This window comes from Vicia villosa, unplaced genomic scaffold (genome assembly GCF_029867415.1).
Source record: "Vicia villosa cultivar HV-30 ecotype Madison, WI unplaced genomic scaffold, Vvil1.0 ctg.001083F_1_1, whole genome shotgun sequence".
Lineage (NCBI taxonomy): Eukaryota > Viridiplantae > Streptophyta > Magnoliopsida > Fabales > Fabaceae > Vicia > Vicia villosa.
In genome coordinates, this window is record NW_026705475.1 from 469,436 (window position 1) to 536,952 (window position 67,517).

Below are 67,517 nucleotides of genomic sequence, written 5' to 3' on the forward strand. Positions count from 1 at the left end.
ACACGTGTCACCGTCTGTACCTATTTTAGCGGATTTTTATCCTACCATTGTGGATAATTTTTGCGAGTGCCTATTGGGTACATGTACAATTGTCTATCCCTACTACAAATTACTCCAATAGTAATAATCTTTAAAGATATTAAAGTTAAGATTTTTTTATTAATTAAAATCATAATATTATTACAATTATATCTATTACGTAATGTGTGAGATGTAGAAAATGATCACCGTGAATGAAATCTTTTGGTATGATGATTGAGATTTGAGGTGATAGAAAGGGGTGAGATTATTTACAAGGTTACCAATATAATGTTCAAGTCAATATTTGAGAGAGGTGAAATTAGGTTAGTGAAAATGAAAAGAATGCATGAGCATGACTCAAAGTTGAGCTTATATATGGAAGACAATTAGAATATTTCCCAACTGATTTGGTGTATGATGTGGAAGACGTTGGATACATATCAACAATAGAGATAACTATAAAAGCTATGCTCATATGTTATGTGTCATGACAGGTTTCCGCTTGTACCTAAGTTAGTGGAGAGCTTTGGGAGGATTGAGTCGTTGTAACGAACCAATTTTATTGGAACTATGGTCATCTCATACTAGTTTCCTCCCAAGTCCTTACAATCAGTAACAAAGTGAGGAATGTTGAAGCAAAAGTTTTGAGACCGGTCTAAGCATGAGTTCTGTCGATGAGTAAGCTTGTTGAGAATACATTATTGGAAAGAAGGGGGTTGTGTTGTGGCATTGAGTAGAAGGTATATGACATTTAGAACATGCATATTTAATGTTTATTATGTATCCAAAACATTGCCTCGTGGTAGACCTCCACTTCTACTTATGCGAATGTGATGTGTCTAGGCCCATTGTGTGTCGTTGAAGCACTAAGACACCATCTTGATCATTGGACGTGGTTTTTGGTCTTCTATGGAATCATAGTAGTTTATCTCGAGGATTTTGGTGCCTATAATTGAGGGCTTGAGATTGAGTTTCTTTTTTTCCCTTTGTTTTTTAGTATCTACAACTTCCTTCTTTTTTTGTTGTTGTGATTTTTTACTTTGTTGTTGAAGCATGACCGAGTTTTGAGTCCTTCATAACGAATCAAATCATTTCCTTCTTGAATCTTCATAACCTGCATTAAAGTGTAAGATACCTTTATCTCTTGTTCTTCTCTAGTTTCATTAGTTCTTAAGTTATGCCCCATTTAAGAAACCTGTAAATAATTATTTCCATCATCGACCTAGTGATGTAAACATTAATGAGATTTTATAGATTTCTTTCCCTTTTGTCAATTCATTTGTTTGTTTGTTCTAAAGGAAACATCAAAATTTTCTTATCTCTTCCTTTCCATAAATATTTTCTCATAATTTCTCCGAAGGTCTTAATATAAGAGGCTACAGTGTCTTTTTCTGCTAGAGAACTTTTACCAAGAATTATTTTGAAAACTTCTCATATATGAGGTATCAACTCCCTCTTTTGAACCAGATGATAAAAACTAATTAAAATATATTATTGAATGCTTTAAAGAACTATTTTTATGATAACGTTCGGAGTTTGAGGTAACAACTCCCTCTTTTGAACAAGATGATAAAAATTAATTAAAATATATTATTAAGTGCTATAAAACACACCTACATTACATATTTAATTTTTAATGTTCTAATCGATTAAACCTAATTTTTAATCTATTAGATAAGTCCAATATGGAAGGCTTTTGAGTTACGCCTTCAGTAATCAATTAAAAATTTCCTTAATTATTTTGGATGTATTACAAATGAGTTAATTGATTAATCGTATTGTGTTAATCAATTAATTAGTGCTAAAAGCACACCTAATTGATTAAACAAGTCAATAATCAATTAAGTGCGCATATAAAAATATTTTTAGGTGATTTATAATAATAAGAGAGGCTTCAAAAATATTTAAGCATGTGTGTGCTTCCTTAGTATCTCGAGAGTTACTCTTATACCTTTACATTAAACTAATCACTCATACATGCTCTAAGCGCATGACCAAGTAAGCTTTAACACTTTCTCTCTTTCACAACTTTTAAGCATCAGGTTTTCTTGATGAATTCATTATTTATTTAGCACTTCATTTTGAACTTGATTATTCCAACGAATGAATTTTGAGATAATTTATTTGATAGACATCATCATTCACTATGCCAAATTTGTCTTTTGGCAGCACCCCTACAAAAGCGCTTTTAGGAAAAAGCGCTGGTATAGGTTTCGCTAAAAACAAAATTAAAAAACACGCAAAAAAAACGCTCTTATAGGGGGGTTACGAAAGAACTTTCAAAAGCGCTGGTAAAGGCATGGTTACGAAAGCGCTTTTCAAAAGCGCTCTTATAGGGGGGTTATGAAAGCGCTTTCAAAAGCGCTGCTATAGGGGGTGGGGTACAAGAGCGCTTTTACCCTAAAAAGCGCTGGTATAGCCATGGGTACTAAGGCGCTTTTCAAAAGCGCTTTCATAGCTGTTTCATAATTAAAATTTTTAAAATCAAAATTAGACAAAACGTGTTTGCCCTCACAAAATCCCTAATTCCCTCTTTCTCTCTTGCCATCGCTGTGCCCAACCAAACTCAGAAATTGCTGCCGTGAGAAGGAGAACGTGAGCCACCGTTGGAGAAGAAGAAGCCGTGAGCCACCGTCGGAGAAGAAGCCGTGAGCCACCGTTGGAGAAGAAGAAGCCGTGAGCCACCGTAGCCACCATTCCCCTCTAGTTTCGCCTCCTTTGTAAGTAATTATAATCTCCCTTTCTTCATTGTTGTGTAAAAGAACCAATAATTGTTAGCACTGTAGGACACTCCCTACCAGCCTGTGGCTTATTTTCTCTGATTCCAGACTAAAAGCAGAACAAAACACTAACAATTTTGAAGTTGTATCTAGTTTTTATTTTATTTTTAAGTATTACAAAAGATAAGATATGATTGAACTTTAAATTCACTTGAACTATTGGGAATTCTTTCTACATGTTGATTTGAGTGGATTCATTGCTAATAGTTAAAATGATGAAGATGCATTGTTACAGGAATAAAGAATTTAACAAATATAGTTTATAGCATCATTGGGTGGATTGGGGTCATGTTTAGCTCCTTCTTGAGTGCTATTAGTTTAGATTATGATGGAATGTTGGATAGCTGGAAGGAAGTTTCTCATTCAGAGACCGCATCAATCTGGTTAAGGCTTGTTTTTCTGGTATTTGAATGCCCTATCTTTCCCTGTGTATGATTATTATAAGAGCGGTTCATCAAATTTGAAAGATCACTTGACATTTCTTGTTGTTAGGAATTGCTGCAGTCTAGGAGGGATTCTTTGGTTAATAGCTTAACTTTAAGTTTAAGCTTAGAAAGGAGGGAGAATCGGCTTTATCTGACATTAATCGTAGGGATCTTGCAACTATTTATTTTGGTTTAACATAGAAAAGAAAAATGATTCACAGGGTCAAAACCTCATTGCTAAGGATTTAAAGCACTTTCTTGCAGTTCTTGTTTCTATTGCCTTTTCTTTGGAGGCAGCAGAAAACTTCATCAATAGATTCTTTAAATATCTAAGATGAATTTTTATTCTGTTTCTGGAAGTGTGCCCGTTCTCTATATTTGAGTATATTAATCTTTCTAAATAGAGCATTTTTGTCATTGAAAACAGTGTGAATTCCTGATATATTGTTATCATATCTACCTTTTATTGCTCTTTTATTTATATTGTTTTTCATGCGGCATTGTTTCTACCTCAAATGCTGTGTATATGGAGAATTTTGGGTGTGATGTAAATGATGTGCTAGAATAATAATCAAATTACTTTAATTTATGTAATTTATTTTCCTCTTCATTTGACAGATTATTGCTAACAAAGATAGTCCAAGAGGGATACATTTTCGGCGTGTAGGACCTCGTCAAAAGGTATGTTTCCACACGTGTGAGAATTTACCGGTTTAGGTTCCTTCTTGCATTTATTTAATTATGAAAGTAAAAAAATTGGATATCTCAGCTAGGTGTGTTCAGATATATTTCATATTGGCATGTAGATAGAGTTTGAATTATAGTAATCATTCCCGAATAGTTATGCATAGCGTCCGATCCCAAAAGTGGGGGATAGTGATGCATAACAGCCGATCCCAAAATTTAAATTTTCCAAAATGACCATGAATACCTTAAAAAGTAGAAGGGGACTGAATACTAATAGTTGATTTTTAGATTATATTAAGTAATACTCATTATTCCGACATGTGGAATATTCTTGATGTCAATTTCGTTAATAGTTAAGTGATGAACTTACTAACTTTGTGAATTGAATTCGCTATAGGGGTTACTTGTGAAGAGTGAAAGTTTGATCGTTTTTCTTTAGCTTAATTAAGACATGGATAAGACATGGATGAATTCAAACCGATTGTCGAAAGAGTACGAGAAAGGGGTATGGGAATTCGTTAAGTTTGCGGTTGCGCACGCCAAAGACCCGATTCGAATGGCGTGTCCTTGCATGGGTTGCTGTTATGGGGGTAAGGTTGACGGGAATCAGTTGGCATCACATTTACTACGGTTTGGAATTGATAGAAGTTATACAGTTTGGAGTTTGCATGGTGAGAAAAGTAACGGGAATGTTGAGTCGAGGTGTAATACGAAGTATGCTTCAAACGACGATTGCACAGACACATACAATTATGATCGAGTCGAAGAGATTGCAGAAGCGCTTGAAGAAGATCTTGAGGATTGTCCCAAAATGTTCGAGAGGTTGGTAAGCGAAGCAGAGAAACCGTTGTATGATGGTTGTTCAAAATTCACAAGATTGTGCGGTGTTAAAGTTGTACAACTTAAAGGCGGACAATGGATGGTCGGATAAAAGTTTCACAGAGTTATTAGCCCTTATGAAAGATATGATACCAGAGGATAATGTTCTTCCCAATCGAACGTATGAAGCCAAAAAGATGTTGTCCTCTATTGGCATGAGCTATGATAAGATACATGCATGTCCAAACGATTGCATTTTGTTTCGAAACGAGTATGCAGCATTGAATGAGTGTCCTAAATGCGGTGCCCCTCGATATAAGAAAAAGTTGTCTCCGGCCAAAGTCTTATGGTATTTTCCTATAATTCAGAGATTTAGACGCATGTATCGTAGTGAAACCGATTCAAGACACTTGACTTGGCATGCAGATGAAAGAATTATTGATGGAAAGTTGCGACATCCGGCAGACTCACCACAGTGGATGAAAGTTGATAGTGATTATCCTGAATTTGGAAAAGAAGCAAGAAACCTTCGCTTGTCATTGTCTACTGATGGAATGAACCCGCATGGTATTCAAAGTATCTCGCATAGCACCTGACTTGTGATTCTTATGATTTATAACCTACCTCCGTGGCTATGTATGAAGCGTAAGTATATGATGTTATCTATGCTAATTTCTGGGCCTAAACAACCAGGGAATGACATAGACGTATACTTGGCACCTTTAATCGAAGATTTAAAGTTTTTTTTGGGAGAACGGTGTGGAGGTTTACGATGGGTATAGGAAAGAAAGTTTCAACTTGAGGGCGATGTTGTTTGGAACAATTAATGATTTTCCAGCATACGGAAATCTATCTGGGTACAGCAATAAAGGTTGTTGTATTCACTCATACATCCTGTAATATTCACTCATCCGATATATTATTTAATTAGTCGAACAATTTATTTACACATTTCAATGAAAATAATCTAATGTTTATTATGTTTTTATTTAAGGTTGTTGTATGACAAAGTGTTGCGCGGGACTGCATTATCAAACAAATTCCGTTTCGTGTCTTCCGCCCATTGCAGCGGAATGACAATTGTTACGGAACCGGAATCAGTTAGACATCGCTTAGTCGATAGATTCCTGTCCACCGGCAATACAAAAAGTCTGATTCTTTGGGCGTATAATATCCGACCAGTAGGGTTAGTTTCTCATTCTTGGTTCATCTAATCTTTGTTTCTTTTGCGTAGCAAAATTTTCATATAAACTATTGTTTTAATTTATAGAGCACACTGGTTGTTGCTTGCTATCAACCCTATAAGAGAAGTGGTATATTTTCTGAATTCGGTAGATGACGAGTGGACCAATTATCCGGCTATGAAGTCAATGATTGATACTCCCTCCGTCTCATAATAAGTGTCCTATTTGAGTTTTGCGCGGTTCTTAAGAAAATGATTGGATATGTTGATTTTAATGATAAAGTTAATATCATTTACTAAACTACCCTTATTTCTTATAGATAGTGGAGTAGTTGAAAAACGTGAAAGTTAATAAATAGGGGTATAGTAGTGGAAAAAATTAACATGAAAAAAGTGCAAATGAGACACTTATTATGAGACGGAGGGAGTACGTAAGTGGGATCGTTCTAAATATTCGTGTATATTTATATATTTAATTATTTGTGAGATTGATCTAAATATATGCTTTTATATTTTTGTTAGATCAATACAAGTGTTCCGAAGTCAAAGAGACGCACAGGTATCCCGAACTAAATCAAACAACATTACTTGGATCAAAGTGGAGGTACATTAATTTTCACAATTTTGCTTATAATATTTATGCTACTTGATAAAACAAGACAACTATAAAATCTTATTTGTTTTTCTATGTAGTGTCCGATACAACGAAACAGTTCAGATTACAGATACTATGTTTTGAGGTTTATGAAAGAAATTATTCAAACGAATCAATTAGAGATTCCAATCACGGTATGGATTTATAACTTAAGATAATTTCTTATAATTTATTACATTTAACTAAATCATTCATATTATGTTTTTGTTATGTAGTACTTTGATGACTTCTATGCTGCTTCTTACACGAGACTTAAGTTGGAGGAAATCAAAGAGGAATTGTGTCAATTTTATATTCAGCAACTATTCATATAGGTATGAATACATTATTGTGTGAACAATTTTATGAATACATTATTTTGATAATGACATTGTGTTTGAGTTTCTTTGGTGGATGTTGGTTCATTTTGCTTAATATTAGTTGACGATGATGACGTTGTTATATGAATCATGTTTGTTTTTGTTGTTGTTAAGTGGTGCTGATAGTTTGATTTGAAACTGGATTGATGACACATTACATTGGTGGATTGATGACACATTACATTGGTGGATTGATTTGAAACTGATAGTTTGTTTCATGTTTGTTTTTGTTGTTGTTGAGCCTTTAATTGACCGTGTTGTTCTGTTCATACTTTGCAGGACCAGGCCGGGAAACGATCAAACTTTTGAAGTATAATATTATAGTCTAGGTGGTTACTAACTTTGTTCATACTGTTGCCAATATTTGAAGTATAATATTGTTGATGTTACTGATTTAGTTTGTTTGACATGAGTTAGTTACATGTGAATTGAACTATAATGATGTATATATAATTTTGGATATTATAATGGTATTATATATATATATATATATATATATATATATATATATATATATATATATATATATATATATATATATATTGTCCTACCTATGGTTGAAAATATATCACAGGTCGAAAATATATTACAGGTCGAAAATATTACAGGTTGAAAATATATTACAGGTCGAAAATATTACAGGTTGAAAATAAATATAAATTACAGGTCGAATTGGGAGGCTTAAATTACAGGTTGCACTTTAAAATACCTCATTTAGCAACGACAGCGCTTTTAAAAAACGCTCTTAAAGAGCCACCTACTAAAGCGCTTTATTACTAAAAGCGCTGCCTAAGATTAAAAAAAACATAAAAAATAAAAAAAACGCAACCTACGAAAGCGCTTTTGGAAAAGCGCTGCTATAAGGGTGGCTACGAGAGCACTTTCTGGATAAAAGCGCTCTTATAGGGGGGCTACCATAGCGCTTTTCTGGAAAAAGCGCTGCTATAGAGGGGGGCTACCAGAGCGCTTTTCTGGAAAAAGCGCTGCTATAGGGGGGATACGAGAGCGCTTTTCTGGAGAAAGCGCTGCTATAGGGGGGCTACGAGAGCGCTTTTGGAGTTTCAAAAGCGCTGTCGTTACCTACGGCAGCGCTGGCTTTGGCAGCGCTCTTAAAGCCCAAAATAAGCACTTTTAAAGCCCTTTTCCGTAGTAGTGATTAGAGATTCACTTAACATTGCCTGACCTTAAGTATTGTCATCATCTAAACCATCAAAATCGTCTAATGGTTATAGATAGTTATATTTACAAACACATATATCCACATAATCCACTTGAACACTTGATAAAAAACTTGCATGCTTTTGTTTTCAACATTTAGTAGAAACCTTGTGTGCCTCAAAATAAGGGGTTCCTTTAGAGTTGAGTTAAACAAACGTTCAATTTTTTTAGGTTATGTGGTTTGATATAATCTAAAATCAAAGGAGGGTTAGGTGTTTCTGGCATTTTTTGGTCGATTTGACGTTAATAGAAAAATAGTTTTGAAGGTTGATCTCAAAAGAAACTAGCATACAATGAGATATCCTTTTTGCGAGATATGGGTCCTGGTTAGCCTCTTTCTTTAGAGAATTTATTAATACACTCTTGCGGGATAAAATAAACATTTAAAAATCCCAAAATATCATTTAGAGATATATATCCGAACGCATCATATTATTGTAAAAAAAAAATTTCGGATATACATCTCCGAATGAACCTTATTTTTACGAAAAAAAATATATTTTTAGATATGCGTATCCGAAAAGTTCTTTGTCGTGATTTTTTAAAACAAAGTAATTTTAGGATTTAGAAATAAAAAACTGTTTTAAATAAATTAGGAATAATTAAGAATAAATGACTGATTTAGTAAACAAAAGTGAATAGAAATTTTCACAATATTGGAAATTAATTTACCAATATAATTATATGTTTTTTATTATTAAACTTTTGTATTGATTTGAAGATACCATATTTAAAAATTTTAAAAGACAATTGTTATGTCATTATTACAAATATGATGTTTTTATTTCCACTCTTAAGGATTTAATCAAATTAAATAGAGAAAGTAATATTAAAATTTTAATTTATAAAAAAAATATATTTTAAAAAATTCTACAGAGATTTTTTTTGGATATGCATATTCGAAAATACTTTTTTCTCGTAAAAATAAGATTTATTTGGAGATCCATATCTGAAAATACTTTTATATATATAAAAAAATAGGATTTTTTTGGATATATATATATATATATATATATATATATATATATATATATATATATATATATATCCGAAATTAAGTATTTTGTGAAAAAAGATTAATTTAGATATAGATATTCTAATTCAGAGAATATTATGAAAATTTCGCCAAGGGTCTCTAAAAAGCTATAATGGTGCATTAAGAAATTCTCCTTCCTTTATTGGGATAACATCTAAAGGTCTTAGACCACATTTTGTATTTGATTTGGAAAAAAATTTGGAAAAAATTTAGATAGTTTTTAAAGAATTTTACTTGTCACCCCAAATTATACCTCGCACCCCTCCATTTTACATTATTTTAAAAATGCCCTCGGTGAAATGGAACAATTTTTCTGAAAGAAATTTCTGGTAGCACATTTGAAATTTCTAGTATTGGTAAATTTTTTCTGAAAATTTCAAATTTACGACTGAATACCGGAAATTTAGTGGTATATTGAAATTTATGATAGTGTATTCATTTGAAATTTTTTCGACAGTAAGGATTTTGCCAACATATTTGGAGGATTCTGACTGCACCTACAAATTTATGTGATCTAAAATGAATTCTCATTTGTATAAATAAGGGCATATGTTATAGAAAAATCCATCTCAAAAAATGCACCTTCCTCAATTTCTGATTAAGACAGAAATGTATTTCAACGGATACAACCCTCCGGTTGAATTCAAGCTTCCGGATGACGCCACACCTCTCCCCAATTTGACAGACAAGTTGAATGAATTAATGCCTCATACAGATAACAGAAGGGTGAGGAAGATCGAGTTTCATGAAGATTGGATTTATATTAATGGAAGGGTGAAATACAACTTGATTAAGTTGAAGACCGATGAAGATGTCAAGTCCATGTAAAAATCATTTCGCCGTAGGATAACTAAACGTCCGGTCGAGTTGGATGCACAGATAATAAGATCCGTCAATGATATAATGAAGATATTGAAATGTTCAGAATCATCTGGTAGTACCTAGTTTTTCATGTTTAGTGTTTTTTATATTATGTTTTTTGTACTGTTTTATGTTGTGTTCATCTTTGAATCACATAATCCCCAAAATGTTATGCAATAAATAAGTACGGCGATAACAAGTATGTGTCACAAAATATATAGCACAGCTACATAGACCTCATACGGGCTATGTTGGTTATCCTAGATAAACCTGTAAAAACCTCACCATCCAGGTTTACCAAACCCGTGAGGTTATCTACAAGAAGAACAATCAATTGCAGGCCTATCCTAGTCCCCTGCGGGAGGTGGAGGTGGTGGCGGTGAAACATCGTCAGCCCGTACCTCAACATCAGAAACCCTAGAACTAGAAGGCCTCGAAATATTAGAAGACCATGCAGTCGATGGTATGAGGCGAGCGTGTGATATACTGTGATACCACTCTAAGTAACCATCCTTGCACTGTGAAGGATGTTGTACCAAAACGGCGCTAGCTCTAATCTCACGGGCAGAGTTGATGATGTGGCTCTGAAACCATCTGTCATTCCTACTAGATGGAGCCTCAGGTACTGGACGAGGGATACCCTGGACAAAACCAAACTGTCGCAGAAACCTCTTAGGCAGGTGTCTAGCCACGTGGTTCTCCCACCTCATATGCCCTGAATACAATGCTGCATTGTCAAATGGGCAATGGGGACGGGGCACCGACTATGGTGTTCAAATGACATCATCTACTATCAGCACATCAAGCATCCTCATTAACTCCATAAAACCACCACAAACCACATGCATGCCTTTCCATCTCCTCACCAATGGAGCACTTGTTGGAACACGATGTAGTCTCCTATCACATATGTAGAGGAAATGCTCGTATATTTCACACTGAACAAATAAAAAATGATTAATATGACATCCAACAAATAACTAACAAAATCAAATAACAAAGTAAAAATAAAAAAAGAAAAGAAATGTTAGTATACTTGTAATAGGGTCAAATAACCAGCTAATTGTCTGGTCTCAGGATGAGAAGCAACTCCAAGTGCAGTGTATAACATAGTCAACAATGTCACTCCCCAAGCCCAATTTGGAGTGTCTAGGCTACTGAATAACCAAAGGTAGCGAACATCTATATAAACACCAGATTTTTCTGCAAAGAGAGTACATGCCATTAGATGTAGCATGTACGCCCTAGCGGCTGCCTCATACCTCTCTACCGCCACAAGATCATCGTACCTCTTCCTCAGTCAAGACATCTGAAGGTGCAAGCCTCTGTTAGTGGCAAACTCCTCAAGCTCCACACCTTCATCAACCTCTAGATCCTCTATAACATGTTCCAGCGTCGCACCTTGGTTAATATGAGGACCAATGAAGAATGTACCAACGTTGGGAATATGAAACAACGACGAGACATCATCCAATGTGATAGTCATCTCCCCAAATGGGAAGATGAAAGGATGAGGTCTCAGGGTGCCACCACTCAACAAAAGATGATAGGAGGGAGGCGTCGAGCATGGTAAGTGAGCATTCAGCGAACTCCAGCAGGCTAAAGTCGGTAACAATACGACTGACCTGCTTAGGCATCTACCCTCTGGAAAATTCTTCAACTTTGAGCCATGGGATGTGACCTTTAGCGTCAGACGTTCCTGTAAGAAACAAAATTAAAAAATAATCAATAAACTTTCAGATAGTCAATCGACCCATAATGAATAATTTGCAATAAAAAGTATAACATATATACCTCGCCCTGCCATATACGAAATGTGACATGGTCATTATATCCTGTGAGCACGGACCTGTCAGTAGGTCCTCCTGGAAAGGCTCCATCAATGTGAACTGATGACTATATAGACGCACATGTCGTGGCATATATATCAATAGGAGACACCCCACCAACCGTCGCAAGAGCCTCCTCAACAACCAACTCCATAACGGGTACCTGCTCCTCCACATCAGGTACCTCCTCCACCATAGCAGACACCTCTACAGCTGGCTCCACAGCTGGTACCTCTGCAGTTGGCTCCTCCACAGAGGGTACATGAACAACTGGCTCCTCCATAGGTATCTGCTCAGTCACAGGAACAGGTGCAGGTGCCTCCTTCGTAGTAGCAACTCTAGCAGTCCGACGTATGAGTGTGCGATATTACGTATGCTTAGCCAACCATTTTTGGTGAGAACCAGTTGGAGGATGTCTTCCAGCCCGTAGTTGGGAAGCCTCTGCCTCTGCCTTATCTCTCCGGGCCTGAGCATCCAATTTATCAACAAACATGCCCGCAACGGAACCGTCTATACCCCTGATCCTCACTGAAACAAATAAAACAAAAAAAATTAGTTAAAATGTAAACTACCGAAAGTTATGAAATTTCTGGTATTTTAAAAAAAAAAACATGAACTACCAGAAATTACGAAAATTTTGGTTTTTCGATAAACTCTTGTAAATCTTGTAAAATGATGAAATTTTTGGTTTAGATATTTTGATTTTTTCATATACTTTAAGAGAGTTTCAGGTAAAACTGTTGGGTGGCGAGTTAATTTTTTTTAGGGTTAAATATTTTTTTGGTCACTATAAAATTACTAAATTTTGTTTTTAGTCCCTAATAAAAAAATGACATGTTTTGGTCCTCACAAAATTATTATGCACGTAGTTTTAGTCTCTACTGTTAAATCGATGTATATTTTTGAATAATTATTTTACAGACATGTTTAAAACGTTATAAAAAGTTCTTAGAAAAAAAAGAACTCAAAATTTGATTTCTAAGTTGAGATTTGCATTACTTTTATCATTATCTTTTAAATTTTAAAAAATTCATATTTAATTCTTCTCATTTTAAAAAATTCTATAGTTTGATAAAGAAATATTTTATAATATTCTATAGTTTGATAAAGTTGAATTATGAATTCACTTTTATTATCTTTCTATTCTCTTTGAACATCAAAGAGAAAAAGAAAAAGAACTCTTGCATACCAACTTGTCTATACAAAATTAATAATAGCCTCTCACATTTTCTCACACCCTTTACATATGCATTTCCTCTAAACAACTCATAGTTGATACAAACCTCAACCCTTTTGAAATGAAAACTAAACCTACTGCTAACCACAAATCTGACGCCTACTGCTAACCACAAATCCAAGTTGAACTAAAGATTAATCTAGATGCACTGCTTAAGAGAACAGACCATATACAAGTCCATAGACCCATAAACTTAACTGATACTCAAGGAAACACTTCATTAAATGTAACTTGTTACATGGGTTACTTACCTGTGCTAGAAATTATGATAAATGCATCTCCTTCACTAGCATTGTTAACCAACCATCATGGAGATACTTTTCATCATTTGGCAGTAACGGGTTTCTAAAGGCCTGGTTTCTAACGACTAGATAAGCATAACAAAGTCCTACTTTCTAAACTCTTGAATACGTGCATTCAGTGTGTTGGTCGCATAATATAGAAGCACCTTGACAACAAGAAAATTGATGTCAGACAAGTGAAAAATGTTTGTATATAAGCATGAGTGGAAAAAGATGTGGTAAAGTTGCTACATGGGATTTCTCTGTCTGCGTGGCGAACGAGAGCCAAGCACAAAATGATGATTTGGTATGGTGTATCCGACAATCTCGTTAATAGATAAACAACAATTGCTTGAACAACAACTTCCTTGTGTGCAATCATCACCTTATTACATCAATCATATATGATGGGATTTTTGTTTTAGAAAGGTGTTTTCCCCAACCATATGCATTTTCGAATCAGCAATTGGTATAATAAAGGTTCAAGTTAGTCTCTGAAAAATTCCGATTACAATACTAGATTTTATATGCAACAAATGTCTCAATGAGTTGGAAGATAATATTGTTCAAAATCTCAAAACGTTAATCATACGACAAGAAAAGTAAATTATAGAACCTTTCAGCTCATCCACCTTTGTGCATCTTTTATGGTTTCTTAGGACAAGCATTTACAGCAAAGGATCATAAAAGTTTTATCAGGGAAACATAAAGCTTCTAATACTAATGAAATTAAATCATATCAAGTAAATTCATGGCATGGCATAGATACAAAAAGAACAAAGAGATATTTTCCCACCAGATGCAGTCAGATACATAGATCACATGAGCCCATTATTCCCTATCATGTATAGGATGAAAGATACAAACTCACATATTTTGCCTAAAAAAAGAAAGAAAGGAATTCACCTCTAAATCTCAATGGTTTGATTCTACCCTAAAGAAGACCTGAATAAGATTGAGCGAGGTGGATTCTCCTCCGTAATAGTCATTTCTATCCAAGTGAAGAACCTACACATGAACGAATCAAGCACGTTGGATCTATCTATGTATCGACTACAGTAACAACAAATTTATAACAGAAAATGGAATTCTGGGAAGAGTTGGTTACCTTGAGGCCATCGACAGAGAGAAGACCACTAAGAATGCATTCCTTGATACCAGTTCCCGAAATTATCATGTCGTACTCTTCATCTTTTTCTTGGATCTCCGATCGGAATCAAAAGGGGGTTTAGGGTTTCATAAATTTTCTTAAAATTGAATACGGATCTTGAATTCCTAACCCTAGATTTAGAGAAAAGAATGAAAATGGTCATTGAAATTTGAGAATGAGGATGTGATTCTGCGTACGGTGAAGGGAAGGTGAGAAAGTGAGATTCTGATAGTGCATATATTTTATTATATTTTTTATTTATAAGGAAAGGGAAATATCAATTAGAGTAATTTGGTTAGAGTAAAATAAAAAGTGTTGTCAGTTTGGATCGAACACGCGACCAATGTGCGTCTTTTTTTTTTTAATTTTTTGGAAAGATTTGTAATAGCGCTTTCTAACAAAGTGCTATTATAAGACTACCCCCTTTATTAGCGCTCCACATAAAAGTGATATTAAACTTATGTATTAGTGTTTCTTTTGCTTTTGGTTAGTAATCTATAATAGCATTTATAAGCAAAGCGCTATATTATATGTTTTAATTTGAAATATTTTATACCACTTTTGAGAAAAGCGCTATTAAATTAGTGCTATAAAATATCAAAATAGTAGTAGTGATGCTAGTGTTAGTTAGGTTTAACCTTGTAATTGGCATTTGATATTGAAAGTTAAAGCTAATCATAAAACTCAATGAAACATAGAAGAATAGAGTGGGTTGGGTTTGACGGTGTGAGTGGAATCGACGGCGTGAGTGGATTCGGCGGAGAAGAGTAATCGGTGAGAGATGATGTTTGGAGAGTATTTAGCGGAAGAGTATTAAGGGAAAGAGTTAGGAGAGAATGTTTTAGGGGGCAAAATGAAAAGTTTCCCCAATATTTTGCGCCAAGAATGAAAATGTATCCGCTTTTTTTATTTTATTTTATTAATTTATTAAGTTCCATAGTAGTATTTAGGGATGGCTAAAATAATAGCACTTTTACATGAAGTGCTATCTAAATGATAAATATTTTTTTTTTAAAAATAGTGAAGAATATTAATAGCGTTTTTCAGAAAGCGATATCTTAGTGTATAATATTAATAGCATTTTTCAGAAAGCGCTATCTAAATGTACAATATTAATAGCGTTTTTCAGAAAGTGCTATCTTAATGAGGTTTAATAATAGCGTTTTTTTACTAAGTGCTATCAAAATCACATTGTTTGTATTTTATAATAGCGTCCGACCATAAAGTGCTATTATAAATATGTTTTTTCCTTTTTAATAGCACTTTTTTTAAAAGTGCTATTAAATTAGGCGCTACAAAATATCAATTTTGGCGTAGTGTATGAAAAAAATTGTTTAAAAATTTAAAAATAATTAAATAATTTTAAAAATTTTAAAAAATAACAAAGACTAAAAGTACATGCATAATTTTTTTATAAAACCTAATATATATATATATATATATATATATATATATATATATATATATATATATATATATATATATATATATATATATATTATAAAAACTAAAAATGAAATTTGAAATATTTATAAAAATAAAAAATATCCTTAACCTTTTTTCTTTGTCAACAGCTGCTTTAGGAAAGGGTTCCGTGAAAGAGAATTTGTGTAGACACCACATGCTAGTGCACACAGAACAACAATCATCTCTCGAAAACACTTATTTTAGTAAATATCAATGCTATGCATGCAACACATTTTCTGTTGTACAAATTGAAAGGGTTTTGTTTTGCTTGAATATTAGGGGTGTTTGAATTAGTTTTGTTTTTTAGTTTTTAAAATATATTTTATAAAACTGTTTCAAAAAAATGTTTAAAAGAAGAAAACAAAGAAAAAATTTGTTTGATAATATCAATTTTAAAAACTGTTTTTAAAATGGGAAAAATGAAAAAAGTCATTTGGTAAACTAGTTCTTAAAAACAGTTTTAGAGATGAAAGCTAAAAAAATTTATTGGGTAATTTGATCTTAGTTTTTATATTAATTAATTGAAGGTGATTCTATAATTGATAATTTAATTTTAATTGTTTATAGTTAAATATACAAATATATAACTTAATTGCTGAATAAAATTGAGATAATTTTTTTTATAATTAAATATATAATTTACTTATTTTCAAGTCAAGTTTATAACTTGTGCACATAAAATATTTTTATATTTGTAAAGTTGAATGATCATGTCATTAAATTAATTTTAAAATATATGTGTGATTTGGAAGAATAGACACTGATTGGTTGTTGGTAGTGTTTTAAAAATCAAACCAGATCGATCAATTGAACTTATTGAATCAACAGTCGGAGTGGTCACCAATCTGATCTGATTGCTAGATTAGGTAAACTATTGAATCAGTTGAAATCGGACAAAACTGTTTAAAACATGTCAAAACCAACGAATTTGAAAAATAGGCGGGTTAAATGCTTCCTTTTTTTTCCTCAGACAAATCGATGCCATTTTGATGATTTAAAATAAAAATAAAATAAAAAGTGAGTAGACTTTGTTGAATTTGTTCAAAATTTATTTGGAACAACTTTTCTCCCTTAAAATTAAGTTTATTAGACACCACAATTATTTTGTTATTCAGTATGTTGCAATTACACTTTGTTCAAAATTTATTTAGGTTTGTATTTTATCTTATTTTATTGTGCGATGATTATGTTTAAAATTTAAATTTAAAGAATGAACTTGTGAAATTATGATATTTTGAAATTTATAGATGTTGTAACTTTTCTTAGAGACAGAGTCATCATGTTTGATCAGTTTAATATCTATATAGTTTTGTCATAAAGATATGTTTATTTAACTGAATTGTCATGTTTAATCCGTTTAACTGAATTATCATGTTTAATCTGATTTAACCATGCGATTCGACCAATAATCTAAAGGTTCGATCAATACACCAATGATTCAACACCTTATCAATTTGACGACCAATTCAATTTTTAAAATATTAATTATAATAAAATTATATTTTACATTAACAATATATATATATATATATAAAAAATTTCTCGTATTTAGAATATAAAAAACCCACTTTATTATTGAAATTATACTTCTATATTAATATTATTAATTATATTACTATATTATAATTAAAATAGTTTTTATTGAAAACAAATCTTTCAATATAAATACAAAGACCCAGTTAGTAAAATCTAAAAATAAAAGTATATAAAATTGTTTCACACGTCATATAAGTAAAAATAATAAAAATGTTAAAATAAAACAATACTTTTGGTTGTATTGTGTATCTGTGTAATAAATGAGTCATTAAAGGAAAAAACAAAGACTACCTTTATGTTATTCAAATTCAATACAAGAGGAAATAAAAATTAGATCAAAAGTTTAAAATATTATACAATTACAATTAATGACAACTACCTTTTTTCGTGTTTTTCTTTTTCTTTTCAATTTTACCATTTTTAAAACTAAAATTTAGAATCGAAAATAAAAACATCTATGAGTTGTTTTGTTTTTTTATGTTTACAAAACTAAATAATAGAAAGCGGTTTTGAAAAATAATTTTAGAAAATTGTATGATCAAACAAGTTCTTTCTTTTTGAATTTTAAAACTAAAAAGTTGTTTTCCAAAACTAAATCAAACAAGATTTTATTAGTATCTGGTTTATTAGACCAACTGATTTAATTTAAGAGATCAGTTATGACATCAAATAGTCCCAACAATCACCATGAATTATCTAACGTTTGGTGCTTGAATAATTAGTTTGTTCCTAGCAAACCATTATAAAATGTCAGAAGAGTATGTGAAATTATAATTTTTAGGTATCATTTAAGGTTATTTCACACAAAAACTACATCTTTAAAATTAGAGGGTGAAGCCCTTCGTTTGGGGTCCTCCATGTTGTTTTGTAAGCCTCTCTTTGGCTTTATTTTGGCTACTAGTGTTGTTCTGTTGATAGTTGTGTTGTGGGCTTTCAAGGTGTTGTCTTCCCCTGATATTGAAGGTGGGGCCTTTTCTTGGCTTTTTAGTTAACTGTCTTGTATTTTTTTATTTTTTTTAGTTTTCTTCACCATTCATAATATAGTTCAGTTTGGAGGTTAGTTCTGTCGTCAAATAGTTTCAGCCCCTTCTAATCATAGTTATAAAATATTGAACCTTGTCTTCTCTACTAAATTCAAAGCAATCATTATTAGACCAACTAACAATTGCAACAGAGACCAGCGGAGACCATGCCTTTCCCTCTTAGATTTATGTATTATATAATATAATATGCTGTCTTAATAAATATATTTAATGAGAGGATAAAATTGCATGAGTAAGATTTATATTTCAAAAGTATATGAGACGAATACATATGTTTAAGCTTTAGATTACACTAGACTTAATTTATTTTGATTGATGTCAATTTTAGGCTGTCTTAAAAAATTATATATTTTGTGTATGTAATTTCTATTATGGGTAAATAAGAATTTATCCATTTAGAATAATGTTGTAAAAATTCATCATATGTAGTGTTGAGACTATATTAAGTGATTAGCGATGACAATATGGTCGAAATATTATTAAAATACCATTGTTATTCTTCTATCCATTTCTCTTTAAGTTAAAGCAGGTCTAGAGATTCATTTACGTGTTCATTGCAAGGAAAAATAGTTTTTTTAAGATAAATCTTCTACACCATTTCTTAGTTCAATCTTGTATGAAGATTTCATGTTCTTAAAAGGTGTAGAGTTTAATAAATTAAATAACCACATTATTCGGTCTACTGAACTGTTTAATCTAGTTTAGAGATCAGTTCTAACATTAAATAGTTTTAATCTTCTTTTGATTGCAACTGCGTGGGATTGAATCGTGGTCGTTCCTATCAAATTTAACGTCAATCACTACTAAATTAACTAACGATAGATTACTAGTGATTACTTTTAGTATTGATATTAAAATTATTGTATGAAAAAGATGAATTATTGTAGGGTTGTGTTCATTCTTGGTTTGATTTTGTGTTGAGTTTAAAAATAAAAGAAATGTGTTTGAAAAGTAAAAGATAAAGTGCATGAGTGGTAAAAAAGGTAAAGTGCGGGAATGAATAATATGGATATTGACTCGAAAGCAATTCAAAAAATTAAAGACTTTACTGAATGAAAATCTGAATTGATAAACTGTAAAGTAATTCGATTAACATAAATTGGTAATTCACACGTACATTCTCAGCACTCGTTTCTCAATTCACTTGGTACTTTGAGTATAATTGAGTTTTATACATATTTGAACACACTAAAATCTAACGCTAAGACCTTAATTTATACTAATTCGACCGTAACGGCCTTTTCCTAACGGAGTGCCACGTTTTCGCCTGCATGCTCCTCGATCTTCTAAGACTTCCATGCGTTCTTTTTGGATAAGACAGATCACACACTACTACAAAATATATCTTTGATAACACTATATTACCACGAACATTTTGTCACTATAGTAATATCTTATTTTTAACGTATATAATTTTTTTATTTTATTAAAAAACTTTTCATCATGGTTTCTAAAAACAATACGGTTGTTTCATTCAACCGTGGTTATATGTTTCATATTTCACTACAGTTGTTGTTAGGAACCGTTGTGAAATTTTTTACTACAAAATTAAAACATAATAGGTACTTTATTTTGTTCATAACACACGAGGGTGCCCTAGCGAACGAGGCGACAATGATGGCGAAATCTTCACAATCTCCATTAATTTTTGTTAACGAATATCATTTCTTGGTCTCTTCATCTTCTTTAAAGTACGGTACGTTACCATTCTGTGTTCGTTGTTCATTCCTTGGTCTCTCTCTCTCTCTCTCTCTCTCTCTCTCTCTCTCTCTCTCTCTCTCTCTCTCTCTGTGGTTAACAGTAGTTGTACAACTTTCTGAATGTTTATGTTCTTCGCTAGGGTTACTAGTTTCTTTTATTAACACATAAATGATGATGGCTTTTGTTGCGTTTCATGAATCAACGATTTCAACATTGACATTGTGATATTTATTGTTCATGTTGCCTTGTTCATGTTTTATTCATATTTTGTGACTATAACTTTGTGTAGTCACAAATGAAATTATCGTTGATTGACGTGATGAACTGTATTCGTGGTTATGAATATGCTTTAGGTTTTGGTGTTGTTAAATATTATATTGTTGTGATGGATATGCATATGCATATAATCATATTAGTATGTTGTGTATGTAGCATTAGTGTGTCATTCACATTAGTCTTTTGATATAAACTTCAGAATTTGTTATGGATCGTAGTTGGATGAAAGCTAATAAATTAGGTCCGATGTATGAGAAATGAGTTTTTGAATTCCTTGAATTCACCGAACAAAATGTTTCCGACAATAAAAGTATCTTTTATTGTCATTGTATTAACTGCGGGAATATAAAAAAGGTCAAAGAAATAAATATTTTATCATCTATGTTGTGATGGAATATGTCAAAATTATATAACATGGATGTGGCATGGAGAAATGGATGAAAATCGAAATGTGATGTCACAAATGGATGAATTTGATGAAGATATGGATGATCGACTAGAAGATATGATATGTGATATTAGAGAATTGTCTTATATGAAATCCCATATTCATGATACTTTATATAGCAACAAAGATGCACCTTTATATAAGGGGTGCACAAGCTTTACACGATTGTCTGTGTTGTTAAAATTATTTAATTTGAAGGCAAAAAGTGGATGGTCGGATAAAATTTTCACATAATTTCTTGATTTTTTGAAACAAATGTTACCAAAAGATAACCATTTGTCGGATGTAAGACATTGTCTTGATGTGATGCATGTGGAGAAAAACATGTGTGATAGTTTGATAAGAACACTTCTAAACATTCCAGGAGAGACTAAAGATAATAAGAACTCCCGTTTAGATATGGCAAAGAAGGGTATACGACAACAGTTGACTCCAGAAGATAGAGGAAAACAAAACATATTTGCCTTTAGCATGCCCCACTCTATCTAAAAAGGAAAATAAAACCGAGGAATTGACCTTCTGCTCCATAATCCTCTTGAGTATATTTCCACCCGATAAGTTAGTTGCGAAATAGTAGAAGAGAAAACAATAAGAGAACAAGAAAATTCAATTCAACACAAAAAACCAATACACTCCTAAAATAAAGGAAATATCGCCTTAACGGAGGAAATGATGGTCTTTGAATCTATATGACATGGTGTGACTCTTATACTTAAAAAAAATCTATATAGTCCTTTATTCTTTTAAAAAGAATCGACTTCCCCATTTTTAACATTTTAGAGCCAAAATGGAGATTCTCCATGTTTTCCTTAAAATGGTCATTTGATCAACATCGGTTAAAACGAGGTTTACAAGGTATACCAATAGTGCACATCGATTTGTGTGAGGCCTTGACAAGAGGCAAGTAATTGCAAAATGGTGGTGAAAATAGTGATAAGGGTGTGGTAATAGTTTAAATATAGGAAAGCCCGACATGAAAATAACCAAATTATAGGTGTGCTTTGAAACCTTCCAGTGGATATGAAACATGGTGCAAAATATCGAAGCACAAGGTTTAATTTTAAGATAAGTGCACAAATGTTGAAAAGCTCGAATATAGTTCTTAGAAGGAGGATATATCCTTGAGCGACATAATAGTAAACTACATTGAATGGTGCTCGAAGGTTGTGAAATGTAACCATAGGCCATAATATTGGAAAGTAATATTGTACATATGAAATCGATATAGGGGAACCACCCACATATCTGATCATTAGGTTTTGGAAAGATAAATGCCCATTGTCAGGGTTCTCCAAATTATAGGTGTGCTTTGTGTTCATTCTTAGTTTGGTTTTGTGTTAAGTTTAAAAATAAAAGAAATGTGTTTGAAAAGTAAAAGATAAGGTGTATGAATGGTAAAAAAGGTAAAGTGCAAGAATGAATAACAGGGATATTGACTCAAAAGCAATTAAAAAAAATAAAGACTTTACTGAATGGAAATCTGAATTGATAAACTGTAAAGTAATTCGATTAACATAAATTGGTAATTCACACGTACATTCTCAGCACTTGTTTCTCAATTCACTTGGTACTTTGAGTATAATTGAGTTTTGTACATATTTGAACACACTAAAATGTAACGCTAAGACCTTAATTTATACTAATTCGACAGTAACGGTCTTTTCCTAACGGAGTGCCACGTTTTCGCCTGCATGCTCCTCGATCTTCTAAGACTTCCACCCGTCCTTTTTGGAAAAGACAGATCGTTTGAATTCAAATCTTCTTCTACTCGAGGCGCCATAACGTAATCAACGTGGCTGTCGAAGCTTACTTTCCAAATGCTCTGAAATATTCTAAGTCTTTTACCCTTCACCTTCGAAGATATTTAACTAAAGTTTTACTTTGACGAGGTAAAACCCCTTTTTACATAAAAAGAGAATCTCGAATGGCCTCTAAAAGCCATGTGCCTCTCTTCGAGGTATATCCTTTAGAACCATATCTTCCTTCGCCTGTCAAAATCTCAGCTAACAGTATCACAATTAATGGCGACAATCAAGTGTAACATCCTTATGCTCAAAAGCTGTTTGATGAAATTCCTGACAGAATTTAGAGATTTATAAGAGTTTGTAGCATCCTTATTTAAAGTAGACAGTATGAATTAAATGTGTGAAATTTTATGAGGACCGTTATTTAAAGAAAAATTTAATAGAAAGTAAAATTGAATTTCAATTATTTATAGGAAGGAGAACATATATATTTTTACTCTTTTAAAGTTTTTTAACTTCATTATTTTTTATAATAGTGAAATAAATTCTAAAAAAATTCTCATAGTAACATACTATTTTTGATAAATGAAGTAAAAGTTAGAACTATACTATTTCAACAAAATTAAAATAAACAATAAGTGTTGATACTTATTGCCATTAAAAAAAACTACACTTCTCACTTCTCACAACTTTTTGCACAACTTTTAGACAGTGATTACATTTTCCCCTTTTAGAGCTTTTTAGAGAGAGAAAATGGAGAATCTATGGCGAGCAGCAACCGGTCAAGAACCCGACCCAGAAGCCTACGCCGGAATCGAATTCTGGTCAAACCCCGAACGCTCCGGCTGGCTTACCAAACAAGGCGACTACATCAAAACCTGGCGCCGCCGCTGGTTCGTTCTCAAGCAAGGCAAACTCTTCTGGTTCAAGGACCAATCCTCCGCCGCCACACACTCCTCCGTCCCGCGCGGCGTCATCTCCGTCTCCACCTGCCTCACTGTAAAAGGCGCCGAGGACGTTCTGCACAAAGCCTCCGCTTTTGAACTCTCGACGCCGGAGTCTACTATGTTCTTTATTGCTGATAATGATAAGGATAAGGAAGATTGGATCAATTCGATTGGGAGGGCGATTGTTCTTGGGTCGAGATCTCATGCTGCTTCTGAGGTTATTGATTATCGTCAATCTAGTGAGACTTGATCCTTGTTCTTGTTCTTGTTCGTCTCTTTGTATACTATAGTTCTTTGTTTTTCTTGATTGTGATGATGAACCCAGTTGTAAAAGTATTCATCTGTATTTTCTTTTTTGTTTTTTTCAATAAAAATTTATGCTTTTTTGGTTTTTGGTAATTGGGTATGTAGGATTTTGATTTGATCTGGTTGAATAAGTGATTTTTGGGATAAGTGCTTTATGAATATAATTTTTGTGTCTTTGAAAAAAAGTGATTTTTGGGGAAAGAAGTGAGGAAGTGGGATTCAATTGTTTTGCTTCTTGATTGTCAGTTTTGTAAGCTCAGAGTTGATGTTTTGAGTTTTTCTGAGTGAAATGGAAATATGCAGTGAAGCATATTCTGTTCTGGCATTGATTGAATTGCTGTTGGAAATTTGCTTGAGTTATGTGTTTTTCTCTAATTTGTTTTATTATGAATAAATAAGTTAGTAGTTTCATAAATCATATATAGGTGAATGCTGATTCCCCTCTAATTTTCACTCTCATAGAAATTATGTAACTCTTAGAACTCTTGTGGTATGAATTGAGAATTTGAGATGGCTGCATGACTACATGCTTTGTGCTTAAGCAGTCCTATTATTGGACTTGGAGAACTTTAATGGGTATGGAAAGAAGCCTTCCAAAGGGTTTGTGGAAGAAACCGGACAGGCAGGCAGCCGTCCCCTCGGGTCGCCTGACAGTGACCTAGATCCGTGTTTGCCACCCGATCCACTTCAACAACACGTGGCAGTTAAGGTACTCAAAAAAGAGTTAGTTGGACTGTAGCATCAAAGAAGGATACTGTCCCCCTATAATGTGGGAAGAACAAGTTTCCCTCTACTCCCATGAATTCGCTGGGAAAGTAAGAGAAAATCCTCCCATGAATTCGCCGGGAAAGTAAGAGAGAACCGTTTCTTCCCTCCTAGCCGCCCCGAGAAACCATCTATTTATACTCCAATCTCAAAGTTTGGACATTTATTCACTAATTCTCAGATTCATTCAATCCAGAATCTTTGTGTCCCCCTCGCCAAAAGGTTTTATCATTGTATTTCACAAGTGTAATTAAGAAATATTTTAAACTAGATTTGTGTTGGGGAGGAATGAGGAATCCTTGTTATAACAACAACACCTAATAATGATGATAATTAAGCTGTCCAGTCTTTTCTTTTTGACAATGGTAAACAAGTGTGTTGTCAAGTTAGCAGCATAATTATATGTTTTGGAAAAACATGCTGACTAATTGCTGTGAATATTGCTACCAGTAAGAAAGTGAAGTTTTAATTTGTTCACAAAGATATGCATGGTATCATTGCTTTGCATTTAGGGTTGAGCCGATGCAATTATTAGTTCTAATTAAGCTAGTTAGCATGCCTTGTTTCTTATGATACATAATTTGGATAACTCTGTCCCTTATCATTATCATGAGGATTGAGGAGTGACATCAAAGTAATCAAAGTAATAATCACCAGTTTCATTAATAACAATAGATCATAAACAGTTGCATTCGTTCGTTCTATGAAATGTGAGTTTATTGACTTGTTGGTTTTACTATTCTTTCTAGTTTCTTGATATTATTGTCGTTTAAAGTTTTTGCACACAGATTAAATAATATATTAGTATTGTTAAAAGACATTTGGTTTTTGTTAAATTGATCTTATAAATATGTTAAAAATAGTGTAAAAAGTAATAATTAAATGACACAATTGAAAAAATAACAATAATTTTTACATTAGAAAAATGTAAATGACATTTATTTTAAAATAAAATTTATTTATTAAAATGACAGGGATTATGAAAGGGGGAGTATTCTTCAAGTGTATTGAAAACTAATAGGAGTTATTTTTTTTAACTTCATTCTTTATGATTTATACAATCAGTTTCATTTCCAAGCCATTGTTACCTTATTCATCCATGATAAATAGAAGTTGAAGGAAAAATGGCAACCTGCCCCATTTTTGACATCACGGTTTTTTTGGGGTCCAAAACATCATAGACTAAAAGTGAACAGAAATTCAGTTTTGCACTCTCTTGGGCTTAGTTTATTTGTTGATGTCTATTTCCGCCTTTGAAACCTCTATATCTCTAAGTGACAGTTGATAAGAATATATAATTCAAAACCTTCACCTATTCCACTATTGTTTTACAAGATAAATCACAATCATTTTTATCGTTTCACAAGAATATAGAATTTAAATCCTGTACCTAATAAAGATGGTAATATATTAACCTATCATGTCTTTTCTTTTTGTGAGTGATAAATGAGTGTGTTGTGAGGTTGGCATAGTTTGTTTAGCAGCATAATTATATATTTTGAATTGAACATGTGAAGGACAATTTTGTTAACAAAGATAAGTATGGTATCATTGCTTTGTATTGAATTGAGGGTTTGGGTATTGAGACTACAATTATTACTTCTAATTAAATTAGTATACCTTGCTTGTTTCTTTATGATACGGAATTTTGATAACTATGTTCCTTATCATGAGGAAAGAGAGATCAAAATAATAACAGAAATGCTATAACTACACTCATTTTAACACCTACACCGTATTTATATACGGTATGATCAATTCTCCTCTTATTTTATTATTACTCTTTGCATTGATAATTGAGCCACTTCACAAATAATGCATAAAGTTTACGGTGTAGCCAATTCGGTGTCAGATTTTAATGTAAGCATAGCATATCTCAAATAATAATCACCAATTTCATTAATAACAATAGTACATAAACAGTTGCATTTACTCACTCTATGTTGTGAAAGTTTATTGACTGGTTGGTTTTACTATGACCTAAAATTAGTTAGATGCAAGGTCTAAATCTTTTTCTAATTTCTTCAATGTTACTATTTTTCTCCAAACAAACTTTTTTTTTTTTAAATTTGTATTTGGAAAATAATAGGAATTATTTTGGCAAAATACCCTTTTTGTTCCCTTATGTTAACCTCGGGGTTCATTTTGGTTCCTTAACTTCAAAAAGTGTCATATTGGTCCTTTAACTCTTCAAAATGTGTCATTTAACTCCTTTTTGTCATATTAGCGACTGATTTAGCGACCGATTTTTGAGTTTTTCCGTCGCTAATGTGACAAAAAGGACTAAAATGACACATTTTGAAGAGTTAAGGGACCAATATGACACTTTTTGAAGTTAAAGGACCAAAATGAACCCTGAGATTAACATAAGGGATCAAAAAGAGTATTTTGCCAATTATTTTTTACTCCATTCTTTATGATTGATACAATCAGTTCCATTTCCCACTTACACTATTGATCCATATAAAAATTGAGGTTGCAGGAAAAAACTCCATCCATATCTCTTGATACTCTTAGGCACCTAATGCAATTTCATTTATGCTCGCTGTTTTCAGAGATATATATTAATTTTTTTTTGTCAAGATTTGATTTTTTTTCGGTATTACATCTACGGAACATGTCTATTCTGAATTAAAAAAAAAGTGTTTATGAAGGTACATCTCTAAAAAAATAAAAATATTTTTGAAAGCGCGCATGGGTAACAAGCTCTCAAGGAAAAATTGCAACTTAGCCCCATTTTCAACATTATAGGCTTTTTTTGTTTTGAAAAACTTCATAAACTAAAGTAAGAGATTGTATCTAGCACCCTTAACATTATCTTGACACCCCTACATAATTTTAAAATATCAATAATGTCTCTTTTATAATTTATATCTCTTAATTTTTACACTTTTTTGAAAAAATTATTTTCAGAAAGTCATGTAAAAATAAAAAATCGAATAGTTATAACTAAAAATCTAGTAGAAACAAATAAAATTGAAGAGGAAAAAGCTTGGTTTTGTACTAGTTTTTTTGCAATTTATAAAATCAAGTTTGAATTTATATCGGATATATTGAAAAATGAGTTTAAAGGTAGTGTTGCCACTATAAATCAAAATTATACATATATCCAATCCAAATCTTTAAATTCGTCAAGTCATCAATATTTTAAGATTAAAACTATGATTTGATGGGATACATGTTTTTCATTGGTTGACAGTATAAAAATATTTTACACTGTTAGTGTATATTCTATTTTCTCTTGAAAAATTCAGTGTGTGTTTTGTCCATACTAGATATTTTGAAAAATTTCGGTGTATAGGATTTTTGTCCTTCTCCTGAAAAACCAGGTGGCCTTGTATACGTTATTAAATTACTCACCATGGATGCATCTGAAATGGATTGTTCTTTTGAAATTTTTACAAAATTCTTCACCACTAACTTGATGTGTTTTATTTACATGTTTTATCTGAACTATTAAATTTTTTAGTTAAAATATGAAATCTATAGGTAATTTATTTATATTTTAATTAACAAATATTTTCTTTTAAAATAGAAGTGTTATCACGTGCATAATATATTGGGAGACAACATGATATTATTGTGGTTAACATTCGTTATGATACAACTAATGGGAATGGAAAGAACGACAAACTTATTTCTTGGTTGTAAAAAGGGAAAAAAAATTACAAAATCATAGGAAAATCGAAAGTTACTTGTAGTAGAAGAGTTGAGTGCTCCTTCCGGTTGAGATTTGTGCCAAGTGGTTGTGGTTGGAACATAAAGGTTAGGTGTGTAACCCCTAAGCATGTCTCTGCACTCATAATTGCAAGCTCGATGCTCATCAAAGAAGGGTGCTCATCAATGGAAGGGTGAAAAAGTTATCTGCAAGTGTGAGATGGAATATGATGGAGATACCTTCCATGGTAATCATCATCTCACCAAATAGAAAATGAAATGTAGATGTGTTTTATATCATCGTTGAACAAAATCAGATAACAATGGAGTGTCAATCATTCTGCAGTGAGAATTGGTGAGAGTTACTCTATCCGCCCTGGTGCAAAAATGACTATCACCATAATGTTTGACATTAATGTCAGAACTCAATATAGGTATAATTTTACCATCTCTTCCTCTATTTATCTTAAAACAAAAAATCTTACTATTAAAAATTAAAGTTGCCTACCAAATTTTCAAAAAATCTGATGTCACCCCTACAAACATACCAAGTTGTTAAAATTATGAATTGACCCCTAGATTCTATCGGATATTTAAAAAATGCCGATATAAATCATAGAATTTATACCATAAATTTTGAAAAAATTAGTGTAACTGTATGGGTTTATAACAAACTTATTAAAAATGCGGAAAACACAAAATATTTGGTATTTATTTTTTAAATTTATGGTAAAAGTGCATAAAGATATTTCTCAATTTGTGCTTGAGCTTAATTTATTTTGAACCATTTTATACATCTCGTGTCCAAAAACAAAACTCATGCTTACCACTTTTTCTCCCTTCTTTTCAAATCCTACATAACACTTCTAAAAATACCTATTTTGTGTTTCAAATGCAAATCAAATCATCAATGGATTCTAGACACACCCTTTTCGTCTAAATGCAAATGTAATATGACTTTGAACCTTCTCATTGTATTTAGTCTGTGTTGGTTTAATTTGGATTGTAGGATCCGAACAATTTTATGAGTGTCCAAATTTTAATATCTATAACCATTGCAAATCTCATATGAAATTTTTTAGGAAAATTCTTTGGCCACCTCCCAACCTTCTAGGTCACCTCTGGTGAAAAATCCAAACTACCCCTGACTTCGGAAATGCATTTCTGAAATGCAAGAAAAAGGTGTTTTCGGATATGCATCTCCGAAAGCGCATTTTTTTTTGAAAAAATTGTCTTATTTCGGAAGTTCATTTTCGAAAACAGCATTTCGGAAGTTCATTTACGAAATACTGGGCGCTTTGCAGATTAAGCAAAACAGCCCCATCCCCCATTCATTTAACCCTAATCTAAACTCAACCTCTCTTCAAAATTTCTGCAAAAAGCAAGTGTGAAGTATCTGAGATTGCCAACATCTTCTTCCAATCTCAATCTAAATCATCTCAAACTCTATTAGTGGTAAGTTTAGTGCATTTTTTTCAATTTTTAGATCCATTATTATATCTCTATTAGGGTTGTTTAGGTTGTTTAGATCCATTAGTCAAACTCTAAACTGCTATTTAGGTTGTTTAGAATGAATAAAATTAGTTATGTTTTAGGATTTTGGGGTCTGCCATTGGAGGTTGCAGAGAAGTTCTTCGCAGGGGTGTTTCGGAAGTTCATTTCCGAAAACACTTCCATTCCCAGTTTCGGAAATGAACTTCTGAAGTGTATCAGAATTTCAATTTTTTTTAGTTTTTTTTGTTGTCTCGCATATTAATCGATTTCAATTGTTTTCAGGAACATGTCAGGCAACCAAGCACGCATCAGACAGGGTAGGGAGACACAGACTGCGTCGGCTAGACGCGAGCGGGCGGCGGCACAGCTGGCGTCGACACAGGGACGGGGGCAGGGCCGGGGACGACGTGTGCGAGTTCCCGTGGAGATGGACGAGGGTACCTCTACATCTGGATCGAGGAGTCGGCTGCCTCGGGTATCTTCTTCCCGCCAGCGAGAGGAGGAGGTGGCAGTGCCATACCACGAGGCGGAGGGGGTACCGGATGTTGACCCTCCACTCGGGGAGGAGGATGAGCAGGAGGACAGCTACCCGGGAGGGCCCATTGACACTTCCGTGCTGATTACCTACCACGATCACGTCGCTCGGCGTATCTGGGAGGGATAGGTATTTTTTATAATTTGCCCGACTACATTATTTAACCGTTTATAATTTAGACGTTTATTCGATATTTTCTTAACGGTCTATTTAACATACGCTTTTATTTGTTTTTTTTGTAACAGGAGAGAGCCGTTGAAAATGGTGAACCACGCCCGGAAGATTTTCAGTCTGTTTAAACCGACTGCTGAGTGGTTTAACGACTCGGTGAGAGCTTCAGGGCTTAGTGGGCTCTGCATGACGGGTTACACCACCATCAGTCACGGCATGGAGGGGGCCTTTGTGGAGCGCTGGCACAATGAGACGTCTTCTTTCCACTTGCCGGTTGGGGAGATGACGATCACCTTGCATGACGTGCAGTGTCTTCTCCACCTATCGATCAGGGGTCCGCTGTTGACCCACTCCCGGATCCAGAGGGTCGAAGCCAGTCAGTGGATGGCGCTCTATTTGGGCATGGAGCCCGAAGCTGCTGACTACGAGTGCATCACGACATCTGGGCCTCATATCCGGTTCACCACACTGAGCCGCTATTTCGAGCACCACCTGGACGCGGCGGCCGATGCCGAGGATGCGGGTGAAGACCTATTTACACATTATCACCGTGGCTGCGCTCTCCGGTGCTGGTACATGCATGTGGTAGGCGCTGCGATCTTTGTGGACAAGAGTGCGAGGTACGTCGACGTGACCTACCTCCGCTACTTCATGGGCCTGACTACCGTTCACCAGTGGAACTGGGGGGCAGCTACTCTGGCATACCTATACCAGAAGCTGAATGAGGCCTCCAACTGGAGGACGAGGCAGTTGGTCGGTTCCTGCACACTACTTACGGTACGTTTCATTTTAATTGTTTTGTATTTATTTATGTTTCGTATTTATTTTTAATACATTATCGTGTTTGTGTTTCAGAGCTGGATCATCTCCTACTTCTCCCGCATCCACGGCTTCCACATCGATCCTGCGTACGTTGACGTCATGCCCAGGGCCGCCAGATACGTTCTCCAGAGGGGGAACAATGCGGTGGGACCATACCGTGGGTACTTGGACCGCACGATGCACGATGACGTCACCTGAAGGCCGTTCAGCGACTACACTCAGATTGTCCCCTTTGACGGCATATCTCTATATTCTGGCTGGTTGGCATGCTGGACTACCATCATGGTCCGGTATCTCGCTGAGCTGTGCATGCGGCAGTTCAGATTTGTGCAGATGATACCCAGGCCACCCTTTGAGGCTGCTCCCGACACAGTGACCCGAGTGCAGCTCACTGCCATATTTGAGGATTGGGAGCGTCATGTGGTACCGGAGGAGTACAGTCGCACTCGGGTCACCCAGGACTGGCACAGTGTGGAGGGATACGTCACATGGTTCTACCGGGTGTCACATCCTCTGCTGAGACCCGACGTTCCCGGCGCTCCTAGGCCAGCACCCGAGGAGATCCTGGAGAACCAGCAGGTCGAGGATGACCACGCCATTGATCTCCTGCCGATCTGCCAGCGGATAGAGATGCTTGGGCGGGAGGCGTTGGATCGAGGTGTCAATCATCAGGGCGGTCCAGAGGCAGTCGCCGTGATGGAGATGATCGTCACTGATGCGGGCCGTGCGGCGGCATACAGGCGGCAGAGGAGGTCCCAGGGAGAGAGGGTTAGGCATACCCAGTAGTGGTCGAGTTTATTTCTTTTTGTTTTCGGATTGTATCTTTAGCACACTATTATTATTTGGATTTGGATTGGTTTGTATATATTACTATTTTTATCATATTAGTAGAATTCTGTTTATATGCGCTTATTTTATTTCCCGGCTTCCTTTAATTAAAAATACGAGACTATTTCCAAAAACATAAAAAAAAAAACACAGTTTCTGCATAATTCGGAAGTTCATTTCCGAAACCCCCCAAAATCTGAAAAAAGGTGTTTTCGGAAGTGCATCTCCGAAAACACCCCCCATGAGGGGTTTTCGGAGATGCACTTCCGAAGTCTGAATTTTTTTTTAAAAAAAAAATACTTCAGAAATGAACTTCCGAAGCAGGGGTAATTTGGGGTTTTCGCCGGGGGTGACCCCCATAGGGAGGTGGGTAAAGAAAAAACCAATTTTTTATTCTATATTTTAAATTAATTTTTTTTGAAGTAGTGTTGTTTTTAAATTGGTTTTGCACGGTTTTATATATGGATTCTTTACGGTGATATTTCAAGTGTACTATATAATTGAAAGTTATATCGTAGGAATACCACTAAACATATAACACAAAACTACAATTATTATTCAATTTAAATTTCTACTAATTGATAAAAACAATTTTAGCATATTAGTTTGAGGGTTTGAATGGCAAAAGTTAAAGTTGTAGAATTAATAATAAAAAAATTGTCATTGAATAAACCCGACTTAAGTTTTCCCTTGCATTTTTTATATGACTTTGCTAGTTAACGTTATAAACCCGACTTAAGTTTTCTCTTGCATTCTTTATATGACTTTGCTAGTTAACGTTATAAACCCGACTTAAGTTTTCCCTTGCATTCTTTATATGATTTTGCTGGTTAACGTTATAAACCCGACTTATTTCTAAGAATATTATACCTTAATTCTTTAGTGATTTAACTTTTATAAACGTAGAAGAACTCATCAATTCATTGAAAAGTTAAAATCTAACGTTAAACATTTATATAACAATATATTAGTTTTAAAGTTTCATCCATCTCCCTAGGTGGTGGTCAACTATGATATTTCTCTCAATTATATCATCTGTTATTTAATTGTTTTGATACTTTACACTCTATAATTCATTATTCATCGTATTTTGAGTTTTCTCTTTGTATTAATCATAAAACACATGACAAAACAAGTTTTCCATACATTTTAATAAGTTGACTAAAATTCATAGCTTGTCTGACTAAATTCAGAGACCTATTGAATATATTTAAAACTTTCTAACAGACTGAATTAATTTAGAGACACATTGATTAAATTCAAAATTTTCTAATTGATTAACTCGTTTCAATGGTTGAATGAATTGATTCAATTAAAATATTTTTTTAATTTAAATATATTCAAACTTCTTATGTATCAATTCATTAGAGTGCCTAATTCTCTTAGTTTATTCAAGGCTTTGACTGACTCGATTAAGGATTCCAAAATGAATTTTTTCAATGAGAAAATGAGTTTGTTCACTATGCTGATTTGAATTGATTCAATTTAGTCTAGAATCTTGTCATTTTAGTGTATTGAATAGGTTCATGTAGAGCTCCCAATATGGGCTACCCGATCCTAAACGGGCCGGCGCTAGCGGGTCCTGAATTTTTTAGGGCTGGGCCAAAAAGGCCCTGTATAATATGGGCTCGAGATTTACTACCCGAGTCCGGCCTTAGATGGGCTTCGGGCTACCCGACCCTTAATGGGTTTTTTTATTTAAAAAAATTAAAATAAAAACTCCATAATATTTATTATAAATAAAATTAAAAATTATGTTATTTCGAACATAATATATTTTTAAGTACTATATTGTCTCTTATAGATACTATAATGTGTTTCTAAATATAATATATGTCTAAATTGTATAAAATAATACTTGAATATTTATTATAAGAGAAAAACTAATATAATATGATGAAAGAATGTTGATTATATTAATGTATAATATTTAAAAGAGAAAGATTGAATAAAATAGAGATAAAATTTAGTGAAGTGAGAAAAATCAATATGCTATTTTGGAGTAAGATAATATAAATATTAATATTTTTTAAAATTTATAATTATGCGGGCCTGATGGGCTACCCACGGCCCATATGGGCTAGCCCTAATGGGTAGCGGGCTTTTCAGGGCTGGGCTAAAAAGGCCCTGAAAAATATGGGCTCTAATTTTAAGGCCCAAGCCCTATAATTTTTCGGGCATGGCAGGCCGGCCCATATGGGCTAGCCCCTTTTGACAGCTCTAGGTTCATGGAAACAATGAATTAATTCATTTAATTCACTTTTACTCTTTTGTGTGCACTATCTCATGCACCTATAAATATGAGTTTCATTCCAACCTTTCAAGATGATATCAAATATTTTTTAGTTAGAGAAAGCTTTGAAAGCAATACTTCTTTCATTCTCAAATCTCCATCTTCATCATGTTAGTTGTACAAATCATCATCATCATCATCTTGTCTGTGTGTATGTGTGTGAGTTTGATTGTGAGGAAATATTAGAGGTCTAATATTTCATTTTTAAGTGTTTAGTTCTTGCAAGGAGAAATTTTATCTTGAAGGAATTTAAAGGTTTTGAAGGTTTTAATCGTATCACTATTGTGGCCTCTAATTAATGATGATGATACCCTTTAAGTTGTTGATTCTTTATGTTACATGTTATCTTTGGTTCTTTTCTCATAATTGAATTGAACAGAATTGATGCATTATTTAGAGCACAAGTGTTCCACTTATATAGAGTACTCTAATATAGTTGTTGGATTCCTGCTCACATTTACATTGTTTTTTTAAATGTTGCAGGAGGATGAGGAGGATGATGCTGCTGTTGATCATGATCATGATCAATAGGATGCGGAAGATGTTGCAGGAGTATGTGTTATGATTAACCTTATGTCTAGTTTGACTTATAAGTATACTTATTTTGGTACACCTTGGCAGTTGAATGATATGGATGTCTGATTATAGGATTGTGTTATAAGTAATGTATCACTATGAAGATTTATCAGTATTGTATCATATTTTGCAATTTATTATTTTTATTTCAAAACGGTTAAATTATATTTATAAATAGTATTGTATTATATTTTATAATTTATAGGTGTAATCCAAATTTATAATATATATAGATGTAACCAAAAACTAGTCAGACCCAAAAATAGTAAATTTAAAAAAAATCAAAAAACAAATAGCGTCGGCTCCAACCGACACTAACATTGAAACCATTTTTTTCCGGGAGTTACCCAATTGTAAGTGACCACATGGCATACCTTAGCGACGTACGTTTGCTGATGGTACTGATGAGATGTGATGTAAGTATAAAGGGAAACCCAATCATAAATGACCACGTGTCATACCGTAGCGTTGCACCAAGCCGACGCTAATGGTGTAAACCAGAGACCTCTGAACCATGCGTAGTGGCCCACTTAGCGTGACTGGAACCCGACACTAGGGAAGCATCGTCCTTACGCTACTGTTAGCTTCGAGGTTTGGAATGACAGCCCCGACACTAACGCTGAGCCGACGCTAAACGAGGTTAGCGTCGATTTTTGCTCTGTTAGCGACGGCTTTAGGCCGACGCTAATGTGTTGTTTTCTTGTAGTGTGAGTTTGCTATTTATACTAATCTAAAGATTATAACGGTCTCCGACAATTTTATTCATAGAAAAAGGACACATATTAAAAACATACAATTTAATCCTCTGAAGTGCTTCCACGTTGTCGAAACTTATAATTGCTAAAAAAACCACTATCCCACCTTCGTAACTGCTTCAAGCCAATAACTACTTTCAAGAACATCTGATTTAGCGCTTGTTGAAACACCCTTTAAACTGACTAACTACTAAGACTTAAGAAATAATTAAGTCCTTAATAACTAGCGACTTTGTCGTGACTAACCGTTCTGTTGAAACCCTTTTGGAGATTTTGGACATGTTTGAAAGAGAGACTGATTATAATCTTGTGGATATGCTCTTGATATTCTTCCAAACTATTGCTCACCATGCTGGTCGAGCTACTTTAGTCGACGTGATCGCTCTTGTCGAAGCTTGCCCATAAATGCTTTTTAACACTTAACGTTTTCTCAACGTAGCTTGATTTGATTTTTCCTCAGCTGAAATTTCCAAGATAACAATATACAAGAGCTTTACCTCGTCAAAGACTAATCAGTATTGCTCCACTCTTGAATTCTCAATTGGATTGATGCCTTTATCTACTTAGGAGTTCCTATTCTCAATTGTACTTATATCATTACCAATATAGCATTCACCGTGTCCCGTATTTTCAGATGAGGAAGCCACTATGCTGGCAAGATTTCTAACCTCAATCTTTCCGCTCAAGGTGATTATTGGTGGAGTCTTACCTCACACTTTGCCTGACTTTGCTCATCTAGATTTATCTTGTTTTTTTATTTTGTTAAATATAGAGGAGGGTCTTGGCTTTGTATCCCCTCAATTGCTATATCTCTTTTTTATCTATATATTATCATAGGTGATGCTCATGCACATCTCTTTTTGGTTAAAAAGAATTCAATAGCATAATTAGTAAAATATGAAGATATATTCATTAATGTAACGAAGTCAATAACTTATTTAAATTAGCTCGGTCATATTAAATTCAAAAACGTTTGTTAAAAAAACAAGAAGTTTACTGTTGAATAAAACTAGTAATAAACCCGAAGCTTAGAATATGCATAATCAAGATCATATGAAGCATTTACTCTCAAACCCTTAACCCCAAAATCATGTTAATCCCTTAAACTTTTCCCCAAGGTCTCTATCTAAGAGACTCACCTTGGATTAATAGAGGTAAGGATGATGATCATGCTGCCATGGAACTTCCTTATTGACCAAACTTCACCTTCAAGCTCACCAAACCCGTAACCCCTTCTTCTTCTTCTTCTTCAAATTCAGCATGGATTACCCAACTTCAAACTTGTTTATCTCCATCAATAAACAAGCTATGAGTACAAAATTTATATGCAAACTATAGAGAATTTTGTGTAGAATCCGAAACTTTAAGAATTACCTGAATCGGAGTTGTGAGCAGAAAATTATGGCTGATTTAGTGGAGGATGTCCATGAGTTGCGAAAATGGAGACATGAACTTTGTGATCTTCTTTCTTTCCTTTGTTCTAACCTCTACTTCACTCATAAAAAATATGCTTCATAGCCAAACAAGTTTTTAAGTTCATGCAATAGAATTAAATGTCTCTAGGGCCCTCCAATTAAGTGTTAATTACCATCATGTCATTTGGTTGCATCCTAACTAAACACATGTGATTCTAACTACTCCACTAACTCTTATTAATAATCATTCTTTAGATTAATGAGGAATACGGCCAATATTCTCTCTAATTACCATTTACCCGTTTAAATGATAATTTTCGGTGTCGAAGGATCGAGATATTACATTTTTTTCGTATACAGACTTCATTTTTGTTTAGGTATCATTTACAAAAATATTTGGATCAATAGTAAATTTCGTATATAAAAATATTAAGAACAATATTAGATTTTTTCCCGTATGCCATTTTCGAATAAAAATATTTGGATCATATATACCATTTTTTGTAAATAATAGATTTTTTTCGCATACAAATGTTATTTTTGTTTAGGTATCACTTACAAAAATATTTGGATCAATAATAGATTTCGTATATAAAATATTTAGATCAATAGTAGATTTTTTTCATGTATACCATTTTTGAATAAAAATATTTGGATCATAAATACCATTTTTTTTGTAAATAATAGATTTTTCCGTATACAAATATTATTTTTGTTTAGGCATCATTTACAAAATATTTGGATCAATTTTAAATTTTCGTATATAAAAATATTGATATCAATAATAGATTTGGCCTATGTCATTTTTGAATAAAAAATATTTGGATCATAAATAACATTTTTCGTATATAAAAATATTTAGATCAATAATAGATTTTTTCCCATATACATACTTCATTTTTATTTAGGTATCATTTACAAAAATATTTGAAACAATAGTAAATTTTCTATTTAAAAATATTTATATCAATAGTAGATTTTTACCCGTATACTATTTTTGAATAAAAAATATTTGGATCATAAATACTTTTTTTCCGTTAATAATATATTTTTTTCCGTATAGAAATATTATTTTTATTTAGGTATTATTTACAAAAATATTTGAATCAATATTAAATTTTCGTATATAAAAATATTTAGATCAATAATAGATTTTTTGACTAAATTTTTCCCGTATACTATTTTTGACTAAAAAATATTTCAATCATAAATACCATTTTTTGTATATAAATATATATATATATATATATATATATATATATATATATATATATATATATATATATATATATATATATATATATATATATATATATATATATATATATATTAATAATGATTTTTTTGTGGGAGAAAGAAGTGAGAAAGTGGTGAAAGAGAAAAAAAAACAGAGAATGAAGAGAAATTTAATAAGTTTGATAAAATACGTGAGTTGTATTATTTTAGTAATAAAATCAACAATTTTATTATGCAAAGACCAAATAACCACAATTTTAATGTGGTGGCAAAAAATTAAATAAGGGTATTGTAGACTTTTCCACAATCATTAATTTTCTTATATTATAAATAGATAGATAAATAGATATTTTAAAATTTTAAAATTGATTAAAAAATTTCAAAACATTATTACTTCGGTTGATTTTTAACAAGCATCTTAATTATTTACTAACATTTTCATTATCTATTCAAAAATGGTCAAAGTTTGGTTCAAGAAAAACCACTTCTCCTAGGTGAGCCATGTTCCAAACCGTTGAACGTTGAAACATGCCTTTCATTCCAATAAGCAATTATTTGAAACTGGAAAGTGAAAAACTAAAAAGCACTTTTTTGTGGGCCCCATTACAAGCTGGACGGTAAAGATAAACGTGCTTTTCTTTTTCGCTTTTTCTCAAATCACTTTCTCTACCAAACGCTGGTATCATTATTCTTCTAAAAAAATTACATTTTACCGTCTAAATATAAATTCCACATTATTGCTTCACTATGTGGCAAATGGGAATGTGAAAATCCAACTTTTGTTCTTTCTCTTTTTGTTCAACCATCACTCTCACTTGATAGTTTTGAATTTTTCTGAAGAATCAAGGTATGATCTTCCATCTGGTCAACTTTGTTGTATCAGTATCATGTTTTATTTTTTTAGATTCTGTGTTTGCTTCCAAGTTTCAGATCATTATTTGTTAGTTTTCAAATTTTTCATATGTGGATGTTGACTGTGTTTGAGAACAATTTCAGGTAGATTGATTTTTTTTGTGTTGATGTTGGTTTTGTAAAGAAATAAAATCTGAAAATTGAGGCTATTTTTCTGAGTCAACAGTTTAGATTTCTTGCTGCTAATTAGTAATTAGGTTTAGTCTTCCCGCTTTAACAATAGTTGTAGATGTTTAAAATTTGATGTATGATGATTTCAAATCTATAGAATATTGCAATTCAAATTGAAAGTTATCAAGCTAGATGCTAGCAATTCCTCTGTTGAGCAAGTGGACGGTGGGATTGATCCCTTTGGATTTGTAGTTCGCAAGTTCGGATACCAAGCTTTCAAAAAAAAATTTGAAAGTTATTAAGCTGGTTCTGGATAGAATATTATGGCGAAAGTTGATTCATGTAGCTGACTCCACTTAGTGGGATACGGCTTGGTTGTTGTTGTTGTTGTTGTTGTATTAAGCTGAATAAGGAAACAAATTATGTAAATTCTTAGGCCTAGGTGAAGATAATTGTTTATCAAACTTCTTAATTGTTGGTCATTCTAGTTGCTCGAGCAGCGTAATGCCCATATTGACAAGTAAAACACGATTCCTTGATGTTGTCGTAACAAAAGCAATCATCAATTGTCATAGTGACATGATAATTCCAAGTTCTGAACAATATGGATAATAGCATGATATATTTGATTACTATTCTTTCAATGCAATCTTACATGTTTGAGATTATTTGCATGATAGCAGGATATGTTAGCATGGATTGGTTTATTTACTAAACCAAAAGTTCTGGACTATTTCTTAACCTGCATGTGTTAAACTTGGATTGCAGAATAATCTAGTGTTGCTTTTATTTGGTGGAGTATTAGAGCTATAAAGACAATGCCTATTATCAATAAAGACTTGGATCCCGCATTCCAAACGGCAGGGGCGAATCCGTATCCTTACAATGTTTTTATTTTTATTTTTAAAATTGTCTTACAATTTTTGTTAGCACAACTAAGTGATAGTTGTCCTTAGGCCCAAGTTATTTGTGATAAAAAGTGACAATTTATTGGGGAATACGGAGGTCCGTTGGGAGTAGAAATGGACTAACCACATTATTATCCAAAACCTTGAGGCATTAGGTATACATGCCACGTCTCTTATATATCCAACATTTCCTCATTCAAAATCAATGTAGGACTAACCATTCATAATTGATTCTTGATGACAACATTACTAAAAGCCATGTGGTAAACTTGCATTGGCTCAACGTCATGCATTGGAGACAAAAATACTACAACAACAACAACAACCAGACCTTATCCCACTAAGTGAGGTCGGCTACATGCCTACATGGATCAACTTTCTCCATAATGCTCTATTCAGGACCATGCTTCTTTCCGAATCGTTAATCTCAAGATCTTTCTTAATAAAGTTAGATAGCTCCTAGTTCTTACAAATTTCAGGTTCTGAATCAACAATGAATTTAATTTTAAAATATATCATACTTCGAAGTTCAAGTTTTATGCTTTGTACACTTAACCTTATATTGTCAGAGGATTGGAAGTTTGGTGTATTGAAAACCAGGAGTTGGTGCTAATGTCTGAGTCAGACCATAGAAAATTCTATACCGGAAGTGCATACATAGTTTTGAATGTAAGATATTTCTCAATGCTCGCTTTATTTTCTTCAATGATCTCCTTAAACCTATTAAAAAGTTGATCATTATTATGATGGAGTTCTTTATTTTCATTTGAATTCTTTTGAGATGTAACTGATCTCGAGTATTTTATATGTTTGTGGGAGTAGGCAGTTTTCCCCAAAAATGGCCCTCCTCATTACGACATTCATTACTGGCTTGGAAATGAAACAAAAAAGGTTTGCATTAACCATTATATCATTCATTCTTATCATGTTCACGGCAGTTGATTTTATTATTTCTCTAATTTTTCATCGGGATTTATGTATTTTCAGGTGGATTCAAGCTTGGCATCAGACAAGGCACTTGAATTGGATGCGGCCTTAGGATCCTGCAGCGTTCAATATAGGGAAATTCAAGGCCAAGAATCACAGAAGTTTCTATCATACTTCAAGCCTTGTTTAATACCCATCGAAGGAGTGTTTACTTCAAAGCAAGGGAATTTGAACGGTGAATACCAAGTCAGCCTGTACTCATGTAAGGGAGACTATGTTGTCCATGTGAGAGAGGTGAGTTGTCTTTTAGAAGTTTGACTATTAACTTCTTCTGTTGTTTGATAGTATGAATTACTGTGTTTCCACATGTTATCTGAATGTTTGATTATTAACTCGTTTACTGTGCTTGTATTTTTCGTTAGGTTCCTTTTCAGAGGTCTTCGTTGAATCACGAAGATGTATTCATACTTGACACTGCATTAAAAATCTTCCTTTTTAGTGGTTGCAACTCTACCATTCAAGAAAGAGCCAAAGGTTTGGAGGTTGTTCAATATATCACGGAGAACAAGCATGGTGGAAAATGTGAGGTGGCCACAATAGGTTGGAAAAAATGCTACTCTTTTCCCCTTCCTTTGTTAGTGATTATATTTGTTTTCTGAGGGAAAGATATTGCAAGTCGTAACTATACAATTATTGTAGAGGATGGAAAATTTGTTGGTGATTCTGATGTGGGAGAGTTCTGGAGTTTATTTGGTGGTTATGCTCCAATTCCTCGAGAACCGCCTGCTAGTCAGGAATCCGTGGCTCCATCTGCAAAGCCATTTTGGTGAGGTTCAGACATCTGTTTGTACAATACTTTCATGAATGCATCGACTTTATTTCTCTTACTTCGATAAATACATTTATTCCTCTCAATTAAGGATTGGTTATTGTCAATTCCATGACAGGATAAATCTACAGGGAAAAATTTGTCCAATTGGAAGCAATGCATTCAGCAAAGAAATGCTGGAGTCAGACAAGTGTTATATGTTAGACTGCGATAGTGAAATTTTTGTCTGGATGGGTAGGCAGACCTTATTGACCGAAAGAAGAACATCGATCAAAGCTGCTGAGGCAAGTGTTTCTTGTTTCTCGATCTGCAGTTTCATCAATTATACTTTCTTAAAAGTCTTTTATTTCTATATGCGTTGGATCCAAATTTCTTTTTATTAATTAATTGTGAAGTCCACTTAGGTCTTAGCAAATATAACCGTATGAAATGTCGGTTACTATAATGCATGTTGCCAAGCATTGGATTAAGGGATTTGCCTATTCTCACTACCATTTCCATTTTTCTAGGATTTTGTCAGAAACGAAGGAAGATCGAGCAAGACTCATTTGACATTTTTATCAGAGGGATTGGAAAGTACTGTCTTTCGGTCACACTTTACTAATTGGCCTAAAACAGTAGAACCTAAGCTTTACGAAGAAGGACGAGAAAAAGTGGCAGGTATATTACCATTCACAATTTAATTGTGTTAAAGAAATGTGCAATCAATGTGTCATCCATAGTTCATTTCTTCATATTTATTTTTTCTGCCCCAGCCATATTCAAGCATCAGGGTTATGATGTGAAAGAGCTTCCTGATGAAAAGGATGATGAGCCATCTATAGATTACGGTGGCACGATAAAAGTAACTTCTTGATCAAAATCTGGATGCTCCTTATCATCCTATGGTCATATTTGTGTTTGCATGTGCTAACTGTTAAATTTCAGATTTGGCGAGTGGATGGTGATGAATTGTCCCTTCTTCCAGTTACCGAACACACGAGACTTTACAGTGGAGATTGCTATATAGTACAATATACATTTCCAGGAAACGGAAGGGATGAGACTCTGTTTTATGCTTGGATTGGCAGCAGATGTATAATGGTAGATGCTTTACCTCTAATTCATAGAAATGGATTAATCCATCATTATCAGATAAATCTATTTCTATAAAAACTACAATAGAATGGTCAAACAGTAGCTGTTTATTTTAGATTGTTACTTGCTACTTAGATTTGGTGAAATAGTTGCCAATGAAATAATATTTGGTTTTAAAATATATAGAAAAATTCAGAAATAAAAATTTATGACTAAAAACTGTCTAAAATTCTAATTTTGTCATTCGTGATGTACACAGTAGTTCCCGTCTGTAACCTTTCTTGAAAACCTCAATCTCATCTAGTTGGATTATGGTTGGTTGATGTTGCTCTTGATAACTTTTAATACAAGGTTCCTCTTTTTCTATGGTTGTCTCACAGGAGGATAAAACAGCTGCCATTTCCCACATCAATACTATGGTTGATTCGTCCAGAACTAATCCAGTCATGGTTTGTTATCTTCTTATTATGCTAATGTGATACGTTTCAAATTTTTGGATAATATTTGTACAATTTTGATCTTGTAAAATAGTGCTAGATTCGAATTTAAGCTGTTTGCATCTTAAGCACATTGTTTAACCAAATTTCCCCCCTACTTTACTCTGCCGATTTATTCAATTTGCATTACATTACACGTCTTTTCAGGCTCAAATTCACGAGGGCAAAGAGCCAGCTCAGTTTTTCTCAATACTCAAGAGGTTAATTGTATTCAAGGTATGTGCTCACTATGATCTCCTAATAAGGTTTGTATGTAATAATATAACAAAAACAGAAACATGCCAATTCTTGGAATTTTCCTGTTGTCTTCAGGGGGGAAACAGTTCAGGATATAAGAAGTTTCTAGAAGAAAAAGGTATAGTGGATGAAACTCCCAATGAAAACTTGGTAGCCTTGTTTCGAGTTCAAGGCACAAGTCCAGATAATATGCAGGCCATCCAAGTCGATCAAGTATGTTTCAGTGACTCTTAAATTTTTTTATCCATGGAGGATCCCTTTTGTATCTTCATTATATCTTATCTCTTTCAAGTCTTTTTTTTTTCTTTTCTTTTTTGCATCAATTGTTTTTTATATTACTCGAAAAGTTATATTCAGGATTGAAAAAAGCTATTATTTTAATGTAAATTTATGTTTTATTCCTAAGTATTAGTTGACTATTGATTATCATGTATTACGATTGTTATAGGTTTCAAGTTCCCTGAATTCATCCTATTGCTATATTCTCCGAAGCGAAGCTGCTACGTATACTTGGATTGGGGGCCTATCTTCAGCAAGAGACCATAATCTTCTTGATAGAATGGTGGAACTGTTTAATGTATGTCATTGCAATATGAGACTTTCTATAATTTTTTATCTAGACGATATCTTCAAAGGAAGTATTTGATAATAAGTTTTGGACATTTGTTGATGCGAATTGCAGCCGACACAGCTACCTATATCTGTGAGGGAAGGGAACGAACCAGATATTTTTTGGGATGTTCTTGGTGGAAAGGCAGAATATCCAAGAGAGAAAGAGATTCAAGGATTCATTGATGATCCACATTTGTTTGCTTTAAAAATAACCAGAGGTAACAAAATGAACCTTTTGAGAAAATAATCTAGATCTCGCTTGGTTTAGAATTATCGTGCGTGAAATGACAGGGAAAACATGTCTAATTGATGGTTATGTTTCTCACGCAAATTTATTGGAATCTCAACTCAGGAGACTTCAAGGTATATTATTCTAGATATTCAAAATTTTCATGTACCTCCTATTAATTGAATGCGGTTAATTCAATGCGGCCTTCAATGTAATGTTTCAGATGAAAGAGGTATACAATTATACACAGGATGACTTAATTACGGAAGATGTTTTATTGCTCGATTGCCAAAGAGAGATTTATATTTGGGTTGGTTTACATTCGGTCGTCAAATCGAAACAAGAAGCTCTCAACCTTGGCTTAGTAAGTTGTCTGCTTTCCACCTTTATTGATCAAGTTTGTTAGCTATGTCTCCATAATCAATGTAGTATGGATTCGCTCTTTGGTACAATATGTCTTTCTTATCATGAAAATTTGTCTTAAGCAGAAATTTTTGGAAATGGATGTCCTTGTTGAAGGCCTATCCTTGGAAGTCCCTATTTATGTTGTAATGGAAGGTTATGAACCGCCATTTTTCACTCGTTTCTTTTCATGGGATCACTCGAAAGCAAATGTAAGTCTTCTCCCTTCGAAGTTATAAATACCAATCAATGATCAAATGCCATTTTTCATGGGATCACTGACTATGAAGCATGGATATAGACATGGACACGACACTGACACATCGACACCGGTAATATTTTGAAGAAAAGAATAAATTGAAAGTAATCTCAAGTGTCAGTGTCGATGTCCGACTCTGTCACGGACACAAACACGTCCTTTTTCAGAGGTGTTGGTGCTAGAGAGATCACTGATCAACATACACTGATGCTCGAATTTAAGAAGCATTCAAGGTAGTTGTTATCCATCTTATAAGTTATGTTAAATTAAATGGTATTGTTGCAGATTCTTGGTAATTCATTTGAGAGAAAGCTTGCAATTCTGAAAGGAAACTCCAGGGACTCTACCCCTAATGGTCATAAAAGCAGTTCTAACATTCCCAGTGGCCGTCGAAGAAGTAGTTCACCTCTACCTAGGAGTAGTTCACCTCTACCTAGGAGTGCAGGCTCAGACTATAGGCAATCAGGCAATCGGCTTTTTTCAAGCCCTACTCCAGTTTCCAAGAAGCCCTTTGAAGGATCTCCTGCCAATAACAGAGCTGGTAACAATAATCCTTTTTATCAACTTATGATATGAAATTTAGGGTCTGTTTGGATTAGTTTATTTGTGCTTATCAACTGAAATAAACACTTGTCAGATTGTTTGGAAAAGTTTAGAGAAACAAATCAAACGTATATATCCTTTAATCTTTGTTATTTTTCCTTACCAATTTTTCTGCAGAACAAACAACAACTCCACTTTCTGATTCTCCATCAACAGAACTAAGCTCCTCAAACGAGACTGCAAGTTTCAATGAAAAGGACAGAAATATTGACCGTGAGAGTTTGTCGATACACCCGTACGAGCGTCTTCGAGTGGTTTCTCCGAATCCAGTAACCGGCATCGATTTAACCAAACGAGAGGTACTTCCCAAACTAAAAAGTCTAGCATTAAATTTTCTCAAATTTCACGCAAGCCTAACCGTTGTTATCTGCACTATTGTGACGAAACTGTAGGCATATTTATCTCCCGAAGAGTTCCATGAAAAGTTCGGAATGCCAAAATCTGCCTTCTATAAACTCCCTAGATGGAAACAAAACAAGCTGAAGATTTCTCTGGATCTATTTTAGAGAATGAACAACAAAGGTCTTTGTTTTAGTTGTGGCACTATATTTCAACACTATATATAGCATGATGTTGTGGCACTATATTTCAACACTATATATAGCATGATACAATTTTACCTCTTGAGTGTGTATTATGCATGCGTGAATAGCTTACTACATATTTATTCTTTCATTTTTGTTTTATGATAATATACTATTGTGATGTAGAACTTGTTCTGTTTTTTCATTAAAAAATAAAGATGGGTTGAAATTGAACTATACTCGTTTTTAGTTGTTGATGTAATTTTTTTGCCTTTTGGCTTTACAAGTACGTGGACCATAATAGTTTCTAAATTAGAGACAAAAACTGAGTTCAACATGAAAAGATTATCGAAGAAAACCAAAGGGTTATTTGCCTATTTATTATTTATCTCTATTACTGCCATTATAGTTCTAGGAATTATGATTCCATTATTTAGACTCACCCCTACGACTATGTATATTTTGAGTTACGAGAAGTTCTAAGCAATTTTCATAGAAAATAAGATAAATATGTGCGTCACTCACTTTTGTGATGTGTACATCTAAACGTATATTAGGCCCAGCTAAGTAAATCAATCTAGAGCGCTACGTCTTGCTATGTGATAGCACATCTTGATTGTTTTTCAACTGAGATCAAGTCGCCTTGTCAGTGGTGTCTCAAACTCAATTGTTTAGCAAATCGCTCTCGGATGTCGATTCATTATCTTTCGATACATGAACGGCATCGCTAATGACTTTGCTTTTGCAACCGTCATAAACGTAAAAATAGTATTCGAGTTCTAAAATAAATAAAGCCTAAACTTCTTGTAATTTCGAAGACATAGATTTAGTAGTGATTTGTCATAAGATAGACTCCCATAACCTCAAGTCCCTAAGAATCTACTCACTCATGATGAGATGGACAATAACAATAATAAATAATAGAAACATTGCATGGCCAATTTAATTTAAAATGCAGTTCTTACAGTTTGAACTACTTCAATTCGAGGATGACACCATCCTAATGTGTGATGTTTCATGAAAAAACTAGTGGAGCATCAAGGTGGTCTTACGTATATTTGAACTTGCATATGATCTTCTTTTTAACTTGTCTAAGAGCAAGTTGTATGCTATTATTTTGAAGGAGGATATCATTCAATATGCATCATCTTTCTCATCATGTGGAGTAGGAAAATTACACTCACCTTTCTCGAGGATTATTAAAATGACACTCACACCCCTCCTCCTTAGTTTTAAAATATACAATAATTTTCTTAGAGTTTATTAAAATGACACTGACACCTCCTATTATACTTTTTAGTGACAGTAAAAAACTTAGATATAAATGACATTTACCTACGATTTTTGTAAGCTTATAAGAGGTTAGTTCATATTTAAAAACTAGAAGGGAGTAATTATCATTTTAATAGATTTCACTGGAGGTGACTGTAATTTATTCCCATATTTTACTTTTCCTTTTATAAGACTCCAAAAGTTGTTATACAAGAAATTGTAAAGATTCAACGTGCATTTCTATGGGGAAGTGAGGAAGATAGTAGGAAGATAAGTTGGGTGAGTTGGTCAAGAGTTTGTAAGTGCAAAAAAGTGGGAGGTTTGAGTGTTAAACAATGTGGAAGATTCAACATTCCATTGTTGCTTGAATTCATATATGGGAATACCAGAGCTAAAATGTTAGATGTTATTGACCCAACCAACAAGAGGAGAGATTCTTTATGGTGGAGACATTATTGATGAATCGAAATCAAATATATACATTAGCTATTGTTAGTGCGTGAGACACTTTTAGTGAAGAGAGAAAAAAGAGTAATAAGAAAATAAAGATTATATTATTGAATTGATACAAATAACGATACAGACTATGACTATTTATAAATAACCCTGATTGGACTTGGGCTTACACAACTTGTATTATATTTGATATTATTAGATTAGATTATATTTGATATTGTATCAATAATATATCCATCCCAATAATATCTCAACATACCCTATATAATCAAAGTTGTTGAACATACTCTAAAAATAGTCAATCTGAACTATTCCTAATTTCTTTCTCAAATGTAGGAATCTGTCGATTTTCAATCCTTTGGTGAAAATGTCGGCCAACTGTGCTTCACTCGAGCAATGCCTAACTTCAACTTCACCTCGATTTACCTTTTCCCTCAAGAAGTGAAATCTGGCTTCGATATGCTTACTCCTTCCATGCAGAACTGGATTCTTCGCCAAATTTATGGCTGACTTGTTGTCAATTTGCAACACAAGAGGTTTCTTCACTTTGACCTCCATTTCTTCAAGTATCGATCTGATCCAAATTGCTTGACACGCAGCATATGATCCTGCTATGTATTCAGCTTCACATGGTGATAATGCCACCACAGGTTGTTTCTTCAAACACCATGAAATTGGGCACCAAATACTTGAAAGAAATAGTCAGTTGTACTTCTTCGATCTTCCTTATCTCTGCACCAATCAACACCTGAAAAACAAGTAACTGTTGCTTCTTTTCTTTCAGAGTATTTTCGAAATAGAATTCCGTAGTCTATCGAACCTTTTAAGTATCTTAGAATTCATCTGACAGCCTTCATATGTGACGCTCTAGGTTCACTCATGTATCTGCTCACTAATCTGTCCGCGAAACCTATATCCGATCGACTGTTGCGCACATATCTCAGAGATCCGACAATTTGTTTGAACAAAGTAACATCGACTTTGTCTTCCTCTCCATGCTTCTCCTACTTTAAGTTTGTTTCGACAAGTGAGGATGCAAGATTCAAATCATCTATTCTAAATCTATTGAGTATCTCTTTGACATACTTTCTTTGATGTAGCACTACACCTTGCTTCGAAATTTGAAAATCCATGCCTAGAAAATAAGACAATTTTACCAGATATGACATTTCAAATTCCTGTATCATCAGCTCTTTGAACTTTGACAAGTTCTCCAAGCTATTTCCAGTTACCAGCAAGTCATCGACATATAAGCAGATGATTATTATGTTTTGTGCCACAACCTGAACATAGACACCATACTTAGATTTGCATTTGAAAAATCCTAATTCGACTAAGTATGAGTCAATCCTCTTGTTCCATGCCCTAGGTGCTTGCTTGAGACCATAAGCGCTTTGTGCAACTTATATACTTTACTCGCTTCCTTCTGAATCACAAACCCTGGAGGTTGTGTGACGTAGACATCTTCGTCTAAAGGACCATTCAGAAATTCTAATTTCACATCTAAATGAAATGTCAAACATCCTTGTTTGCATGCCAAGGCTACTACTAGTCAAACTGTCTCCAATCTTGCTACTAGATAAAATACTTCGGAGTAGTCGAATCCTGCTCTTTGAAGAAAACCTCGAGCTACTAATCTTGCTTTATGTCTTGCTATCGACCCATCAGTATTGCGTTTCAACTTGAACACCCACTTTACATCGATAGCTTTTGTATGTGCTGGCAATTCGACTAACTCCCATGTGTTATTTCTTTCGATTTCCTGTAACTCTTCAACCATAGATAAATTCCACTGCTGAATCTTTAAAGCCTTGCTATAGTTCATTGGTTCAACGCCTGCAAGTAAAGTAAAATGAACTAATTCTTTATCTGGTGTGACTACATCATCACCAGCCACTTCATAGTCTTGAAGTCTTGTTGGAAGAATTCGAGTTCTTTGAGGTCTTTGGCTTGTATCAGCCACACCCTCTTCGACTTCGATTGTGTCAAGAATGTTGGAAATTGCTTCAAATTTGACTGGAGTTTCGATAATTTCATCAACTTCGACTTCGGCCATTTCTTCTTCGAAGTCAAAGCTCATCAATGGCTTACTAATTAAATTACTCGAATTCCAATCCCAGGAAGAATTTCCATTAACCATAATATCTCGACTCAACAAAATCTTCGCATTAACTGGATTAAATAGCCTGTATGCACCAGTGTTGTGACATCCTACCAGAATCATAGGTTTACTCTTGTCATCAAGCTTCCTTCGTCTTGCATCAAGAACATGCTTGTAAAACATAGATCCAAACACCTTCAGATGACTTAGTGATGGTCGTTTGCCACTCCACTATGTTGCTAGTACCTTCTGCTTGCAATGAACTATTATCAATAAGTTTTACCTTGCTCTTCTCTGACTCGTCGAAATCTGCCAACCACACATTTTGACCAGTCATGTGATTCGAGCAACCTGAGTCGAGAAACCAGATCTTGGATTCGACGTGGTTATCTCCCACTGCAGCCATAACCACCATACCTTCAGAATCATCTAAATCTTGGCGTGCAAGGTTCGCTCCATCGTCCTTGCCTTTTGTCGATCCGTTGTCTTTCCTGTACCAACAGTGTTTAAACAAGTGACCCTAGTTCTCACAGTGATAGCACTGCACACCCTTCTTATCTTATTTGTCCTTTTGATAGTTTCCTCCTCCTCTTTTCGAGGATTAAGAAGTCCTATCTTTAACCTGCTGCTTGTGAGGGTTTGACCAAGGCTTTTTTCTCCGAGTCTTGTCGACTTTACTTTTGAATTTGTTGGAACCACCATTCTTTTTCCATGAGTGAGCCTGTAAAGCTTGTACTGAATCCTGAACTCGTTTCCTTTCGAAAATCCTAATCTCATGCGCTTCCAACGAACCAACCAAGTCTTCCAATTTTAGGGTTTTGAGTTGATTGGATTCTTGAGTAGCTACAATAACGTGATAAAAGTGAGAGGTCAATGTACGCATTATGTAACGAGCGTTTTTCTTTAAATTATTTATTTTATGTGTGTTATGTGAATTAATTGATACTTATGTGTTAATTGTGCATTTAATTGATTTTGTGTTATTTATTGAGTATTATTAGTTAATAACATAAATTAGAGAGTTAGTAAGTGTTATGAGTTATTGGGCCTAATTCGGTATTAGTAATTGAGAGGTGTTAATTAGGGCCCATTAGTATTATGAGAAAGATAGTAAAGGTTTAACAAAACAAAGGTTTTAGAGAATTAGAAGTTAGAATCTCATTTGGGAAAAATAGAGAAAGAAGAGAAGAGTGAAGAGAAGAGGAGAATCCAAGATTGAAGTTAGAGTTGTCTTCAACCCAAAACCCAAGGTAAGGGTGGGGTTCTTTTATGCTAAAGGGATGTATGAAGATGTTTAGGGTGGGTTAGATGGTATGTAGAAACCATGGATTGATTGTTGTAGAAGATTAGGATTTTATGATGAAATTGCATGAATTTTTGGTTGAAAACATGTTTTGATTAATGTTTGATGATGAATGATGTTAGATGCTGTGATTATATGTGTTTAATTGTTGATTGGGATGAGTTTTGGGTGGTGGAAGTGTGGTTACGCAGTGCTGTATGGTTCTGCTATTTTTTCTGCATAATCGCACGTCCGCTAAGCGGCCCTGGCTCGCTAAGCGGATGCTGCTTGTTTTTGAAAAATTAATTGAGCTCGCTAAGCGGAGCTCAGATTTTGGTTCACTACTGTTTTTAGCCGCTTCAAGCGGGGTTATTGAAAATTGAATTCAATAAGCGCACTTGAGGATCGCTGAGCGGACTCTGCTGTGCAAAACTTGTTCAAACTTTGAAATGATATATCTTTTGATCCGTAACTCCTTTTAAGTGCCGTTTGAACCTCCGTGAAGCTTTAATTGATGTCTTTCTAATGGATATGATTTAAAAACCTTTGAAAATTATTTTTGAATCCTTTTATTGAATTGAATCGTTTTATGTCGTGATGGTTGTTGTGAAGTGGTGTATTGTTGTATGATGTTACAACACAGCGACGTGATTGTGAAATGATATATTGTTGTATGGTGTTACAACATGGCGACGTGATTGTGAAGCGATGAATTACTATAAAAGTAATGATGTTTAGTCGATGTTTGTGATGTGTTGTAAATGTTGTGTTTATGTGGATGTTGCATTCATTGAGTCACATCCATTGCATGAAGAGACAAGGCCTTAATGGCAAAAGCGACGAGGCCTTGATGGCAAAAGCGACGATGTGCCCAAGTGGCTATTTTTGAGACGATGGGAGTTATACTCGCAAATGGTACCACATGCATTTGCATAAGTCGAGTCACATTTAAATTGCATTGATTTGTGTTTGAATTGTGAAATGACGAGATGGTTATTGTGACGTGATGATGAGATGTTATTGTAATGCATTGATGTTATAATTGTGAATGGAGTATGTTGTCATAATTGATTATTGACATTGTTCCTGTTTTGTAAGTTGTTTAGAGATGATAGTTGTGGCTAGATGTAATGCGATGAGAAGTGGTGATATATTTATGATCTTTACCATGCTTTGAATATTATCATACGTTTCTTTATAATGAATGATATCTCACCCCTTCTGTTTGAATGTTACCCTCTGTTGGTAACGTGCAGGTAACGACGTGGAGTAGCCGTTTACCTATTAGCTCGAGTCGGTGTGTCTATGCTCTGATACGTAGCACTCGGGGGACATTTATTTGTTTTGATCTTGTTGTCATGCCTTGCTGGATTTTATTGTTGTTCTCTTTATTTTGAGACATGTTGGATATTGTTGCCATGTTGGCAAAGATGTTAAGATTTAAATTGATGTTCTTTGAATTCCGCTACGATGTTATGAGATTGTTTAGATTTGAATGACTAATGATGCATGAGCTTTCCTCCGATAAAGTGTTATGTATCCATGATTTATGAGCATGATTTGTGATTTGCTTAAGTTAATATATGTGACGCCTCAAATGTGTTGTTGTTTTTGAGATTTTGTACCTCCATCGAATCCAATTTTTTCCATCAAGCATTGGAAGAGAATTCGGAATGCCATTAATTCCATTCATCTTTGCAACAATTGATTCACGTTCTTTGGAAACACGATCTCTGACGTGAAGTTTTTGAAAACTCGATCAAGAACAATAACCAGAAGCTCTGGATACCAATTTGTTAGTGCGTGAGTCACTTTTAGTGAGGAGAGAAAAAGAGAGTAATAAAAAAAATAAAGATTATATTATTGAATAGAATTGTACAAATAATGATAGAGACTATGACTATTTATATACAACCCTGATTTGGCTTGGACTTATACAACCTAGATTATATTTGATATTATTAGATTAAATTATTATTATATTAATAATATATCAATTCTAATAATATTTCAACAGCTATGATATATTTACTATCATGAAAGGTTATAAAATTATAATAAATAATTTGATTAATAAATTAATTTTTATGATTGATAAGTTTTTTATTTATCCGTCTTACTAAGTAGTATGTTGAAGGATCAAACACAATATAATAGCATTTTCAAAAAGTATTTAATAATAATAATAATAAAATTGTTGCCATTATTAATTTAAGGATGTTTTTTACAACTCGATAAGTATTTAAAGTATTATAAAGTGATAAAAAGAGTATATTTGATTTAAGGATGCTTTATAAAGGTGAATATACACCCGTTTTTAAATAATAAAAAACAGGTATAAATTTAATAAAAAACGGGTGTAAATTAACTTTTTATAGTAGTGAAAATAAGTATTTAAACTATTGTAAAGTGATAAAAAGAGTATATTTGATTTTATTCATGCGTTTGAACAGGAAAACATGGTTGAAATTATTAAGTTTATTTATGTTAGAATTATCTTTCTTTTCCTATTTCTTTTTTTGATACGCATTGAAGGTCAGATACAACATAATTGGGTTAAACTTTGTCGAATGGATACTGATTGTGCACATGACATGTGCAAGCAACCTTTTAATCCATTTTGTATTGAGAGGAAGTGTAGGTGTCGATTGTTTGAGAATGTTTCATGAGCTATCATTTAGTTCTTGTGTAGGTACCTAATAATTAATATAAGATGATGGTAATGGAAGTAGATTCAAATATGACAAAATAATATTAGTCAACCCTGTATAAGAATATCATTAATTATTAAATTAATAAATAGATTTTTATTGATATTTTATTTTATTTCTAAAGTCTATATTTTTAATATTTATGTTTGATAATATTTACTGAATCAATGTTGATTTTGTCATGTTGATTTTGATGATCAACGAGAGCATTATTTAATGATTACAATTTCATCTATGGTTCTTTTGAACATCAAGGAACCTCATGTTGAAACATCAAGGAGTAGTCTGAACAGTTGTTTGAGTCCATTACAGAAGATATATAAATTCTAAATTTATAGTTTTCATCAAAATTTTGATATAGGCAACGTCTCAACATAGATTTATTATGTTCCTAGGCTTCACACCATGTCTCATTGATATTCGAGAGAACAATGAGATACTTGTTTTGGATTTTATAAATTTATTATAACATAAAAAATTGACAAAGAAAAACAGCATCAAGTTTTGTCTATATATTCTTGCTTTTCAAGACTTTAAGAACTTTGGGTGCATTCAAGACAAGGTGAAAAAAACCAACATTAAAGCTAAACTAAATACAATTTGGTTGACCTTAATATGGTGTATTTGGATAATGAGGAATGCCATTATCTTCGACAATGTCCCATTTAGCTTCGACATGGTGATATCAAATATCTTGTTTTATTCTTGGAGATGGGTTTGTAATTATGAAACAAGTTTTAGGAGCAACTTTTACAATTGGTATAAACTTCCTTTATTTTGTTATAACACTAATTAGTGTTCTCTTGATGTAAGAGTTGCACCCCTAGTGCGATTGATATATTCATTGCTTATTGAAAAAAAAAGTTTTGTCTATATTGTTTTCTGCTCCATTGTTGTTTTTCTTTGCCTATCAGAGAATTCATAAATAATCTCATGAACACATTTTTTTGTCTAATGTATTTCAATCAATACAAAACAAATGGTAGAAAGAGTGTTAAAAAGAGAGTGTTGGTAGCATTCTTTTTTATAAATTGAGGAATGTTAACAACACTCTCTCTTAAACACTCTTTACCATTGGTTTTTTTATTTGTTAAAACACATGAGGGACCTACCACCACTTTTGAGATTCATTTTTAAAGTGAGAGCCTCACATGTGTTTCATCTAATAAGAAAGTAAATGTTATAGATAATTTTAAAAAGAGATTGTTAAAACTCCTCATTTATAAAATCTATTTTGGCGAATATAAGGATTTTGATTATATTATTATTGACCTACAAAACAATTAGCATAAAGTAATTGGAGGAGCCATGTCTTCTTCTCACTACTTGTTATATTTCATGGAGGCTTCAACAGTGATATATGTTGTATGAGTCTATTGTGTTTTTACACTAAATCTTGTTTGACCAAGGCTGTATTTATGGGATCGTTGTGATGTATATGCCAGTTTCGCTAAGTGAGGTGTATTTTTGTTTGGAAATTTGTAAAGTACAAAATTTATAAGCAAAATAAATGCTTATGTTTATGGTAATACTTCAAGTTTATGGTTAGTGTGATATGGTTGAATTCTGAATTGATATGTAGTTATGGTTGAATTTTTCAATTGATATGCAGCTATGGTTGAATTTCTCAATCGACATGTACTGCGTAATACTAGCCGAGATAGGGCAACATGCTATGAGCGAATAATATCATTTTATATATTCAGTCATTGGAGGATTTACTGAGGGCTTGTGTTCTTGAGCAAGAAGGTGCTTGGGATAGTCATTTGCATTGATAGAGTTCACTTATAATAACAGTTTCCATTCTAGTATTGGAATGACGTCTTTTGAAGCATTGTATGGTCCGAAGTGTAGAACACCTATGTGTTGGCATAAATATGGCGAGAGTGTGGTGTTTGGACATGAGATTGTTCAACAGACTACTAAGAAGGTGAAGTTGATTTGGGAGAAGATGAAGGGCTTCACAGAGTAGGCAGAAAAGTTACCATGACAAGAAAAGGAAGGATCTTGAGTTTCAGGAGGGAGATAATTTATTCTTGAGAGTCACTCTGGTGACCGGTGTTGGGCGTGCTTTGAAGTCAAGGAAGCTTACTCCTCGATTTATTGGTCAGTATCAGATATCACAGAAGATTGGGGTTGTTGCTTATAGAGTGGCGTTGCCACCAAATTTGTCGAATTTCCAAGATGTGTTCCATGTTTCACAGCTTCAGAAGTATGTTATGGATCAGTCGTATGTAATTTCGATGGATGATGTATAGGTGAGGGATAACCTTACAGTGGAGGCTCTACCTGTAAGAATTGACGGTTGAGAATTGAAAGAGTTGAGGGGAAAAGAAATTGCTCTCGTGGAGGTAGTAAGGGGAAGAGCTGTCAGAGGGAATATGACATGGGAGTTGGAGAGTAAGATGCGAGAATCGTACTCAGAATTGTTAGCATCATGTAAATTTTTGAGGACGAAAATATTCTAAGTGGGGGAGAGTTGTAACACCCATATTTTTTTTAATTAATTTATGTAATTTAATTATGTGAGAATTAATAATTGTGTGGTATTGTTAGTGTTTTGGTGTATTTGAGCTACCTTTGTGTGAGGTAGTGACCTTAATAGTAGAACTAAGGTAGTGGGGTGTGTGAGCAAAAGTGTAGAAGTTGGTGGTGTAGGGAGTGAGACTAATTGGATTATATTAGTTAATAATGTTTTAATATTAGGTGGATATTAATTAAATTAAATAATTGGTGGAAATATTGTTATTATTTTAATTAGTTGGAATTAGTAGTAATAATAATATAATAAAATAATAGAAAAGGGGAAGTGGAAGAGAGAAGTTGTCAGTACGTGAAAAGAGAAAGAACATAGAAAGGGAGAAGAGGAAAAGCTAGGACTCAAGGGAGAACACCATAGTAGAGGTTGAAGAACCCATCGCTAGGAATACAAACGTAAGGGTGGGGTTTGTTAGGAAGTAAAGTAGGAACCCTAACAAAACTAATAAAAGCTATAAAATAAAAAAGATAAAAGCTAACTAGGAAAATAAAACTTCATTTATTTTCTTTGATTCTTCTCTAATGTGTCATAGACACTACATATATATTACTCCTAATAGATAAATAACTAAAAGCCCATAAACTATTAAAAGCCCAAAATTTTTTAAGAATATTCTAGAAAACATAATAGTATAAAATAACATCTAATACATCAAAATACTAATAAAACTAATAGCAAATTATTCTATTAAGCTCCCTATCATTGCCGATGGGTTCACTTGAACCTTATCCTCAAGGTTCTAAAATAACACTAGATAGAAATATATGATTCATTTTGAAAGAGATGCCCCCAAAATGTTTTTTCCCTCTCAATCTTTATGTAACAGAAGGCCACATGATATCCACTTTGTAAAAACAATAATAATGAAATACTAGAATAAGTGGTGTGTATGAGTAAGTGACACAATAGCAATAATAACATATAGGTAAAGGCTAAGTTGTTTTGTTGTCCGAAAGATGTAGAAGGCCAAACAATTCCATTTGGGTTAAATGAATTGGCCTATTTAATAACAAAAAGTAAAAACTCTTTAGCCCTTGTGTGCATACAAATCCCAAGTGACGACACTCCACTTGAAGATAACCAGCGTCGGAGCGTGTGTATTCAAGGTGTAAAAACATAATAGAAATTTTCAACTTCAGTCACAAGTTTTTAACATCAATTTTCTTCTATCCCATGGAAGCCATTGAAGTGAAAGTGAAACAGAGAAATCTTGTAGTGGTGTTGTTGTAAAAAAAAGGAAGATGAACAGTGTGAACCTTTTGAAATTTCTGATTTTGAGATAACGATGTGCATTAGAAAAAACATGGGAAGTTCCGCCGGAATCAAAATTAAAGATTAACTCTTGTGAAAGTGACACTGCTACAGTGACATCATGCATATTCGCCATTAATCGCACAACTGTGATGATGAACATTGTACTAGTCTGATTTCTTTTTTCTGGTGTGATTTTTGTGTTGAAAGGTATTTGTAGAGAATCGATGGCTTCATTCACATTTTTTCTTCTATTTTTTCTTTCATCAAGTATGATTTTGTTGTTGAACTATACTTTAAAGAAGAAAATTGTGATTTTGATGGAGTTATCGTCAGAGACGATTTTAGTGAATCAGAAAGTTTTTCTTCTTCCTGTTGTTGTTGTTCTGGTTTTGTTTCAACAACAAATTTTTGAAAATTTTCTGAGCGTTTTCTTTGGGCATCACAAAACTCTTGTGACGAGGTTTTGAAAGAATAACTCAAATTTTGAATTTGTTCTTTCAAGTCTTCTCTAGATTTGTTTTAGATTTCATGAGTTTCAATCAAATATTGTTTTAGAGTTTCTAGCTCTTGGTAAAATATTTCTGGTTGTGAATTGGAATTTTGAGGTTGTTGTTGGTATGAAATGTATGGGTTAGATGAAGGTGGATATAATGTATATGGATTAGATGATATAGGCGGTATGGTTGTGACAGTGGAGTAATAAGGAGTAATGTAGTGATGGTAAAATGGTGATGGAGCACTAACATATGGAGGAATGAAAGATTGATAGTATGGATATGCCATGGAAGAATTGACATTCAAGGATGAAAGCACCAATTGTTAGGAAGTAAATTAGAAACCCTAACAAATCTAATAAAAGCTGTAAAATAAAAAAGATAAAAGCTAACTAGGAAAATTAAACTTCATTTCTTTTCTTTGATTCTTCTCTAATGTGTCATAGACACTACATATATAGTACCCCTAATGGATAAATAAATAAAAGCCCAAAATGTATTAAGAATATTCTATAAAACATAATAATATAAAATAACATCTAATACATCAAAATACTTATAAAACTAATAAAAAACTATTCTATTAAGCTCCCTATCAGGGTTCTTCTTATATAAGGGTTTTGCATGATGATGGGGTAGTGTATGACTATGCCTAATTGTACTTCTTTTGTCTCCATGTTTGATTTGTTGGAATTGGTTGTTGTTTTGAGAAATCAAAACAATTGATGAACCATAGTTGATGTGGTGTTTGTGTAATTGTTGTGTTGTATCTGTGTGTTGTGATTTGAGTGTATTCTGATGCTTTCGAGTTGTGGTTTTGGACGTATGTTCGTTCCGGTACTCAAAATCCTCAATGAACCCCATGTCTCCATGTATGTAATCATTGTGGCTGATGATTGAATGGTGAATTTTGTAATGTTGCTGTTGAAATTATGCATTTGATAGAATTATTGATGGTGAATGTTGTGTTGTTGTGTGTCGTTGCGAGTCAGCGTCGGATTTAAGTTATAGGTGTTTTCAATGAAAAATATTTGGGGTTTGAAACTTTTAAAAAGTGATTATTTCACATTAAAACATAAGCTAAATGATTTGTAAGAAAAATTAGGTTTTGGGATGGCTTAAAGTGATTTTTGTTTTAAAAAAGTTGCAGAAAATTGCTTTTGTCAGTTATGTAACCAGTTACATGGTTGAGGTAACTGGTTACATTGAAGCGTTGGAAAGCTAACGCATTTTACTTTTCTATAAAAATATTTTTGGGGTGCAAAATAAATATTTTGTTACGTGATGGTGCTGTTTGGTTTGTAGTTACGTGTTGTGTTGTGTTGTGATAACTATGTATAACTTTCTTGTGATGTATAATGTGTTATGTTGTATTGTGGGATGTATGCAAATGCATTGTTACTGTTTGGGACATTGTTGTGGTGCTGTTGCGACATGTTTTGGCATGTGTTAAGACATAGTGGCCAGTGGTGGCATAGTGCACTGACTACGGTGAAGGTCAATGTGCATATTGTTGTTGCTTGCTATATCATTATATTATTGTTGCTTGCTATATTATTATATTGTTATTGCTTACTATTTATAACATGTGTTTGTTGCATGGTGGCCAGTAGGCGAAATGCACTGGCTATGGTGAAGGTCAATGTGCATATTGTTATTTTTTTTTAAACTAAAAGAATTTATTAATTCAAAAAACCATGAAGTACATGCGATCATCCAATGATCCAGCAGAATAAAAAATGACAAAGACTATAACAAAAAATTACAAAGCATTATTAGCCATTAACCCATTAGCCTAGCAATGTGAGTTCTAAGGTGCCTATCTTTCCAGCCTCTATAGATTATGCTCTCCACTATCCTATCAGTTACTGTAAGACTATTTGGATTGTTGAAAATAGTCGCATTACGGTATTGCTATATACCATAAATTGTCTCTGTGAACGCCAGGTTTACCATTCTTGCCCTCCAACCTTTTTTGTTAGTAACATCAACAATCCAGTTCAACTCTGTTCTCCACTCTTGAGGAGTATGGATTACCTCTATCCAGTTCAGAATATATCTCCAAATATCTTTGGTGACTCTGCATTTAAAAAAAATGTGATGCAGAGTTTCAGGATCGGTTTTACATAGGCTGCACTTTAAGTCTTGTATCCATCCAAACGTGTTGCATGTATTATGTTGCATGCATTCGTGGTGTTTGGCGGAGGCCGTATTTGGAGAGTCTTAATCTCATTATGTGGATTGGGTCCGAGTAAATAATTCCTATGGTGATGGATTAATGAAGCATTAATGTGTAACGATTTTGGAAGGAGGTCAGTTTGGAGAACCTTGATCCTAGGTGGGGATCGGGCAGTGAACTTGAGAGTTCACAAATTGGTATCATATGTGTCGCGCGCTCGGTTTTTTGGCCATACCTCTCGCGGAGAGATACGCGAACTGACTCTTTTTGTTTCTGCTTTTGTGTTTGAAAATCAGAGAGTCGCCACCGACCTTTTATTTTATCCAATTAAGGAAAGGTTTATAAAAGAAACAGAAAAAAGACCTTTAAGAAATTCTGGGTAAGGGGGTAGGTTATACAAAGGGAAGGTGTTAGCACCCTTTGTATCCATGGTTATCCATGGGCTCTTTAATTTGCTTAGCTCACTTGTTTTCAATTGCTCTGAAATGCTCGTATGTGGTTTGAAATACCTTTGTAAATTGAATTTGTAATGATCCTTGTGCGGATGTATACAAAGTGTTTTTATCTTTCAAAAGATGTTTTTGAAAAAAGAACGTTAACTTCGTAATGATCCTTGTTTGGATATATACAAAGTATTGTCTTTTTGAAAGTTTTATTTTGAAAAACAATGATATATGAGAGATTTGTTTGTTTTGATTTGAGCAAGCAAATTAGGAGGTCTACCCTGAGTTATAAGGTCTTTATCCTATTTCCTTTAAAAATCTATCTTTTCACCGGATATAAACAAAAGTTCGATTTTGCGTTTGAAATAATAGAATTTGACTTTGATTTTGAAAAGAATGAGAAAGGGATTACCCTAAGAGGTGCAAGTGTGATTGTGTTTTGATTCAGGTATTTTATCTTTGAAGTTAGTGATCTAACGATTCAATTTTATCTTTGGCATGTACGCAGTTTATATGTGCTGGAATTTAAAATGCGGAAATGTAAAATGCGGAAAGTAAATCTACGCTATTACATCGATTGTGCGGGAAATGTAAACTACGCTATTTACATGAATTTGACAACCTATACATTTATCTAGGAATTTAAATTGCAAGAAATATAAAATAAATGTTTTTGGATTTTTATGATTGATTTTAATTATAATTAATGCATGATTAATTAAATTAAAACGAGGAAAAAAGATGAAAATAAACTTCAAACCTAAAAATTAAGTTCAAAATATGTTCAAAATGCATGTTAATTAATTTTAAAACAAAACTAATTTTTTTGGGATTTTTGAAATTGATTTGAAATTTATTAAGTTAATTAACACATAATTATATAAATAATTACACAAATAATTAAAACTTAAAGAGAGAATTATTCTAAATATGTACAAAATTAGCCTATAATATATAAACTATATTTAATATAAAGAACAATTTTTTTTATGATTTTTTGATTGGTTGAAAATAATTAAAAAGCAAATATAAATATATACTAATTAATTATAAAATATTGAAATTATGAAGAAAAATAAAATATTTTTATTTCAGAAAATAAAATATTATTTTATCAACTTAAAAATATTTTTTGTGTATTTTTTGGATTTTTGAAACTATTTTAAAATAATTTTGCAAAGAAATTAAAATAAAATAGAAAAATAAATAAAGCAGTGATCATGTGTGGTAATTAAATAAGGTCCATGGTATGGGTGCGTATTTTGATGCGTTGGATTGAGAGTTAATGAGATCAGATGGCTCAGATATTGAGGCACATGGCAATCAATACACCTGCAAAGCACTGGATTAGAGGTTTTTTAAATTTAAAACGCGCGCGTGCCAGCCAATGGGATGAGGACACGTCTTCGTCTTCAACCTTCAGACTCCTCTTTTAACAGCGTTTGTTTTCAAAAGCGCTGTAATAGGTGAGCATCAATCCTGCAAAATAACGAATAGGGGTAAACGTGCATAGAAATTAGGCGCGATAGGTTCATTCAATTCGTCTTGTTCCACTGAATTCAACCATGCCCTTAATTTGTTCTATTTTTGGCTCTAACTAAAAACCCTAAATTTGAACTAGAAAACCCTAAAATGGTAGCTTCGTGTACAAGCCCCCAAACTTTAATTAAATGTCCAGAAACGATCAGGACATCAAACCAAACTCAAATATATGTCTACATCTTGTTAAACATGCATGAATGATCAGATACGAGTTGGTTTTTGTTTGAACAAATCGTGACCTGTAGTGCTTGATTTAGTGAATTTCAAAGCTTGCAATTGATCTGGTTATGTTTAGTGATGTTCAAGGATGATGTTTGAATGCTTAGTTTGTATTGAAAATGACTTAAACTTAAAATTCGAATTTCAAGTTTCTTTGAATTTTTACAAGTTGTTACAAGAGTGATATATGCCTATGGGAGCTTCTAAATTCGTCCTCTTCTGATTGCTGAAGTGTTATGGCCTATATATAAGCATTGAAGTGCTTATAAACTAAGCTAAGAAGCAATAAGTGCTTTGTTGAATTTTTTAATATTATATCATATGTAGCTTTGAATTCAAGCAACCATGGCTTGATTTTTCCACTCTCTTCTGTTGTACTATCCTCTTGAGGCAGAGCTTTGAATGTTCTTTGATGAGTCATGCTTAGAAATTAAGCCATCCATTATCCTTCCATTTTTCATTTTCATTTTAATCTTAAATGAGATCAAATTAAACCAAAAATGAAAAAAATGGTGTGGGCTTTGTCTTGGTCGTGGGAGGCCCATTATATCATGGCAAACATGTTTGAACCATGAAAACTTGGCCCCATTTGGAAAAAATACATTTTTGAGCAATGTTGGTTTTATGCATTTTCCCAAAATTTAGCCAACTTCAACAAGGTGTAAATCTCTCAATTTTTGTCATATGAATTAGATCTTGCACTTTTTGGAAACCTCAAAGAGTCCTCTAACCAATGTCTTTGGTCTCATGTCAAAATGATTTTTGATGCTCCTTGTGTGTCCTTTTGAAAAAAGTGACTTTTTGTTGACTTTGAAAATGACCTGTAATGTCTTGGTTCATATTTTTCAAATGGTGAATCAAATGGCCATGGGACCAATTGCATTTGAAAGATAATTGAATTTCCTTCAAAATGAGCTTTGGTTTGAATTTTTTGGATGAAGGATGAGAGAGTTATGACCAGTCAAAGTTCAGTTGACTTTTTAGGAGAAAACCCTAATTTTGAATCTTAGGATTTTGTTGATTTTTGATCTCCCCTTGATGAATTATGATCATCCAATGATCAAATGATGAATCCTTTGACAAAATATGGATGTTGACAAAAAATTTCATTTTTGACTGTCTGTTGACTTTTTGGTCAAACGGGTCGTCTGTTGACTGTTTGAGCTGCTGACGGTGCGTCTGAGTGAATTGAAGTTTGAAAATTTGTATGATGGTACTTTGAAATCCATTTGAGGTCTCAAAAACTTGTTTCTCCTGAAAAAACAATAAACCCTAATCAGGGACTGTTTGTGTAGGAGACAGTTAAGCGTACCTGATTTTTGTGCAGTACTGAGTCTCTGCTAATCATGTGATATTCAGAAGACTTCTAGGACAAAAATCTTGGAATTTTGAAATGCAAAAGTTTGATTTGATTGATGGTACAAAACACGGAGAATTGTACTGTCAGCAGTTTGACTGTCAACTGACTGTTCAGGCTTGTAACAGCTAGAGTGAAAAATCAACAGTCAAAGTTAATTTTCTTTTTGTTATTTTTGTTTTATGTGAAAGATGAAAGTTTATTTACATGACTTGTTAAAAAACACAGACATAATAAATAATTAATATTTACTGTACGCGAGCAAAATTACCGATAATAACCCTGAAAATCATTTAATGCACAGAAAAATAAATATTTGACTGGCAGAAAACACACAAAATATTATCTGAATAATTAAGCAACAATATGACAAATAGTACAACATTTAATACTGACAGTACAAACATTACATACTATAATGAACAGTACGACGAGTAAACGATACATTTAAGAAAATAAGAGATACAGCAAACTTTAAGAATGACGATTAATAACCCATGCTATGAACAACAGAAAATAGATGATTGGGAGTGTAACCATCGCAGGTCCACATTTTTTAGGACTATGCAGACAGAAGAAGGACATGATCACCGTAGCAATGGTGATGACCATAAGAAAACATGTTTCCATCCGTTTCGCCATTTTGCCGGGGAGGAAGAGAGAATGGATATGAAGTAGAAACTTGAGAAATGATTTAGAATTTGATGTGAGATTTTATGGAAAAAATGAGAGGTATTTATAGAATGAAAAGAAGGATAGAGACGTTGGGGAATGAAGTGATTCCGTACAAAAGGAAAATTTGAGTGGAAGTAAGATTTGAAAGAGAGTGTATGATAGTGTTGGGAAAAAGAGAGATGTGTAGAATAAAGTTAAGATTTGATTTTTGAAAAAGAGATTTGAAAAGAGATTTTGAAAATAATGGAATATAGTACAAAAGTTAGTGGGAAACAAAAATTAGTAATAATTTACTTGTTACCAGTACAGTCTGAATCCTGGACTCTGCGCCTGCAAAAGATTTAATTATGTACCAATTGCGTCAGTATTATTTATCTGTAAACAAATATCAAATAAATAGCGTGCGTGAAGCAATAAACAGTACTTGGCGTTTGCGTAAGAATAAATTCAACAGCAAGCCAAAATACTGTATAAGAAAAAATTCTAAAAATCAAGTATTCATAAATCAGGATGTGAAAATCCAAGATTATATGAAACTCTTAATTTTTAGATTGAAGTTTTCTTGAAAAAAGATGCGGGCAAATTTTGGGGTATAACAATATGCATTGAGTCAAGTTGTTGAGTCTCATTTCATTGCATTGATATTGTATTGTTGTGTTGATGGTGTGAATACATTGGTGTTATGTTTTATGTTAGTGGTGTGGATATGTGCGCTGTTGAAATGTGTGATATAATTATAATAATTTGTTACTCGCTTATTATTATGCATTTCTTTTTATAACTATGATATCTAACCCATTCTGTTTGAATGTTGCCTCTATGTGGGTAACGTACAAATACTCAGGAGTAGCCATCGTGGATGTGAGTGGAAGGATATAGTCTTCCTTTTTATTTTCTAGTGTCGACGTCTGCTCTAATGTGTAACACCGGGGAGGGAACGTTTTTATGTCTTTTATATTGTGGAGATTAATTGAATATCTCTTGAGTTGGCGTTACTATGTTTTACTTTATAAACATGATTATGTTTTCAATTATCATTAGCTGATGATATTTCCGTTGCTTGAATACAAGTTGAATTTTATGACATGATTTTATTATTATAACCTTTATTATAATTTTTAAAAATAATACGTGTTAGATATCATGATGTATGAGCAGGTTTTGTTGAACTGTGGCATCCTAAATACTTTTGTGTTGAATTTACTCTAATAACCTATTTAAATTACGTGGGGGTTATTTAGGGTATTACAATCAACCTCTGCCCAATTATCTTCATGCTCCCTCAACCTTAATCCATCGCTGCAGCCATAACATTCAATACTACCTCTTCATCCACTCACAAATCACGAAAACTTCACTCTATTTCCCTGAACCAAACATAATCACATATTCACTTTATTCCCCTGTATGTTTAGAATTTCTTTCAAAAACATTGAAAAGAACAAAAAATATTTTTCTTTTAGCTGTTCATCTTTCAAAAATAATCTTGCATTGCTTTGAATTGCTTGCCATTTAAATGTGTCTATGCTTGTATTTTTTTTATCTTGTGCTTGATCTCCATCCTTTTTGCCATTCATGTTGGACTATGTCGCTTTCTTGAATGCGCGATAAAATCAATCTTTTTCAAGTTAAATTCAAATGCTTGATCAACATCAAGTTGCTTTTTCATTACACTTCGTACTCAAGACCATTTCTCAACCAATTTCATAATAAACATTGGTCAACACCAAGTGCCTTTTTCAAACTTCTTTTTTCATAATCAAAAACTTCAAAAACACATTAAATAATCAAATAGAGTTTGTTCCATAATGGAGGAATCAAGAAGGGTTTGTACATACTTGTGCAAGTTGTTCTAAAGCATTTATGTGATGGTCGCTTTAAGCCTTTGTTTGAATTCTTGGATTCCATTAAAGACCCTTAAAACTTGGTTTGTCTCGCCATTTTCATAAAAAACTCTAAATCAACTTCAACTCATTCAAACATTTTGCCTCTTGGCTCTTCAAAATCGAATTTTTTTCATAAATGAGAGACTTAGTCTATTTCACAATGATGAAAACAATACGTCCACATGTGAAAATCAAACGTTTTCCACTCGAATGCTATGATGGCCAGAATCTGTATGAATCTCATTTCAGTTATCCATTTTTGAAGTGATGCAAATGTTCAATTATCCATATTTTGGCAGCAATGTTTTCAGTTTGAATGCGATTGAGTATATCTCGCTAAAATTAATCAACCCACAAACATTTGTGAGAGATGCTAATATGTTCCTCTTACATAACTGACTCCCGAGCCCTAATTTGGTTGCG

The 67,517-nt window shown here is 33.4% G+C and overlaps 2 protein-coding genes and 1 long non-coding RNA gene across 6 annotated transcripts; 2 read left to right on the top strand and 1 right to left on the bottom strand.

Annotated features, from left to right (window-relative positions):
- Positions 1 to 9,631: 9,631 nt before the first annotated feature.
- Positions 9,632 to 14,781, bottom strand: LOC131633178 (uncharacterized). 3 transcript variants are annotated; one of them, XR_009293249.1, is made up of 6 exons: positions 14,500 to 14,781; positions 13,644 to 14,399; positions 13,362 to 13,558; positions 11,839 to 12,401; positions 11,081 to 11,743; positions 9,632 to 10,982 (listed from the first exon to the last, which is right to left on the bottom strand). It is a non-coding gene; the product is annotated as an uncharacterized LOC131633178 (long non-coding RNA). The 3 variants fall into 3 exon arrangements; XR_009293247.1 differs by having other exon boundaries at positions 13,362 to 14,399; XR_009293248.1 differs by lacking the exons at positions 9,632 to 10,982; positions 11,081 to 11,743; positions 11,839 to 12,401 and having other exon boundaries at positions 13,039 to 14,399.
- An 8,636-nt stretch (positions 14,782 to 23,417) lies between these two features.
- Positions 23,418 to 24,103, top strand: LOC131633162 (pleckstrin homology domain-containing protein 1-like). The gene has a single exon (XM_058903880.1). It carries the CDS (start codon positions 23,511 to 23,513, stop codon positions 23,952 to 23,954), a length of 444 nt encoding a protein of 147 aa, XP_058759863.1. The 5' UTR covers positions 23,418 to 23,510; the 3' UTR covers positions 23,955 to 24,103.
- A 15,141-nt stretch (positions 24,104 to 39,244) lies between these two features.
- LOC131633175 (villin-1-like) lies at positions 39,245 to 46,922 on the top strand. Of its 2 annotated transcripts, none has more exons than XM_058903892.1 (22): positions 39,245 to 39,404; positions 40,349 to 40,454; positions 41,058 to 41,157; positions 41,311 to 41,379; positions 41,476 to 41,709; positions 41,838 to 42,015; positions 42,115 to 42,241; positions 42,363 to 42,528; positions 42,754 to 42,904; positions 43,000 to 43,088; positions 43,172 to 43,327; positions 43,702 to 43,770; positions 43,966 to 44,034; positions 44,131 to 44,268; positions 44,504 to 44,632; positions 44,738 to 44,885; positions 45,020 to 45,030; positions 45,120 to 45,260; positions 45,385 to 45,510; positions 45,843 to 46,098; positions 46,278 to 46,459; positions 46,553 to 46,922. In XM_058903892.1, exons 2-22 carry the CDS (start codon positions 40,399 to 40,401, stop codon positions 46,664 to 46,666), a joined length of 2,709 nt encoding a protein of 902 aa, XP_058759875.1. In that variant the 5' UTR covers positions 39,245 to 39,404; positions 40,349 to 40,398; the 3' UTR covers positions 46,667 to 46,922. The 2 variants fall into 2 exon arrangements, with proteins under 2 accessions (XP_058759875.1, XP_058759876.1); XM_058903893.1 differs by lacking the exon at positions 39,245 to 39,404 and adding an exon at positions 39,428 to 39,553.
- The last annotated feature ends 20,595 nt before the right edge of the window (positions 46,923 to 67,517 follow it).

What these genes read in the sequence shown, in the direction of transcription:
- LOC131633175 (XM_058903892.1), top strand. Translation starts at nt 40,399, where the DNA reads ATGCCTATTATCAATAAAGACTTGGATCCCGCATTCCAAACGGCAGGG. An exon ending in CATCGATCAAAGCTGCTGAG is followed by an intron (nt 42,529 to 42,753) that starts GCAAGTGTTTCT and finishes CCATTTTTCTAG; the next exon opens with GATTTTGTCAGAAACGAAGG. An exon ending in GAATGGTGGAACTGTTTAAT is followed by an intron (nt 44,633 to 44,737) that starts GTATGTCATTGC and finishes TGCGAATTGCAG; the next exon opens with CCGACACAGCTACCTATATC.
- LOC131633162 (XM_058903880.1), top strand. Translation starts at nt 23,511, where the DNA reads ATGGAGAATCTATGGCGAGCAGCAACCGGTCAAGAACCCGACCCAGAA.